Here is a 69,378-nt window from a genome sequence, read left to right as displayed (position 1 = left end):
TTTTGACTTTCTCCACAAGATTTGAGGTCTCTGACCTTGCCAGCTTTTTGTAAAGCTTCTCGTCCTCTCTTCAGATGCTTTGGAGAGTAGGTTGACCCTCTCTTCTTTGTGCTAGCCCCTCAGATATGGGAAGACTGCTATCAAGTCACTCCTAGTCGTTCTTTTCACTAGACTAGACATGCCTGATTCCTCCTAAAATCCATACAGGTGTTTTGTTTTGTCTTGAATCTATTCTTGCAGATGAGATGAGTGAAAGCCGTCAGACGCACGTCACGCTCCACGATATTGATCCGCAGGCTCTGGAGCAACTGGTCCAGTATGCCTACACGGCTGAGATCGTGGTGGGGGAAGGGAACGTCCAGGTGAGACCTCGCAAGATCCTCCAAGGGCTGTTCTTGGGTCCATCCGGGAAGGATTCAAAGTGGGCCAACGAGGTTTCCGGGGGAAGAGCCGTGTCAGACCTGCCCCAGTCTGATTCCCTTACGAAAGAAAAACACTCGACTCCTACTGGGTTGAAGCGAAAGATTCTTTTACTAGAGGTTGTTGGCTGCAGTAAAGTCAGGCTAGATCTGGGTTTCCCACGCTCAAAAGATGCAGAAAGGTTCCCCCTCGTCCCAGCCCTCCCCTCACTGACCAGTCCGCCATCTTCAGCCCATCAGAAGTCACCAAAGTGTTTTGAGAACGCTGAGATGTTTTGGGGTAATTCACATTCTTTCTCGGGGTGCCTGGCCTTGGATTCCGGTGCAAACCAGTTCCGAGCTTCTCTTGCTCTTTATCACCTGTTGTTCCCCCTTCCCTCTTTCCCATCATGTGCACACACAGCTTTATTGCCCATTTACCCTACTCCCCCTTTCTAGCCTTTGATGGCTGTTTCTGGTGGCCGACTTTGGCAATGTTTGATGCTCCTTGAGGCTGTCCAGATCCATGAAACCCATTCTAGAAGAAGACTGGATCTAAGCTTGGTTGGGATCAAGCTGTGTCAAGCTCCTTTGACTTATGAATATGCCTTTAGCAACCCAGGGCCCCCCACGTACCCCTGAGCTGAGGCACCCAAGTGCACCAAAGCGCGAACAGAATCTTGCAAGTCTGGGTTTCCCCCACCCACTCTTTTATTTTCTCTGTCTTCCAGCTCCTACACCTAAGATATTTGCACCTGGGTTTTCTTGTCATACCCCTAGTTTGCCACGTTTTCGGTTTTTCCAAACGGCCGACTTGGAATCCTATTTAGGAAACTCGATCCTGGATAGATTAATCCGCACAGCATTTTAGCTGAGCTTTTGCAATAGACAAGAAAGTGCAGCTTTTTTGAAAGATTATTATTATTATTTTTAAAAAAAGGATGGCACCATGCGATGTTATTCAAAGTGAAAAGCCAGAATGTTTTCAAGCTACAAAAGAAGAGGGAAAGAAGGGAGAAATAGGGATGTTGTCATCACCTAATTGGGCGTGTAGTTTTGATCCGTGCCCAGTATAAGATCTACGCTGTGGATTGTCTGTGGAACTCCTGGCCACAAGGATGCTACCAGCAGCCTCTCTTTCCCCCCCCCCCAGACTTTGCTTCCTGCAGCCAGCCTCCTGCAGCTAAACGGGGTGCGGGATGCCTGTTGCAAGTTCCTCTTGAGTCAGCTGGACCCCTCAAACTGTCTGGGCATCCGGGGTTTTGCAGACACCCACTCCTGCAGCGATCTCTTGAAATCGGCGCATAAGTACGTCTTACAGCACTTTGTGGACGTCTCCAAGACGGAGGAATTTATGTTGCTGCCTCTCAAACAGGTGAGATGGGGGGGGAGGCATCCAGGTGGGGGTAAAAGGATGCTGAAGAACAGGGCTCCTGATAACTCAGCACAGTCACAATATTAAATTGTAGTGTGAGAGATAGGAGTTCCATTGCACACAGAGGTACGGGTGTGTTTTTACACTGCAAAGCACCCAGGCGACCTGTAGCGGGTTCTGGAGTTAAAGTTGGGCCCCTCTGTGCTGTGCCCCTCTCTGAGAAGAAAAAATACCAGTCTGAAGGAAAAGAATTAGCAGAGTGAGAGTGATCCGTTGCTCAGAATTGCCTTTATTCAAGCCAATTCTGTTTTCTCGGATCCAGGTTAGCTATTGTTCAGAATTGTCTTTATCCAAGCCAATTCCATCTTCTTGGGTCCAGGTTGACCAGCAGTTGTGAATTGTCTTTGTTCAAGTCAATCCCACTCACTCAGATCCAGGTTGACCCATTGCTCAGAATTGTCTTTGTCCAAGCCAATTCCATTTTCTCGGATCCAGGTTGACCCATTGCTCGGAATTGTCTTTGTCCAAGCCAATTCCATTCTCTCGGATCCAGGTTGACCCGTTGCTCAGCACTGTCTTTGTCCAACTGGATTCCACCCTCTCAGATCCAAACTTCCAGATGTTCCTCTTCTTCCTCCTCTGGGCAGGTCTTAGATCTCATCTCCAGCGACAGCCTCAACGTGCCTTCGGAAGAAGAAGTTTACCGAGCCGTCTTGAGCTGGGTGAAGCACGACGTGGACAGCAGGAAACAGAATATTCCCCGAGTACGTGGCTTTCCGAGATAAAACTGTAAGCATTTCATGAAAAGACGGATGCTCTGGAAGTAACCTCGTGAGCCTCCCGGCGTCTCCTCAGTGAACCATTAATGCTTGTGATGGAGGGTCTTCCCTTCACGCTTACAAATGTGTGTCACGTTTCTTGAAGAGTTTCCACCATTCCCCAAATGTTGATTTTTGTTTATATGCCTCTCTGGGGCATTTCACATCAGAGGCCTTTCCCGTTTGGAACTGAAGGCTTTGCCGACACTGGGAATCCAAAAACTGGGCTTTGGAAAGATAATAAAATCAGAAATTGAAGGCTCCTGGACCAACGGAGAAGTTTTAGCTGCTCCCAGCCTGCTGCTCCGGAGACGGATCGTTCTTAAGTTTGTTGGAGTGTGGGTCAGGCTGGCCGGGGATTAGGGGAGTTGTGATTTCTCATTCTCTCTGCTGATCCTTGCATTGCAGCTGCGGTTCTTCGTGCTTCCCAAACCACAGAGCTGAAAAGGCCCTTGAAAGGTCATCTAGACAAACCCTCTCCTCCACAGAGGGGCATCTCCCTTGGGGAAGCTCGCTTTTAATGAGGCGGAATTGGGGAAGCTGGTTAAAGCCGCTCTCTGCATCCATGAGCTGTTTTTCTCCCAACCAAGAATCTTCCAGGGCAGAACCTTGGTGATCTCCCCCCCCCCGCCCCGCCTCTAAAGCCTGATTTAGTCCCTTTCTGGGTTTTGATTCTTCCTCCCCCCCCAACCTTCCTTTTCAGCTCATGAAGTGTGTCCGTCTCCCCTTGCTCAGCCGGGATTTCCTGATGAGCAACGTTGACACCGAATTGCTGGTCCGCCATCACTCGGAGTGCAAAGATTTGCTGATCGAAGCCCTCAAGTACCACTTGATGCCCGAGCAGAGGGCAGTGCTGAGCAACAGCCGGACTCGTCCGCGCCGCTGCGAGGGGGCCAGCATGGTGCTCTTTGCTGTGGGTAAGGCCTGCGTGAAGGAGCTGAGCAGGGAAGGGGGGAGGGAAGGAGGGGGGAGGGGGAGGGAGGGTAGGAAAAGAGGGAGGGAGGAAGGAAGGAAGGAAGGATGGAAGGATGGATAGCCCTGATATTTCTTAAAAAGTACCTTCTCTGAAATTGCTGGCTGGGGAATTTTGGGATTTGAAGCCCACCTCTCTAAACGCTGCCAAGTTTGAGAAACATGGTTCTACCTAGACTATTCCACCCAGCTGGTTGTCTGCATTGTTGGAAAACAGCCGGTGTGATGTACTGCCAGCAAATTTTCCCCAAGGTGACAACTGTGTTGAATCTGAATGAATCTGGCCCAATCTTAAGGAAAAAAAATGTTGTGTTTCTCTCCCTCTCCCCCTCCCTCCCTCCCTCTCTCTTCTCTCTCTCCCCCCACCCCCCCGCAGGCGGAGGGAGCCTTTTTGCCATCCATGGGGATTGTGAAGCTTACGACACACGGACCGACCGCTGGCACATGGTTGCCTCCATGTCCACCCGCCGGGCCAGGGTGGGGGTGGCGGCGATTGGGAACAAGCTGTATGCGGTGGGCGGGTAAGACCCTCCCTCCCCCCAAGAGGGAACCGGCTCCTTGAGGAGTGGGCCCTTTTTGATATTGGGATGGAATAACATGGTGGGGGTGTGTGGGGGGGATGAGGAAAGGAGAAAGATGGAGGCAGCTGCAGGATTTAAAAGAAAAAAGCGGCACCCAGCTACGGCAATTGAAAGCGCTCAGAGATGGGCTTGGGAGGAGGAGGGTCTTCTGGGTGCCTAAGAGATCATCTAGCGGGTCTCCTCGGAAGGGCATGCCAAATACAGCACAGGACTCTTCCCCCCCACGGGTGAGTTTTTTTTACCTTGTTGGCAGGTGAACGAGGGAAGGGTCCTCCTGGTTGAAGCAGGGCGGTGTTTTAAACCTGACCGCAAGGAGAGCGTTCGGCCAGCCTCTGAACTTCAGCTCTGGGCGGGGTTAGGTTGAGGAGACTCTTGTCCAGAATCTGCGTTAAAGGGAGAATTTGATTTGATTAAAAAAAATAATCAAAATCTGAGCAGAAGGAGAGCCTTCCTGGATGGCATTCCCGGGCGAGCCTCATTTGACTCTGAGAAAGTGATCCAAAAGTACCCATGGATTAATTTGTCTAGATCCCTTCCAAGGTCACGGACAGCTAAAGATCACTCTGTAGAATTCACCGAGTTGCAGATTTACTACTGTTACTATGGTATTGAGGAAGAAGGGAGGAGGGAGTGAGGGGAAAGGAAAGGAAAGATAAATGGAGAGAAGGAAGGAAAGAGGGAAGGAAGGAAGGATGGATGGATGGATAGATAGATAGATAGATAGATAGATAGATAGATAGATAGATGATAGATAGACACAGATGATAGATTCGATAGATACAAACAATAGAGACATAGAGACAGATGATATAGATAGATAGATGATAGACAGACATAGACACAGATGATAGATTCGATAGATACAAATGATAGAGAGATACAGATGATAGATAGATAGATAGATAGATAGATAGATAGATAGATAGATAGATAGATAGATAGACAGACAGATACACAGATAGATTGGATAGATACAAACAATACAGATACAGATGATATAGATAGACAGAGACACAGATGATAGATTCGATAGATACAAATGATAGAAAGATACAGATGATAGATAGATAGATGATAGACAGATAGACACATAGATTCGATAGATACAAATGATAGAGACAGATAGATACAGATGATAGAGAGAGAGAGAAATAGAGGGATGGATGGACGGACGGACGGATAGACAGAAACATGGATGGATATATTTATCACACACACACACCCATAGCAAACTGAGCATCACTAGCATACCACCTCTGAGCTTGATGAATAACATCTACTGTCCTCATAAAGACATTTTTAGCCAGGGGCTGTCCGTCAGTCTTGTGGCAATGAGTTCCACCGAACCCCCTTGGAACTCCTGTGGAAAGACGAACTTATTTCTTTTGCTTTCCCTTGGTATCCTGCATTACAGGCCCCCTTTTCCCTGTGGATTTCCCCCCCCCCAAGAAAGGGGATCGAACTTTTGCCACAGCAGATGGCAGCACTTGCCCAGCCTCACAGGCTGAAGGCCTCGGAAGAGGCAGCCAGCCTGAGATAAAATTGGAAAGTCAAGGAAAGCTTGACCCAAAGCAAACAAAAGCAGAAGCAGTCCAGGTCAACAGGCCTTGAACTGAGTTCAAGATTGCCACCGAGAGTTGTCCATGACTTGTTGAGGACACCCCATCTCATCTAATTTACATCAACCTTTCCTAATTCTCTTCCAAAGTTTTGCTTCTCTGCGGTCATCCTTCTTTTTCTTTAAAAATAGTAATAATAATGGATCTCTCTCTCTCTCTCTCTCTCTCTCTCTCTCTCTCTCTCTCTCTCTCTCTCTCTCTCTCTCTCTCTCTCTGTGCAGCTATGATGGAACATCTGACTTGGCCACCGTTGAGTCCTACGATCCTGTCACCAACGCCTGGCAGACGGAGGTCTCCATGGGGACCCGGCGGAGCTGCCTTGGGGTGGTGGCCTTGCATGGACTCCTGTACGCTGCTGGAGGCTACGACGGTGCGTCATGTCTGAACAGGTAAATGGTCCTTCCAAGTTCAGAAGGTCTCCCCGTCCCAATGAAGCCCTTACGTCGTCTTCTCCAAAAAGACCTTTTGAGTTGTTTTTTGCTCCCGCGAGTTATTGATTGTGGATTGCTCTCGCTGTGTCCCAGTGCTGAGAGATACGACCCCCTAACGGGGACCTGGACTAGCATCACGGCTATGAGCACGAGGAGGAGATACGTCCGCGTGGCAACCTTAGGTAAGGCCGGCATTTCCCGAAAGAGCTGCTCTTTTAAGGGTGCGAGGGGTCGCGGCATTCTTAGGAATGGATACAGGTCGTCCCCAACTTACGACAGTTTGCTTAGGACCGTTCGTCACACCCACGGCCGTGGCAGCATCCCCATGTGGCCATGTGATCAAAATTCAGACGCAGGGCATGGCTTCGCTTAATGACCGTGAAAAATGTGGGGAAAACACATGGGTGTCTCAACGTACGACCAGGATGACTTGCGACCTGATTTCCAGCCTCCGTCCCAATTTTGATTGTAACTCAAGGTGCCCTGGGGTCCTCTGTTACAAGCTGCTTTTTCCTCCCCCCCCCCACTTTCTTCTTCTCCATCAAAGATGGCAACCTCTACGCTGTTGGAGGATACGACAGTTCGTCGCACTTGGCAACCGTGGAGAAGTATGAACCACAGGTAAATGGGTGCCTCCTCTCCTGCCTGGATGGGATAACCACGAAGGGAGAGATGGAGAGTTCTGAGTAGGAGGTCCAGGAGGTCCAGGCGGTCCTCAACTTACGATCATTCATTTCGTGACCGTTTGCAGTTACAACGGCGCTGCAAAATAGGACTTACAACCAGTTCCCATACTTACAACCACTGGAAGACTCGCCAGGTCTTGTGGTCGGGTGCCCGTAGTTTGGGAACTGGTGTGTATTTCGGACGGTTGCAGCATCGATGTAGGAGGAGCATCTGAGGTGGGAGTTAAAAGAGGCATCAGCCTAGAATCCCTACATAGGTAGCCACAAGCGAACTAAGTCCCACCTTTCTTGAATTCCGTTGACCCTTTTCTAACTCCTAGCAGATGCTACATTGCGGAGATCCCTGTGCCTAGGGATAATTAGCAAAGAAATCAGTTTCATTAGACCTTCAAGTGTGGACCTGATCTTTTGCGCCTGACAGTCCTGGATCACCACTGGCAAAGCCAATGTGGCAAGCCAGTCTGAACATCTGGCTGACTGTGTGACGATCAGTAATAATAAATATTTTTGTACATTAATTTTTTTAACCATACTGAATGCTGCTCAGAGTCACATTTCTGTGAGATGCGTGACCGTATAAATTTGATGAATGAATGAATGAGCGAGTGAGCGAGTGGACGGATGATCAGATGTGTCTGTTACGCCTCTTAAAAAAAGGGGGAGAGGATTTTTTTTTTGAAGCTGAATTTTAAAACAAAACAAAACAAAACTCTTCTTCGTCTCTTCTCTGCCAGATCAACACATGGACACCAATTGCCAACATGCTGAGCCGTCGGAGTAGTGCAGGCGTGGCAGTCCTTGAAGGGATGTTGTACGTGGCCGGAGGGAACGATGGCACCAGCTGCCTTAACTCGGTGGAGCGCTACAATCCCAAAACCAACACATGGGAAAGTGTGGCCCCTATGAACATCCGGAGGTAGGGAGCAGCACCCTAAAACGACGTGGCGTCCCAACCGTTGGGCGATCTCTGCTTTCCACCAAACCGGGCCCTCTCGAGTGTTTAAAGCGACATCTCGAAACCTCAAGCAGAAGTGAGTCAGGAAACAAGGAGAAATATTTTTGCAGATTCCTAGTGTGCAGGATGGCTGCAATTGAAGGTGGGGGGGGGGTCTATCCTGGCTAGTGATCTAGTGGTGGCGTTTTGCATTGGCCTGTTGCAACTGCTGCAATTTTAATAATGCCACAGAGAGTATAAATGGAGCCGGGGGGGGGGGGGAAACCTTCTTGCTTCAGTGAGGCGAAAACAGAAGAAAATCAAGATTCTGCTCCAAAGACATCCCCCCGAGCCAGTTTGGTCTCGTGGTTAAGGTGCTGGCCTAGAAACTGGAGATGGTGAGTTCCAGTCCTGCCTGAAAGTCAGGGGGAGACTTTGGGCCAATCACCAGGAGACGGTGAGTTCTAGTCCCACCTTAGACCTGAAAGCTGGCAGGTGTCTTTGGGCCAGTCACCAGGAAACAGTGAGTTCCAGTCCTGCCTTATCTATGAAAGCCAGCGGAGTGACTTTGGGCCCATCACCAGGCGACGGTGAGTTCTAGTCCCACTAGTGGGGAAAATAGGAAGAGGAAAGTCTGTATTGGATGTGCTCACCGCCTTGAGTTCTTTCTCAAACCAATAAAGGCAGGATACAAATAAATGAAGAAATATTAGGAAGGCACAAAGCATGGGCGTGAAGGCATCTGACCGTTTCCAAAAATTGTGAGGAAAAGCATTTGAGATTCTAAAAAACAAACAAACAAACAAAAAAACAATCCATGGGATAGTTTGACAGCTCTAAAGAAAAAGCTGAGACAGGAAGAAGGAAGATTATGGTGGAGTCTGAAGCCATCTCCACTCCACTCATTTTAAGCGAGTCCTGTGGAGTTAGGTTGTCTCTGCATAATAGCAACAGGAACAGCACTCAGACTGATGTACCGCTTCACAGTGCTTTACAGAGTCAGCGTATTGCCCCCCCCCCCCCCAACAATCTGGGTCCTCATTTTACCGACCTCGGAAGGATCTGAGTCAACCGGTGATATTGTTTTAACTGGGCTACTATTTAATTCTTTTTAATTTTTGTATTTTGTATTTTATATGTGCCCTGTTCACCGCCCTGAGTCCTTCGGGAGAAGGGCGGTATACAAATATAATAAAATGAAATGAAATGAAATGAACCTTGAGCCGGTCAGGATCGATCTGCTGGCAGCTGGCAGTCAGCAAAAGTAGCCTGCAGTACTGCATTTTGACCACTGGGCCACCAAGGCTCATAAGTTCCAGCTCCTGGAGTTTAGCCATAGCCAGATGCTCTCCTGTTTGACGGAATTCTAAGTCCCATCTCAGGGTTTCCTGCCTGAGCAGGGGGTTGGACTAGATGACCTCCAAGGTCCCTTCCAACTACTTCTTCTTCTTCTTCTTCTTCTTCTTCTTCTTCTTCTTCTTCTTCTTATTATTATTATTATTATTATTATTATTATTATTATTATTATTATTATTATTCTGCTTTCTTTATTTTTAGGAGCACCCATGACTTGGTGGCCATGGAAGGCTGGCTGTACGCCGTGGGCGGGAACGACGGCAGCTCCAGCCTCAACTCCATTGAGAAGTACAACCCGCGGACGAACAAGTGGGTGGCGGCCTCCTGCATGTTCACCCGGCGCAGCAGCGTGGGGGTGGCTGTGCTGGAACTCCTGAACTTCCCGCCCCCGTCCTCGCCCACCCTCTCGGTGTCCTCGACGAGTCTTTGACGAAGGACCTTCCCGCTCCCTGCCTCGCCCGGACTGCAGCATCTGTCGGAGCGCAAAGCCGGCGTGGTCAGGCCCCTCCGGAAGCCGATCTCTGTGAAAGGGGGTGCTGCACCCAGAGAGATTCCCCGGGGCCCACTTTCGGCGCAGCTCCAAAAGGGGAAGCTCCTTAAACAAAAGAGACCTAATAGAGAAGAAGACAGCCGAAAGAGAGAATTCTCCACGTGTCCATTGTTGATCCCATCATAACTCGACCGTTGCTGCCTGGTTCTAGTAGGCCAGACTCAACAACCTTTGAGCTCCACGGTTGGGCGTAGATCGCTGGATCCATCTCACGCAAGGGACTGAGATTGGCAAGGGCAAAAACCAAGGAACCGCCACGAGCTAAGCCGACGACACCAACCACGGAGTTATTTGCGTAGGCTGGGCCGACTTGCGGTGTCTAAGCTGTGAACATCACAATTAGCCAATAACTTCTTATCAAGCTTAACAGTGGGAGGTGTGCGGGCGAAGGAGGCCTCATCCTGTCTAGCGAAAGGATGCCTTAAACACAAAACCAGGGCTGAGATGATCCATAGGTCCTCTCCACGTTCTCCACATGGTCGCCTCTTGTTGGGCAGGCCACCCAATCGGACATCTTCCCAGTATCTTTTCTGGCATGTGTCTGGAAGCTATGTCCATGGGGTTGCTTAGCTCTTGGTCTGAACTGGGAGGAATTGGCTCAAGTTGTTGGTGATTTGAGGAGTCTACCATACAGGCGGCGTGAAGTGGATTTCACAGTTCGATGTGTGCCAAGTAGCACTTCCTTAATTGCTCCCCTGGGGTCCCCCAGCTTGTGTTGGGAGCGCTGACAATGATGAGAGCCTTTATAATTTATTTGTTAGCCTTTGCCAGCCAATCTTGCTATCTTCCTGCCTGCCTTCTCCTTATTTATTCACTTATTTATTATTTAAAGGGTTAGGGTTTGCAGGGCAGAAAAATGGCGGAGAGAGGCACTTTGTTAATCTCCCGCGAGCCCAAACTGTGGGCACCATCTACTGAAGTGAAACTCTGTGTGTGGAAAAATACCCTTGTGGATTAACCAAGTGTGGCCTAATCACAGCCTTCCTTCTGAATGGACCAATTCAGCATTGTGCATCCCATCTTTGTAGCACCGCATTAGGTCAGACTTCTGTTCGAGAGCCTTCCTGTCTAAAAAAAAATTGTCTGATTTCAGAGTATTATCCTGCCACGCTCGTGAAACTACGTAATATTGCTGCATTATGTGGATTTGGCCCTCAAAGCACGAAGAAGGGCAACGTGGTGGCACTTAATTTGGGGGGAGAGCTTTGGAAAGAAAAAAAAAAAAAGCAAAGCACGACGTTTGAGGGCTTGCCTTGAAAAGGCTCCAGCTGTTCTACTGTTCCCTCACTTTGATGGGGTTTGGACTACAAGGCCCAGCTAGCTTGCCCCTGAAAAAAATTGGGTGGGGAGAGACAGGAAAGGAAATTGCTTGAAGACAGATCCCACTGTGTGTAGATGGCCTCTTTGTCTTTGCCATCGGGTGCAAAAGTGAGAATTCTGTGGGAGAGAATTATGACACGGAGGCTCACGCAAGTCAGCCAATGCTTCTCGTTGATTTTAATTCTGCCAGTGACCACTTTGCTGCTTCTGTTTTTGGTTTTATATGTTTTGTGTGTTAGTTTATTTATTTTGCCACGGGTTTCACTGTGGCAGTCCAGTTTGCATCGATGCTGGATGGGGATGGGGCAGGTTGAACTGAACATCCAACTCACAAGCTTTGAAAATTCCTCATTAGAATCTGCTTCAAATTGGTCCCAGGTTTTGGGGGTTCTGGGTCAAAAGTGGGGTTCATGTATCAAGCCACGATCAAACTTGTCCTTCTGTGACTGGTCCATAAGATCTGCTTTACAAACCACAATTGGTGAGCTTCCATAGCTGGCTAAGCCACAATCAAGCAGACTGTCTAATGCTTGGTGCCATATTTTGTTAGCAAACCATAGATAATGGGTCCACCTCTTCAATTTTCCAGCCAATACGTCTGCGGCTGGGAATCCTGGGCATTGAAGTCCACGCATCCTAGAGTTCGTAAGCCATGATTTGAAAAAAAAAAAAAAGTGTGGCCTGCCATCAAGGGCGAATCCAAAGGGCATCTATGTTGGGCTTATCTGTGTCCATGATTTGGATTTAAAAGCATCGTGTCTCGGCTTTGAAGGCATTTTTTGCCAAACAACGTTTCCAACAATCGTTTCTGTAAACCTGCATTTCTTCGCTTGTCTGGCGCTGTGCTCGGCCTCCCACCCAGAAACATACTTTTGCAAAACCCGTGTGCTGTAACGGGGTGGGAAGTATATATCAGGGTTTAATCAGCTGCATTCATTTGGGGATATTTGTTTTCATGGTGTTTTGATTTTTTTTTATAAGTGCCTTCACTTTGTTTTTAGGAATCCCCCAGTGGGGCAGGTTATGGGGAGCAAAGCCTGTGGGACCTTCTCATCTGTTTGCGCCGGAGTGGGGTCGAAAAAGTTTGCACCAGAAGATGTTGTTAAAATTCCTTTTCATGCCTTGAAGCCAGGGGTCTTTCAAACGTGGCCCTTTTATGAGATTTGTGGACTTCCAATTTTTCAAGAACTCACCAGCCAGAACGAATTGGCTGAGGAATTCTGGGAGTTTAAGTCCACAGAAGTCTTAAAAGTTGCCAAGTCTGGAGAGCCTTGGACCAAGAGATCGGTTCTTGGCATCTTTTTTTTTGCTACGGGGTTGCGTTGGCATCTTTGCCAATCGGAAGAGAGATACTACAACACGCGCCCCCTCCCGGTTCAACGTAAAATTGGAAAGCAAGCAAAGATGCTGGGCTTTGCAACGATGGAGGATAAGGCGGTCTTAACCATGAAGAAGAAGGAATGACCAGTGGTTGTCCTGGTCGAAGCATTTTTTTCACTCACTTCCTTGCTTTCCCCCCTTTAACTCAAAACGAGCACAGCCTGTTTTCAACTTCCCCTCTGAATTACGCTACAGGTAGTCCTCTGCTTACGACGATAGCTGAGCCTCGTCGTCAAGCAGGTCACCACGTGGTTGTGACTGATTTTAGTACCCTTTTTTGCAGCAGTCTCACTTTGACCGGTGGGTAAGGGTTGTTTTTTGTTTTTGCTGGAAATCGGAAGAAAACAATGGAAACTGCCCAAAAAACCCCCCCACCAAAAATGATGGGTAAGATGATTGTGGGATGCTGCAAATGGTTAAAAATGTGAGCCAATTGCCAAGCAAGCAAGGAAGGAAGGAAGGAAGGAAGGAAGGAATCAATCAATCAATCAATCAATCAATCAATCAATCAATCAATCCCATCTTCCTTGTTGCCCCAATGCTCCTGTTGAAGTACAAACTCTATCTATCCATGGTGCAAAATCCCAGTTTATTCACCCTAGGTTGGAGGTGCTTCGGGGAGGGTGTGTGTATGTGTGTGTGTGTGTGTGTTAATTTATCTGTATATATGCATCAGAATTATTTATGTGCTGTTCAATGTCCACTTTATTTTGTGTTTCTCAATTTTTGCACTAAAACAAAAAGGGGGGGGGAGAAATACGAGCAATACAAGCCGGTGTGTAAAATAAAAAAATAAAAACAAGTAGATTTTTCTTGACTCTGTGACTCATTCTCATTTTTTTCTTTTTAAACCTGCCCCAAGTTTGACCCTAGACTAGGTTGCTTGTAAAGGTAACAGCTTCCAGCCAACGGGACGCGGTCCAAAATGGGATTAGAGACGTGGATGACTTTCAGACATGTACGCATGCCAGCTATGTCTTTCTGTTCGGAATGGGAAGCACGGATTTTTGTGACCTTGGCTAATTCCGAACATTTTCGTTACTTGAGGTTTTTCGAAGCAAGACCAAGGACGGGCTGCGTGTGATTCAGAGACTTGCATTCAGGTTTCTACTGGAAGATTCACACGTGGAGGGAAAATGTTGGTGCAAATCATGCTGGAAAATGTATCTGGGATCGGTTAACAGAATTCTCTTTCCACCTGCTCTACGTCGCTCCAGCCTCAAATGTCTATAAATAACCCGTCAGTTGTATGAAGGGGATGCAGAGAGCTTGCTGGCTAGTGGAGCCCTCTTCAAACAGACCCAGAAGAAGAAAGTGGGTTTCAGAAGATGGTCAAATGTCAGGGCTAGTTTTCTCGGGGACCCTGCGGAATTTCCACCGTGGGAAAAATACGGGAAACAGTCCACATGCTTCTTTTTTTCCTCTCCTTCCCCCCCCCCCAAAGGGAATCCAGAACATTCTCAGTTTCAGCTCCACCAATCTGGCATGAATTTTGATGCCGTTTGCAGAAGTTCAAAGCAAACCATGAAACAGGGTGTGATAAAATGCTGTAATCGCTTTGGCATTCTTCCTCCCCTTCACTTAAACTCATGTTCGCTGGTTAGAGGACAAACATATTAGATAGATAGATAGATAGATAGATAGATAGATAGATAGATAGATAGGGTAGCCAGATAAGGTAGATTAGACAGAGACAGATAGATAGGATGGATGGATGGATAAATAGATAGATAGCAGTGAGTAGGACTAGATTTCTTTTTCCAAAATGTAGAAACTGCTGATTAGATAGATATTCTATTTCTCTTATGCTTCTGACCAGCTTTTAAAATATTACATCAGGAAATTAAATCAGAATTATTCTATAGGTATGGTTAACTCTGTGTTCACACCTCTCTCTCTCTCATACACACACACACACTCCCATCCATCCACCCACCCACCCACCCATCCATCCATATCTGTCTGTCTGTCATCTGTCTGTCCGTCTGTCCGTCTGTCTGTCTATCTGTCTATCTCTGTTCCATTGTGTCCAGTTCTCAGAGACCCACATGTCCCAAGAGTTTTCTTGGCAAAGTTTTTCACAAGTGGTTTGCCATTGCCTTCTTCCTAGGGCTGGGACAGAGTCACCCAGGCAGGCTTTGTGCCCAAGGCAGAACTAGAATTCCCAATCTCCCAGTTTCTAGCCTGACACCTTAACTATGACATCAAAATGGCTCTCAACCTTTTGTTTTCTGTTCTGCAAGAATTTCTTTTGAAGCAAAACGTTATCTCCAACTATCGCTGCAATCTTCTGGCCTAGAGTTCCATGGACCAGTTTGCAAGAGAGATAGATAGATAGAGAGAGAGAGAGAGAGAGAGAGAGAGAGAGAGAGAGAGAGAGAGAGAGAGAGAGAGAGAGAGAGAGATTGAGAGAGAGAAATTGAGAGGAACCCCGAATTTGGGACACAGCCTGAGGGTGATTGACATGGATCGTGCGCTGATTTTTCTGCCCACCCCCAGGCAGTATAAATACCACCTTGCATTTGGAAAAGAGAGGAGAAAAAGCCTGTCATAGGAAATAATCATGGTTCTTAAAATTAAAAAGGTTCCCAACTTTGAACCGATTGGAGTAGAGCAGTGTTTCTCAATTTTGGCGATTTTAAGCTGCGAGGACTTCAACTCCCAGAATTCTCCAACAAACCATGATTTGGATCAGTTTAGCCTTAGAAGATTAAGACCCTAAGAAAGGCCGAGTGCCAAAGCATGGAGGCCTTTGAACTCTGGTGCTGGAGAAGACTCCTGCGAGTCCCTTGGACTGCAAGGCGATCAAACCGGTCAGTCCTAGAGGAGATCAACCCTGACTGCTCTTGAGAAGGCCAGATCCTGAAGCTAAAACTCAAATCCTTTGGCCACCTAATGAGAAGGAAGGACTCATTGGAGAAGAGCCTAAGGCTGGGAAAGGTTGAGGGCAAGAGAAGAAGGGGACGACAGAGAAGGAGGTGGCTGGATGGAGTCACTGAAGCAGTCAGCGTGAGCTAAAATGGACTCCAGAAGATGGTAGAGGACACGAAGGCCTGGAGCAATGTTGTCCATGGGGTCGCGATGGGTCGGACACAACTTCGCAGCTAACAACAACAACAACAAAGCCTTAGAAGAAGCAACTTTTGGGAGACAGGATGAAGGCTTCACTTATCTGCAGGTTATCCGATCAAGGAAGGAATGGAATATATATAACTGGAATTGGAATTCCAGAAGGATTATCATTATTGTTCCGCATTTCTGCTGACCTTTCCTTTCCTTTCCTTTTTTCTATCATTCACTTTTCCTTCCTTCTCTCTCTGTTTCCTTCCTTCCTTCCTTCCTTTCCTTCTTTTAACTCTTTTAACCCTCTTCTTTTTCTTTTATCTTTCCTTTCTTTTATCCCTTCTGGGCTTCCTATTCTTCAAGAAGTATTCTGACAGGCAGGGTGTTGAGTGTGCAAAAGACACCACACAGACAGATGGCTTCCTTGCACATCTGGAACCCCCACCAATCTGTCCCAGCATCTGGGAGTGCTCAATGTGAAAGTCGGTTTCTTCCTCCCACGTTCCATTCCCGCCTCCCCCCCCCAAAAAAAAACAAAACACCTGCAAGGCATAAAGTCTCCTTCCACGCCTGGCTTTTGACTTCATGAACCCATCCGTGTCATTATTATTATTTTTTTTTGGCAAGGGGATAAAAGTGGTTTGGAATTCCTTTTTGCTGGGATTCCACACACGCACACATGCACACCCCTCCAGCTTTGTGGATAGGATCTCCTGGTGGTCTCCTTTCTAAAGGTGACACAAGCCCAGCCCTGCTTGTCAAGGAGCAGCACAAACACAGTAGGGTCTAACTCCTTCCTTCCTTCCTTCCTTCCTTCCTTCCTTCCTTCCTTCCTTCCTTCCTTCCTCCCTCCCTCCCTCCTTCCTTCCTTCCCTCCCTCCCTCTCTTCCTTCCTTCCTCCCTCCCTCCCTCCCTCCCTTCCTTCCTTCCTTCCTTCCTCCCTCCCTCCCTCCTTCCTTCCTTCCCTCCCTCCCTCTCTTCCTTCCTTCCTCCCTCCCTCCCTCCCTTCCTTCCTTCCTTCCTTCCTTCCTTCCTTCCTTCCTTCCTTCCTTCCTTCCTCCCTCCCTCCCTCCTTCCTTCCTTCCCTCCCTCCCTCTCTTCCTTCCTCCCTCCCTCCCTCCCTCCCTCCCTTCCTTCCTTCCTTCCTTCCTTCCTTCCTTCCTTCCTCCCCCCTCTCTGTGTTTGCACGCTCATTTGTGCGCCTCTCTGTGTGTGTGTGTGTGTGTGTGTGTGTGTGTGTGTCTGTGTGCCTGCTCTCAGTTCTCAGGAAGTGAGCACCCAGAAGGGATCACTTGGCCAAAAAGCTCGTTTCTTTCCCAAGCACACACGCCCAAAGGGATCATTCTCGCGGAGACGGAAGTGAGGAAGCCTTGCATGACACACAAGCAACAAAGCACACACACACACACACCCCTTCTCAGTTTCGCACTGGGCGCCCCGGGGCTCCCACGGTCCGCCTCCTGCTTATCCTCCTTCCTTCTAGGCTACGCCGGGATTCTTCTTCGCCCCCCAACTTCGGAGATGGGGAACATGGCTTGCGTCCCCCAAGCGCCCGGCCGCTTCAGATACTCCTTCTCAAGGAAACCCTCCATCAAGAAAGAGTAAGTATCACTTTTGGCCTCCTTCCAGCTCTTCTTTCGCTCTTTTTCGGGAAGTTTTAGGGTGGTTTTTTATATATACAAAGGGTTTCGGCGGCGCGTGTCATTTTTCCCAAGGATTTATATCTACCAAATGTTTGCAGAGTGTGATCCCCGGCGGTGCTCGGATCAAGCTCTACATAGTTTGACTGAAAATTCTTTATTTTAAAAAAAAGAGAGAGAGATTTTTCTTCCACAGAGAGAAGAAGAAGGAGAAGGAGAAGGAGAAGGAGAAGAAGAAGAGGCAGAGGAAGAAGAAGAAGAAGAAGAAGAAGAAGAAGAAGAAGAAGAAGAAGAAGAAGAAGAAGAAGAAGAAGAAGAAGAAGAAGAAGAAGAAGAAGAAGGAGCAGAAGAAGGAGAAGAAGAAGGAGAAGAAGAAGAGGAAGAGGAAGAGGAAGAGGAAGAAGGAGCAGAAGAAGGAGAAGGAGAAGAAGAAGAAGAAGAAGAAGGAGAAGGAGAAGGAGAAGGAGAAGAGGGAGGAGGAGGAGAAGAAGAAGAAGAAGAAGAAGAAGAAGAAGAAGAAGAAGAAGAAGAAGAAGAAGAAGAAGAAGAAGAAGAAGAGGAGGAGGAGGAGGAGGAGGAGGAGGAGGAGGAGGTGGTGAAAAGTTGCTTTATTTTTAATCTGTTCTTTGTTTCTGTCACTTTTGTGGCTTTGCCTTTTGGACAGCGTTAATTTTAGTCGTTTTTTTTTTTAAAGAAGGCTGGGAAATTTTGAGTCCTGCTAACTCAAAATGTACCATAGTGTTCAGGGGGGAAATTATTCCTTTATTAAGTGCTTTTTGTGTTGCCTAAGATGTTCGGTTGTTTTGAACCGTGCTTTTTTTTTTTTGGTAGGGGAAAAAAAACAACAACCCCAGTTCATGCGAAGTTTTGTGGTGAAAGGTCTTTTCTCGGCTTCTAGAGACTGGCTAAAAATACACCTCTTTCTTCCCCAGATCCTTCTAAGTTATTTACAATCCTAAATATTTCCCACGATGGCTAGGAAATTCAGAATTGCATTAGCGGGGTGTGTGTGTGAACGGGGGGTGGGGAGGTCCCCAAAATAAAATCTGTAGAAGATGAAAGATGAAGCATTCCAGAAATCTTGAAAAAGTGTGTGGCTCTTCCCTTCCCTTTTAAGCGGACGGTTTTTGTGTGTGTCTGTGTGCACATCTGCAAAGTTGTACTCTGAATCACCGCCTCAAATCGCTGGACGTTGGGTGGCTTGTAAATGTAATAATTATTGTTTCGTAGTGGATTTTTTTTTTAACTTACCTGCTTTGCACGGCGGCGTGGGAAAAACCTGCATATTCATTGCCAGACCTGACTAATTTAATTGCACTGGGGACTGAGTGAAAGTGGGAAGCCTGGTGCAGTTTTTTTGAAGCTTGTCCACGTCCACTGGTCCCTGTTCTGTCTTGGCAAACATCACACAGTGTCTTTAGATAAAAGTGCCATTTTATTTTTATTTTTTTATTTTTTGCTTTAACAAAAACTAGCTTGGTCCGCTGAACCCCTGCAAAACCTATCAGTTGTCATTAGGCCTTCCTGTTGTTTTGCTCCCCCAGAGAGGTCAGACTACAAATTTCATCGTCCCCAGCTAGCCCAACTCATGGCTAGTATAAAATGGCTAACAGGACATCGAATTTGAACATTATGGATGGTCGAATCTCCACCCACCCCCCTCCAGCTACGCCGAGGGGAGTAAGTGTCAGCTTCAAATTGTTAGACAGCTAAGTAATCAGACACCTGGGCGCTCTCACTCTCTCTCTCTCTCTCTGTGTGTGTGTGTGTGTGTGTAGGCACACCACTGCTTTTAAAGGACAGTACGGATTAGATTTGGCGGTGGGCATTGGAAAATATTTCACCCTCACATGTTCCTGATTGCAAAAATTGTGCAATTCACAGGCTGCATGATTGTGCTAAAAAAAAAATGCACCCGTTTAAATTGCACCCTGCTCACTTGCAAGCCATGGAGGCTTGTTTATTTTTGTGACACTGCCACGATTGAAACGAGGACAGCCCTTGTTTTTTTTTTTTTTTTTGCCAAACTGGCAGTGGGACCTGTTCCCCAAATTTGCTAAAATTACAGACACAGGCAACATGGGAAATTGTTTGTGTGTGTCTGTGTGTGTCAGAATTCCTTTCCCAATCAATTAGTTGGCTGCATTTGTGTTACTTTTGTTTTGTTTGTAAATATTAGATCATCTGTCCCTGTGTTCTTTGGTAAACTGGTTAGGGAAATGACATCATACCGAAAGTTGGCTCATTTTGTTTTGTTAATGTTTTGGTTGTGTAGCTTGAGTTTTTATTCTTTCTGATGGGCTAGGAAAGATTGACACAGACTGATAAGAATCGATTGGAAGCCTGAGGTCTTTTAGATGTGGTCAGCTTCTTGAATCTCAAGATTTAAAATCTTCCCCTGATCTCAAATGAGTGGGAGATAATACTCTTTTTAATCCCGCCACTATCATCTGAAATGGACTCCTACTAAGAACAAAGAGGAGTGCTTAAATATAATTATTCATAATGTTAATAGAAAGCCCATTGCTCTAAATTATACTTGATAATTGCAATGCCTGTTGTGATTTAATAACAGTCTCAGTTCTGGGTTGCCAAAATCTCAGTAACCACTAGGGGACAAAATAAACCAAGGTTTTGCTGCCCCCTAGTGGTCGATGGGATTTAGGCAACCTGGATCTGATCACTGTCAATATGTGGCATGTAGTGTGTTTTTCTCTTTCCCATACTGTAGTAGTTAAAAAATTACACCTTAGAGATAGCATTTTTTGGAAGGACCAAAGACGCCACATCTAGCACCTATGGCGGAATGTGGGCCATATCAAACAAATGTGCCACTTGAAGTTTGCCGTGACACTGATTTTAATGTTGGCAGTTAGAATATGGGGTGAAGCGCCTTTTTATGTTGCTGCTTCTTAGTTATCAGCCTACCTGGTCTGGATTCAGGCATTAAACTACTTCAGGATCTACCTGGTGGGGAGAGCAGTAAGATTTGCCTACAGGAATCTTTATATTTTAGACACAGATTTGCACCAGGCCCATGTTTAGGTTGGGTAAAAACACAGTATAGGCTTAAAGCTGGTTAGTTTTCACTTTAATTGAGGTATATAAGTTGGCCTTGTCGGGTTTTATGTTTGAGCGAGCTGGTACAAATCCAGAATGTAGGTTAATTCAGTAAGAAGGAAACGTATATTATGCAAACTCGGCCTATTACAATGTATGCAATAATTAGGTTATGGTTCTTCCCTGAGACCAATGTCACAACTTTGTCTTAGGACCATCCTTCCTTCCTTCCTTCCTTCCTTCCTTCCTTCCTTCCTTCCTTCCTTCCTTCCTTCCTTCCTTCCTTCCTCAAACTGGCTAGACTTTCTGCAGTTCAACCAGACCATAAAGCAAAGCTGGGGCAATGTTCCTCATTCTCTTTTCCGCATTTTTGACGGCTGGTGAGTTTCAAACATTGATGGTCCTGGTGATAAAATAAATTGCTCTTTCCCCTACGCCTTCCTGATTCCCTTTGTTTGCTGGCCTTGATGTTTTTGTGGCCCTCTTTTATTGCCTTTCAGACAAGAGAGCAAGAAAAAGCTGGCTGGCCTCTTTGGGTTTGAGGCGGAGCAGGAGAGAGATGTGACTTCGGACAAAATTCTTCAATATATTCCTGCAAAGGTAAGTCATTGTGTGGGGAGGGTGTGTCAGTCTCCCCTCCTCCTTCGCCTGCAGTGTGCTGGTCCCTGCCCAATATGGTGCCAATGGAAGGTGGGCTGCTTTAGAATTCAGCACCTATCGTTTCCAGACAGCCTGTGGCAGAGGATGATGGGACCTGTATTTCTTACCATTTGGAGGTCACAAGAATGGGGGAAAACTCTTGCTATGGCCTCAGAGGTATAAACCCTGAAAAACTTGATTGTTTTTACTTCTTGACGACCTCCCCAAAAAACTTTTCTTATCTCCAGTGGCCATTTTTGAAATGTTGGGAAAAGAGAGAGAGGGAGGAAGAGAGAGAAAGAAAGAAAGAAAGAAAGAAAGAAAGAAAGAAAGAAAGAAAGAAAGAAAGAAAGAAAGAAAGAAAGAAGAGAGAGAGAGAGAGAGAGAGAAAAGAGAGAAAGAAAGAAAGAAAAGAGATAGAACGAAAGACAGAAAGAAAAAAGATAGAAAGAGAAAAAGAGAAAGAAAGAGAAAGAAGAAAGAAAAAGAAATGAGAGAAAGAAAGAAAGAAGGAAAGAAAGAAAGAAAAGAAAAGAAAAGTGCACCCATAGACAACTTTCCCCTCCCCTATTTACTGTAATTTCCCAGAGAAAGTGCAGCCCAATTGCTGCCCACACAAGGCGTAGCAGAGGCACAACCTCAGCTCTAATCCTGAAACTATACTTATACAAATGAGCCAGCCTACAATCCGCCTCTTAAAACGAAAATTCAGAACTGAGACCAGCACCCTGCTTCCTGGTTCTCACGCTGGGCTTTTGCCTGGGTGGCGACACAAAATACCTCCTTGCCTGATCTGTAGAGTCAGCGTTCTTTGCCCAAGGCACACACACACACACACACACACACAAAAAACATTTTATGGATTAGTTTGTCTCATTTAATGCCGGGCTGCAGATGAAGCTTTCCCAGCTTGTTAGAAGCAATACATACTGTTATTTTAAAGCAGCGTTTTCCAATCTTTTAAGACGGGTGGACTTCAACTCCCAGAATCCCCCAGCCAAGCTATAGGCAGTTGAAGTCCACCCATCTTAAAGTGGCAAATGACAAAAGACGTGATTAATCCACCATGGCCATTTTACACAACTAACCCAGCAAACCCTTTTGCGTTACCGTTCTTTTGCATTTTAGTATTTGATGCCCAGGGGTCTCAAGTATTGATATTATAGTATTAAGTATTGATATTATAGTCTAGCTAGGCCGCGCTGAGTTTCGCTCATGCGTAACTGATAGATTGTATGCCATATTGTGACTTTAATATAGCTTTTACCTGTTATTTATTATTTTATTTTGGATTATTCTTTTTTACCTGATATTCCTTGAGTGTTTTTAATTTGTTCTGGTCTCTGGTCTTTGACTGTAAGAAACTGACTTGAACTTGAACCCTGCAGTTGTTAAGTAAAATAAGATCGGTAAGCGAATCTGATTTCTCTTATTGACTTGGCTTTTTGGAAGCTGGCTGGGAAGGTCTCAAATGGCGATTACACAACCCCGATACGCAACGTCTGTTGTAAATACAAGCTGGTTGTCAAGTGCCGAAATATTGATTATGTGAGCGTGGGGATGCTGTGATGGGGATCACTCAAAATATAAGTCCCTTTTTTTTTCAGTTCGACTGGCCACTAAACGAATAGTTATAACTTGAGGACTACTTGCATGAAAATTGTATTAGTTTATCAGAATAAAAGTTACAAAGAAATAAAAATAGTGGGAAATGTGAAGGAAAAGGAAAGTGGTGGGGGGAAAGGGGAAAAAGGAAGAAAAAAAAGAGGCATTGATTTTTCCACTCTCTTTAGCCCAGTAGAAGATAATAACATTACAACCTCAACTTTATACTTTTACACAATAATTAATATATTGTGGACTGGACAGCCGTTTGTCTGAAATGGTATAGGGTTTCCTGCCTGAGCAGGGGGTTGGACTAGTTGACCTCCAAAGTCCCTTCCAACTTTATCATTATTATACAGCAGCCATTTCTATAACCACAATAATCAGCAAAGCAAAATCACATCTTGCTTCTTTCCATCACAAGCATAAAAATCAGAAGCGATGTCCAAATTAAAAACAAAATTAAGTATGTTCTTTCCTGTGGGTAAAACAATCAATTTAACTCTCTCTACTTCTTCTCTCTTTTTTTTTTTGCCGTGGGAAAGAATATCTATTTCAATGTATACCTATGAATCTTTATGAACTACCATCATGGATACGAATGCAATTGGCTATACTCTCTCAAATGGCTGGAGAGGAATTTTTTTTTTTTAAAAAAAAAGATATAAAATCTGCAAGGTAAGAAGTTTAAACCTGCAGCTGGTGATTCCCAAACAACCTCGTCTTGATTCGCGCATCCTGAATCAGAAATACTCAGGGGAAACACCCAACAAGCCAACAAACAGTATCTTCCTTTCCTTTGATTATTTATTTATTTCCCCATCTTCTTCATTTATGACGCAACAGCCCCGTCCAAAGGTGACATCCACCTCGCCCGGCCCCCAATTCCCAGTGATTAAGCCCTCCGTCACTATCGCATTCCTTTCCTGGAGTTTAACTTTTAACTTGCCTCACCTTCACACGCCGAACGAAGCCGAACATGTCCCTGCAAATCGCACCTGGTCAGCCCCTAGCTGAGAAAGCCAATTTTGGGAAGAGAAACCAAATGAAAAACACACCACAGTGTGTGTGTGTGTGGGGGGGGGGGAAACCACCCTAGCAGCACGTGCAAATGGAACGAGCTGCCTTCTTTTTTTCTTTTCACCTTGGCTCTGCAAATCCCAGTGAAATGTGATTTTAAAAATCGACAGCGGATTTATTTTCTTGCTTTTGGTGCAGAGAAAGCAAGGAGGAAGATGCTTTGCAAGGTTTGACACACACACACACACACACACACACACACACAGAGACATACCCCAGGGTAGAGAGAGGCCAGGAATGTGGGGCTTGCAATTCCCCCTGGCAGGAAGGGAGGATGGGATTTGTAGTTGCAGGCCTGCTTTGCTGTCCCGCATGGAATAGCGAGAGTGTGTGGGGTGCCCGCTTCAACACAGCCTTCCCCTCTTGATGAGGTCACTGACATGAATTCCTGACTAAGATACCCCTCCAGCGTGAATAATTTGCCATCATTAAAGCTCGCAGGGTGGATAAATAGACCTAACCGATACTGGAAAACCCCTTTTCTATTCTTGGCTCTCCGCTCTGATAATAAAGCGAGGAAATGCTCGGAGGAGGTGAAGCTAAAGTCCTGTTTTCAGGTCTTCTGGCCCAACCAAATCAGGACAGCTTAAATTCTGGGTGGAAAAATTCCCTGCCTCCCTGGACACGTGTGTCGGCTGTGTTTGCTTTGTTGGGATTATTTGCACAAACTACAAATGTTAGGTAGTGTTAAATCAGATGGGTTTTACAGGTTTACGGCCACAGTTGAGCCCAGAGTCTCTGTGGCCAAGGGAGACAGTTGCTAAGTGAGCTTTTGTTCCGTTTTATGACCTTTCTTGCCAGTTGCTAAGTGATCTTTTGTTCCGTTTTACGACCTTTCTTGCCCTCTGTGGTTAACTGCAGGATCCCTGCTGTGGTGGCTAAGTTCGTAACACGGTGGTTAATAGCTGTCTCGCTTAGCAATGGAAAGTTTTGGCCTTGGTTGTGGTTTTAAGGTTTTAAGCATTTACCTGCATTGCAAGGAAGACGGAATAATTTGTTCATAATTCGCCTTCTATATTGGGGTGGGAATTGCCTGGAGTGTTGATTTTGATTTGGGGAAAAAAATATGTCTCTGTGTTCTTTCTAAAATCACAACTGAGGTTGATGAGTCCTTCCCCCCACCCCATCTGTCTCTCTGTCTCTGTCTCTCTCCCTCTCTCTCTCTCTCTGAAAACCTTTAATAGCATGAAATTACTGTGGAAAAATGGCGTTTGAGGTGCCCCATGGCATACCTTGCAGGGCTGCTTTTGGTCTAGGAGACAGAGGTGCCCTCCCCTTCTGCAGGCGTATAAAATCCCACACCAAAGTAGTGTTTTGGCTCAACAACAGGTGAGGTTTCTTTTCAGAATGAGTCATGCTGACCTCATGATCATATGGAAAGAGGCTGGTGTGTGGGTATCGTCCCCCCCCTGCCCCAGTTTGGGGGCACGGCTGGCGTCCTCACAACCAGGAAGCATTTAAAGGAAAAGAACAGCTAAATGGGATTTTTTTTTTAAAAAAAACCACCATAATAATAATAATTAATTCCATCTCTTTCCAGCAAACCCTCAAACTTGTGGGCGAACACGAAATGCAAAATAGAAAATTTACTCGGCAAACCTTTTAATTGGATTTCTGGATTTCGCACCGGGACATAATCCATCATTTCAATCCTGCCCAACCAGGTTTAGTTGAGCTAATAGGATGATGTTGCTTCACGCATTAGCTCAAGCAGGTCTATGCTGAATTTTACCAGCTCGGGAGCCTGGGAACCTGGGCAAGACGAAAGTCTGGTTGCCATTCAAAGGAGAAAAGCTGTCTAATTAAAGGTGGAGGTGTGCCTGTCCTTGATGATGTATTGAAAGGGTGGTGTCAGAGAAAATGGAAGGGGAAGAGAGAGAGAGAGAGAGAGAGAGAGAGAGAGAGAGAGAGAGAGAGAGAGAGAGAGAGAGAGAGAGAGAGAGAGAGAGAGAGAAAGAAGATTCTCAGCCATTCCTTTCCACGTTCCTTCTGCTAGCAAAATCTGGAGTTATTTGCCCGGTGAGGCACCAATGCATTATGCAGGTTGCTAAATGCAACACTGGATGCAAAAGAGGGAGGGGATGAATGACAGGGCATTGAAAAAGCAGCCTTGTTGCCGAATTGTGTGCCTAAGTTTGTACGGAGATTCTCTTGAGTCCCAAAGAATTGCATCCTGTTACAATTCTGCCAGCTACAAAATTTCCTACTTGAAGAGGTGGTCTGTTATACCTCTGTAGGATTCCCTGTTCTGCCTTCTTTTCTTTCAAATTGGCCTTCTTCCCCTATACGGGCAGTTCTCGACTTACGAGAACAGGCATGCTTCCTGCTTTATAGCTGTCCTAGAATTTGGAGACCTGACAGATGCATTTGCAGTCATGTGAACCTTTTAAGTTGGAGCACAGATTGTAATTAAAGGCTTCCTCAAGTAGGGAAAGTGGCACTCACTGTTATAATTAACGGCTTATCCTTTGCAATTAGAAATAAAACTTTTTTTAGGTTAAACGTTTCTAGTGTCTGTGGCTAGCCTACGGGATACGTTCCACTAGCAAGGATTTCCCACAGAGCGTCTTGAAAAAAATAAGGAAAAACCTCATTTTTAGTGATCTGCTCAATGCACATAACAGCTGGATTCCCATATCCCTGAAACTGTATAAAAGTGGTTTTTCTTTCCGTTTGACACACGAAGCCGTGTGTTTTTCTGTGCAGCGAGTACAAAAGGGTGCTTTAAAAAGTTTGGGAAACACCGGCTTAAACCAAGTTTATTTATTTATTTAAAGCATTTATACAGCTGCCCGTCTTATAATAAACTCTGGCCGGCTCCCAGTCAAGAATTAAAGTAATATAAAAAGGACATGAAAACTTTCCTGACAGAACAGTTAATCAGTGGAACTACTTGCCTCCAGAAGTTGTGAATGTTCCAACACTGGGAGTTTTTAAGAGGAGACTGGACAGCCATTTGTCTGAAATGGTATAGGGTTTCCTGCCTGAGCAGGGGGTTGGACTAGATGACCTCCAAGGTCCCTTCCAGCTCTATTCTATTCTATTCTATTCTATTCTATTCTATTCTATTCTATTCTATTCTATTCTATTCTATTCTATTCTATTCTATTCCTTGTAATTCTATTCTATTCTATTCTATTCTATTCTATTCTATTCTATTCTATTCTATTCTATTCTATTCTATTCTATTCTATTCTATTCTATTCCTAATCTCTATTCTATTCTATTCTATTCTATTCTATTCTATTCTATTCTATTCTATTCTATTCTATTCTATTCTATTCTATTCTATTCTATTCTATTCTATTCTATTCTATTCTTATTCTAAATATCTGCTCTGTCTCAAAAAGATGTGCGAACGTGTGAATTTGGACTGCTTTATGCTGCCCAGATGGTGATTTCTCTGCCTGCCACCTGATCACTGCACATTTTTGGCGCTCGGATTTAGTCCATGGCCACGGGGCAAGTCGGCCTTGTGATGGGAAAAGAGTGAAGACAGCTGGGAGAGGCACTTCCCTTGCTAATTATGGGAGGGTTTGTTTTCGGTTATTTTGGGTACGGCTGGAGAAACCAACCCGGTCTGTTTCACTGGAATCAAGGACCGGGGGGGGGGTGGGGTGGGTGGGGGCGAGGGGGAGAGGACAATGAGACATGTGTGTGGCTGAAAGAGACGCCGGAGTTTGTTTCTCTATCTGCAGGCAAAATAAATTTAAAAAACATTCCGAAATCTGTACAGGTAGATCTCAGCTGAGCCCGACATTTCTGTCGCTAAGCAAGAGAGTTGTTAAGTGAGTTTTGTCCCATTTTTACAACCTTTCTTGCCACCGTTGTTAAGTGAATCACTGCGGTTGTTAAGTGAGTCACACGGTCGCTAGGTGAGTCCGGCTTTGCTTGTGAGAAGGTCGCAAAAGGGGATCACTGGGGACGCTGCAAACCAGCACCAGTACATGCCAGTTGCCGAGCATCTGAATTTTGAGCACGTGGTCCTGGGGATGCTGCGACGGTCCTGAGTGTGAAAAACGGTCGTAAGTCACTCTTTTCAGGGCCGCTACACTTCAAGTGGTCACTAAGCCAGCCGTTGTGGGTCAAGGACCAACTGTAAATTGTATATTATCTGCATTAATGAAGCACGACTAAACCTCGGCAAACTTTTTTTTTCTGGAAGATAAAATCTTGGCCATGTAGGACTTTGTAAAGTATGGTTGAGTTTACTTTCCCCCCGCCCCCCATGTTTTTTAAAAAGTAGCAGGTTAGGTAGAATCCCCTGTTCCATTTCAGACAAACGGTTGTTCAATCTCTTCTTTAAAACTTCCAGTGTTGGAGCATTCACAACTTCCGGAGGCAAGTTGTTCCACTGATTGTTTTAACTGTCAGGAAGTTTCTCCTTAGTTCCAGGTTGCTTCTCTCCTTGGTTAGTTTCCATCCCTTGCCTGCTTTTGGCTGCTTTGCAGAATTGGCTGATCACCTCTTCTTTGGGTAAAAGGTAAAGGTAAAGGTTCCCCCGCACGTGCGTGCTAGTCGTTTCCGACTCTAGGGGCCGGTGCTCATCTCCGTTTCAAAGCCGAAGAGCCAGCGCTTGTCCGAGGACGTCTCCCTGGTCATGTGGCCGGCATGACTAGACGCCAAAGGCGCACGGAACGCTGTTCCCTTCCCACCGGAGCGGTCCCTGTTTTTCTACTCGCATTTTTACGTGCTTTCAAACTGCTAGGTTGGCAGGAGCTGGGACGCGTAACAGGTGCTCACTCTGCTCCGCGGCACTCGGGATTCGACCCGCCAAACTGCCAACCTTCTGATCGACAAGCTCAGCGTCCTAACCCACTGAGCCACCATGTCCCATGAGCCACCACTTCCCTTCTTTGGGGCAGCCCCTCAAATGTTGGAAGACTACTATTGTGTCACCCCTAATCCTTCTTTTCACTAGACTAGACCTATCCAATTCCTGCAATCGTTCTTCCTATGTTTTAGCCTCCAGCCCCCTAATTATCTTTTGTTGCTCTTGCGCTGGGCTTCAGATCAGTGGAAACGCTCTGGATGCAATCCAGGGTCCATTAATTCAACTCAGTTCCCAGTGATATCAGTACATTTTTTCCGTACATTTTTCGGGCTGGGATTTAAACTTTCCCAGCTGAGATAAACGGGTTGGAGGGCTTCACCGTTTAATCAAGAAGGCCGAAGTTTAAAAAGTTGTGGCTTAAGAATGCAGCAGGCCTGATGCTTAACTCAACCTCCCTTCAGCCTATCTTATCTCTGAAAACAAAACAAAAAAAGAAGTATTTTTTTTCTTTGCCCCAGGATGTTAGGATACACCTTAATGAGGACATAAAGAATTTAGCCTGGGAAGGAGCTTTCTTATATCAAGCGATGTTGATCTGAAGCATAAAATTGCTGCAGGAATTAAGCAGAAAAAACTGGCATTGGGGGGGGGGGGAAACTAAACAACAGAGGTTTGGGAGAAACATTTTTTGCAGAGATACGGAAGCATAAACAAATAGGTGAATGTTATAGGCTTTCTAACAATGTTTATAGTGTGTGTGTGGGGGGGGGGAATCAAAACTGCCCACAACTAAAAGCAGCTGAGTTTGCAAAATTACTTGGTGTGCATTTGAAGGTCTCTTATGAGGACTAATTTTGACTCTTCCTGGGCCGGTAACTTTTCATTTAGAGTGAAATTAAGAGAGTGAGTCTAATTAATCCCAATAAAGTAGAGACTAAAGCTATTGTTGAGGAGCCAACCACTGAACGGTTGGGCGAATGGCGTTATAAAAATCTTAAAATCTTCAGCTGGCAGGGAGATCCATCAACGAATGCTTTTCCCGTGGACATCTGACCTTTTGGGAACGGCATCTCTCGGCTGAATTTAGAGTTGCCAACATTTTGATCTTGGAAAAATGGCCTTTGGGCGGTGTGAATCTGGGCAGGAAGAGAAGAGTTTCTGTCAGAAGGGCTTTTGGGGAAAAGAGATGCGTCTCTGCCCTTTGGTCTTTGGATAAAAGAAATGGCGTTTTAAGCCAGGGAAATTGTGCAAAGAGGGGTAATATTTCCCTTTGGATTATCTTGGTAATGCTGATGATAAGAAGTACAGTATATTGAGTGTGTGTGTGTGTGTGTGTGTGTGTGTGTACATAGACAGACAAACACACACATACACACACACACACATACAAACACCCATATATATTCCCTTGATACTAGTGTGACAAGTCCATTTGTTGTGGGAAGCCTCCTTCCTTCCTTCCTTCCTTCCTTCCTTCCTTCCTTCCTTCCTTCCTTCCTTCCTTCCTTCCTTCCTTCCTTCCTTCCTTCCTTCCCTTTTCTAAGAGGATTTTTCTTTTTTGGCACAGAACTTTGTCAGCCAAGAGAATGAAAAGGAGAATTTTGACCAGCGGTTCCCCAGCCTATTCAAGAAAGGACGGAGGAGAACGGTGGTCCGGAATCTGGGAAAAATAATCCACTACTCCAAACTCAAATTTCAGTTTCAGCACGGCCAGGTGAAAACCCCTTTCAAGTGTTTGACGCTTCTGAAGGCTTCTGGGTCAGCGCGTTCGGTACCCATTGTTTTCTTCTGCTTTTTAATGTCCTTCAGTTGTTCGTCTTTGTCCTGCGCAAGCACCCCGAAGATCGACTCAAATGAATAAAAAGGTTTCCATGTCTTTTCTTTGACAGGAAGCAAATGACTGCTATCTGGAGCTTTTTGAAAAATTCCTCTATTTTCAGTCCCTTGGCCCCAATGGACACAAGTATCAGGTAAATGAGGATTTGATTAGAAACAACAGCCACGTCTTGTTTCCCCCGTTCCATTCTTAGCATTTCCAGGCACATCGTGGAAATTTTACCATTACAAAACCCCCAAAACAGTCAGTTTCTCCTCCCTCTCTCTCTCTCTCTCTCTCTCTCTCTCTCTCTCTCTCTCTCTCTCTCTTTTATCCTGGTGATTCTCAGTACTGGATCCCCATTTGGCTGAGTTCTGCTCCCTTGCTGTCTCTTTCTTGATCCAAATTTACCTCTCTTTCCAAAATGTGCTTGCCAATTCCTCCTTAAAGGTGTGTAACCCAAGATCAGACAGGGTGAAAAACAGCTGCAGTTTCATTGCCTGTGAATCATTGAATGACACAGGCTATATGATGAAATGTTTCTGTTGTTGACGCTTTGCTAGGGTAGTTTTGAAAGTTAAATTTTAACACTTCCGCAGCCTCTTGGCTGCGTGTTTCCCCCGTGCGTGGGGTCCCCATCCACCCATTTTAGAAAAAAAAACCTGCCCACTCGGATGCCTTCTCCTCTTAAGTCGGATCCACCCTTAGATAAAGTCTGAGGTTCTTTTCATTGCCATTAAACTATAGCTTGATATCCAGACATGAAGAGTGCCTTAACCGAGATTGGACAAGGGGGAATGAGGTTAACAACTGCCTTTTTATTCTCCTGCAGGGTTTGCTACTCCTGACAGAACTGCAGGTGGCCAAAGTGGAAAATGAAAACGGAATTCAAGAAGATCTGCACGCTTTTCAAATTACAGGTGAGGGAAAACTCTCAGCTGAGGCTCAGAGAAATCTGAGTCCGAAGCAGGAAGGTAATTTGAAAAAAAAACATCTCAGGTAGTCCTCATGACCACGATTGCGGCTAGAATTCCCATTGCGGTTTTGAGCGAGTCACGCCTCAATTTGCGATGGTTGCTAAGCAGATCGCTGCAGCTGCTAAGTGACCTTTGACAGTCATTAAGTCAATCCAGCTTTCCCCATTGACTTTGTTCGCCGGAAGCCTGCTGGGATGGTCGCAAACGATGGAATGCTACAACTATGATCAATACATGTTGGTTGACAAATTGCCTGACTTTTGATCACGGGACGGACTGCGAAAATCGTAAGCGTGAGAATTGGTCAGGTCACTTTTTTCCAGTGCTGTTGTAACTTGGAAATGTCGCTGAACAAATGGTTCTAAGTCGGGGACTAGATGTATAAGATGACTGTAGCCTTATAATAAAAATAATACAGGTGGCCCTCGACTTACAACTATTTGTATAGTGATGGTTCAAAGTTATAACAGCCCTGGGGGAGGGGGAAAGTGACTTATGGTGGTTTCCCACACTTACGACCGTCGCAGCATCCCCAGGGTCACATGATCAAAATTCAGACACTGGGCAACTGGCATGTAGTTAGGACGGTTGCAGGGTCCCCTTTTGTGACCTTCTGACAAGCAAAGGCAATTGAGAAGGCGGATTCGCTAACAACCGTGTGTCTGACTTAATCATTGCAGCGATTCACTTAACACCTGTGTCAAGGAAGGTCTCAAAATGGAGCAAAACTCACTTATGAGCTGCCTTGCTTAGCAAACTTGAACTTAGTTGTGGTCGTATGTCAAGGACTACCTGTGTTAGCCATTCATAGCTTCGGTGTCTGGTCTGGACTACCGCAAAGGGCTGGCCTTAATCTCCTTCCTGTTGCTCACAGCCCAGAATAAGTCTGAATTCTGTTGCGTGTCCTTCACAGGCCACAGATATTGTAAGGCGGCCCTCATGCCTCTTGCAGCCTTCCCTTCTGCATCTAACCATGCTTAGGTCCTTCAGCCACTCATCCTAGGACCTGGTTTCCATGCTGGTCCTCAAATATCTGAGCGTCATCTGTCGTTTTAGTTTTCATCTGGCCCAGAAGCAGGTAGGCAGCAAGACACGTAAGCAAACGCCACTCACAGGTGTTCAACAGCATCCACAATCTTTATCAATCCTCTACGTCACGCCCATTGAACTATCGTTCACAGTAGAAGAAGAAGAAGAAGAAGCCCTGCTCTCACTATGACTAAGATGTCGGTCTTATTCTCCCAGAAAACATTTTCCACCAAGGGTCATGACTCAGGAGAAGGGGAAGCACAGAGAGAGAGAAAGAGGGGAATTTACAGACCAAAATAACCGCTGAGCTTACAGTGGGTCCTTACTTGAAAAGGAGAGTGGAGGTCATGGACTTGGTTCTCAGATGAAGAGCGTGTTTGGAAACAGGAGCCCGTGCTTCGTAACTGTGGGGGAATCTTCAATCCCTTTCAGGGGGAAAAAGACTAGCAAAATTCTGAATTTGCTCTGCACTTTATTTAGGTTTTAAGATGGAAAGATTCTTGTTCAAGCGTCCTTTGGAACGCTTCCTATCCCTCTTACTGCCCATTCTCTAGTCAATTTCACATCAGGGCGTGTCAATTTCAAAATTCCTTCCAGAACTGGTAGGGAAAAAAAAACAACCCTGGTTTTTGATTTACCTGTTGTCGTTTTTGTTTTCTCCAACTGGTGGATTTTATCAATTCTATCAGCACTGCCCATTCGCAAGTATTCTCAAAGCAGCCTCCAAAGAGGGCTCAAAATCTACACCGAAAAGGCAATAGTAAAACATCAAAATAATAACCCTTCCGGGGAAGATAAAAGGTTTTTTTTAAAAAAAAAATATCAGCGTTTTAAGTCCTGCTTAAAAGCAGAGTTGGGACTGTCAAACTGAGCCAGCATCTTGCTTTAATATATTGCAGTGAGTAATACCACTAGAGAATCAGTTGTTTTGCTAACATCCACAGCAAGTCTGCTTTGCTCGTTTATTGCTCCTGAATGACTGAATGACTGTTACGATATTTAACAGGGCGCAGCTCGATAAGGGTGCTGGCCCGTGCATTGAGAAAGTGGGTGTGGGCAACCCAGGCTAAGACCGGAAAACCTGAACTCTAAACTGGGACTGTTGCCACTCCTTATCTCTGTTTATTTCTCAATCTTTCCCGACCAGATTATTTTGTGCTCTTTTTGAACCATCTTCAATGCAGATTAGCTTTAAATCATCAACATCTCTCTCTCTCTCTCTCTCTCTCTCTCTCTCTCTCTCTCTCTCTCTCTCTCTCTCTGTGTGTGTGTGTGTGTGTGTGTGTGTGTGTGTGTGGCTATGAAGATGAAGAAATGATCTTAAGTAGAGTAGAGTAGAGTAGAGTAGAGTAGAGTAGAGTAGAATAGAAAATGTGACATGGAATAGAATAGAATAGGAATAAGAAGAATAGAATAGAATAGAATAAAATAGAATAGAATAGAATAGAATAGAATAGAATAGAATAGAATACAGTAGAATAGAATAGAATAGAATAGGAATGGAATAGAATAGAATAGAATAGAATAGAATAGAATAGAATAGAATAGAATAGAATAGAATAGAATAGAATAGAATAGAATTGGAATGGAATGGAATGGAATGGAATGGAATGGAATGGAATAGAATAGAATAGAATAGAATAGAATAGAATAGAATAGAATAGAATAGAATTAATGAATAGAATAGAATAGAATATTCTGCTCAGGGTAGGAAACCCTACACCATTTCAGACAATTGGTTGTCCAATCTCGTGTGGCCTCGTGACAACGTGTTGCCATTAAGTGGGGGCAAAGCAATCCATTTGAACAATGTTTAATGTTTTTTTCTGGAAATCAAAGACAGACTGAATGGGCTATCAAGGGAGAAAACAGCAGAAAAATGAACAGGAGGATGCCGTGTTGTCATGTTTTGCCGCAGTGTCAATTTGTGGGTGCCTCTAACAGGAAATGAGTGGGAAATACATCTCACCTTCCCCTCCCCCCCCCCGCCCCTGTTCTCTGCCTCGGTTTCCCCAAGTTGGCACAACGTGGGAGAAAAGTTTCTCTCTGCTCGTAAACAGGGAAGGCATTTAATTAACTCTCTGCTTGTTACCAAACACAGGGGCAGTGCCAGGCCAAAGTACTCATTCTGCCGATAATGGCTTGTTATGACGGCTTGTGGCAGTCTGGGCTTATCTTGGCAGTCCAAGCGTCATCGTACAGGCCCTTAATTTGTTTGATTAACAGGCAGGGCAGGAAATGATTAGGGTTTGAACTCTAGTCTGAACCCTTGATGGGAACCGGTGCGCAGCTCAGCAGAGTTCCTATGTTTACTATCAGGGCTGGATAAGGAGACCAACAGGTGATCCAGCTAGGAAAAAGCTGACACTGATAGGCATCCTGGCTTCTTGGAAGCTGGGCAGGGATCAACCCTGAAGGAGAATGATAGCTTTTCCCGACAACAGCTCAAAGAACAAACAACCAACCAAGTCAGATAGACGCAAGGCTCTCTGAATATTGATCGATTATTCAGGCAGGAAGTACAGAACAGAAATGACTTACGGAAAAACAGTTGATTCTAGAACAAGCTGTCAATCTGGACTGCCCCACAGTTTTTATTGCTGTTTACTCTTGTCTGTTTGTGGTTGGGAAGAAATGCTAACTATACCCCAGTCGAAGAAATAAAATAGAGGTACGATGAGGAATTTTTCAGTTTTACACCCTTGTTTGGTTTGCTGAATACAGGGACCAAGCAGAACCAAAGAGCTTTGGAGACTGTGAGTAAAATAAACGAAGCTTCAGACAAGGTAGAGTTGTGTCAACACAGAGGAGCTGGATATGGGCAAAACAACTTCAGGGGGTGATAGAATGACAGCTCTGTTTAACTTGGCTAAATCCTTTTGATCTAAAGCCCGAGTCTTTCTTCAACTGCGTCCGCTGAAGCTTTGAACGATCTCTTAGAAAACAAACCGGGAGAGGCCAGCATTTCAGCAGGAAAAGCCTTTCCATTTTTGTCCTGAGGGGCTGGCTTTCTATATGCAGGGAAAGAATTAATAAGAGGAAAGGCTTTGCTCGTCTTCCAGTTGCAGGGACAAGGACTCCCTTTTTGCGACCTTCCTAAGGACAATTGATTTTTTTCCCCCCAGCTATCGGGGTGTGCGCTGAATCCGATTTGGTTCACATGGTGTAGTAAGATGGAGGGTTTGTTGTCACCGTGTGTTGGGGGGGGTGGGAGCACAAAGGGAGGCTCAGCTAATCTCAGTGTACACTTAGTTGTACTTTGACAATAAAGCTTCATTTCCTTTCATTTTCCCCTTTGCAAAAAAAAAACCTGTGCAAAAAGTGAAGGGTGCAAACAAACTCCACGGCTGTCTTGTTCTTCTAGGCCCGCTGCTGTCCCCACTGACCATCTACTGCCCCAGCCACGCGGAACTGAAGCACTGGCTCTACCACCTGGAGAAGCAGATCAATTTAAATGGAGGGCGCCCAGATTTGCCCCGGGAGACTCAGGTGAAGATCTAGAGGTGGGCGGGGGAGATGACGCAACGACGCACTAGGTCCATCGCTTGCGCCCCCCCCCCCGGTCTGCAAAAGGTGGCGTCCGTTGGGCCAGGCGGTGTGGGAGGGAGGGTGAGAAGGGAGAAGGGAGAGAAGGAGGAAGGGAAAAAGGGAGGGAGGGAGGGAAGGAATGAGAAGAGAGGGAGGGAGGGAGGGAGGAGGAGTGAGAAGGGAGAGAAGGAAGGGAAAAATGGAGCGAGGCGGGAAGGAAAGAAAAGAGAGGGAGGGAGGAAGAGAGAGGAGAGAGAGAAGAAGGAAGGGAAAGGGAGGGAGGGAAGAAATGAGAAGAGAGAGAGGGAGGGAGGGAGGAAGGAAGGAAGGGGAGAGAGGGAGGAAGAGAAGGGAGGGCGGGAAGAAGGAAGGGAAGGATGATAGAAGGGAAGGAAGGAGGGAGGGAGGGATGAAGGAAGGAAGGGTGAGGAGGGAGAGGGAGGAAGAAGGGAGGGAGGAAGGGAAGAAGGAAGAAAAGGGGGAGGGAGGGAAGGAGGATAGAAGAGAAGGAGGGAGGGAGGGAGGGAAGGAATTGATTGATGGGAAAAATGAACAACATCTCCAGGCCTGTAGAGGCAAATGTGGGTCTCTCCCTGACACCATAATAATAATAATAATAATAATAATAATAATAATAATAATAATAATAATAATAATAATAATGATGATGATGATGATGATGATGATGATGATGATGATGTTGGAAGGGACCTTGGAGGTCATCTAGTCCAACCCCCTGCTCAGGCAGGAAACCCTATACCATTTCATTCCCATAGGCAGACCTCCCCATGGGGTCTGGCTTCCCTAAAATTCTCCAGCCAGTTTTCCTGGTGTCCTGGGGAACTCTTCTCCGGCCCTCCTCCTTGCGGCCTCCCAGCGTGAGTCATTTTGCTGGGATGAGGAAGAGAGCAAAGCAGCCGATCGGCCTTTCCAGGCTGGCTTTTGACAGCTCAGCCCTGCCAACGGATGCTGCTGCCCCTGACGTGCCCCGGGAAGGCGCTTCGATTCCAGCTCAGCTGGAGGTGGAAACCGGCAGGGCTGGGGTTTTTTGGCGGCCTTTTTCAGCCGCAGGCACCCAGCCTGCCGGTCAGCCTGGGCAGGGGGTCTGGAGAAGGGAAGGATGGGGCGATGGGGCGCCAGGGATGATGAGGTTTGCTTTCCCCTTTTAGAGGGTCTGGACGGAGAGCACGCTGGGCAAGGAGCAGCTGCGGTGGTCGATGCAAAATGCCCACGTGCAAGAATGGAAGGGCACCCAGCGCAAGTCTCTGGGCGACATCCTGTGTGTCTCCAAAGTGAAGTTGCAGCATTTACCTTTCCAGGTGCAACACCTATTCTATTCTATTCTATTCTATTCTATTCTATTCTATTCTATTCTATTCTATTCTATTCTATTCTATTCTATTCTATTCTATTCTATTCTATTCTATTCTATTCTATTCTATTCTATTCTACTCCACCCCGCCCCGCCCTGCCCTACCCTACCTTACCCTACGTTATGATTTTATGTTATGATTTAAATCTTGAGTTAAGCCTTGGTGGTCCATGAACATGGTCTGTGGTCAGAAAAGTATTTAAAGGGGGTCCATGGTGAAGAAAAGGTTGAAAAACACTGCTGCAGAGGATGGATGGATATATATATATATATATATATATATATATATATATATATATATATATATATATATATATATATATATATATATATATATGTTTCAAATGTTAACTATTTAGATTAATAACACTGCCTTGTATGCAATCAGCCCAGGTTCGAATCTCAGAAGGGTATAGCTGGCTGAGGACGACTAAGGAGTCAGAAATGCATCTCAGTTTCCCTTTAATTCTTTGTTAGTAATTTACACACACACACACACACACACACACACACACACACACACACACACACACACACATATATATATATATATATATATATATATATATATATATATATATATATATATATATATGAGATAGGGATGGATGGATGGATGGTACATTAAACAGACAGCAGGCTTACACTTCCAGATATATACTTGGAAGCCTAACTCCTGTTTTTCATCCATTTATCCATCCATCTCTCTCTCTCTAAATGAAGCTCCTGGGTGTGAATGGATATATTCTGCTCTGGTGTTTCAGAATATCTCCATCTAGGCCTCAATTTTACCTCATTGTATATTGTTATTATTGTTATTGTTATCCATAAATAAACAAATCTAGTCTAACTATGCGACCAATAGTAATAATAATATTCTTATTAAACAATCTGCCCAACTCAGGTCCTTCAAAAGGACACGATAGGTGGGCAGAAATGCCAAATTCAGCCTAAGCATCTGGCTGACTGTGGGACCAACTCTAAATAATTCCTTTTTGCCTCTTTTTGCATAAGTAATAGGTATGTAGAGGGTAATAACTTTATCTGAAACCTGGTCTTCTTTGATCCCAATAGGAACAGCATCATCGCCTGTTGGTGCTCTATCCTTCTACCCTGGTTATCGTATCTGAAGAACGCAATGGCCTCTACTTCAAAGTAAGACAATTTTTTTGCTGGTATTTCCTTTTTCTCTAAAAGGTCATTTGGGTTGATAAAAACACATTATTTCTGTTTGCTTTTGTTGATGGGCAACCCCCCCCCCGACCTATTTCCCAAGCTTTGGAAAGCGCGGAATCGCCCCAAACCGCGAGATGGGCAAGTACGTAAATTCCACAAATAAATAAGTAAATAAATACGACCGAAGAGGTGAGAAGAAATTGCAATGGGGAATAACGTTTTTCTAAAGTGGTCTTTGGGGCTTTTTTAACGGAACGACATAATAACCGGTGACATGTTGCAGCTTTCGGGATTTTGCAGGAGCAGCCAAGAATAATTTATTTTAGATCAGTGGCCTCTTAAGAGTTGGAAGGGATATCTGTTCAAACCAATTGAACAATCCCCCCCCACCCCCGACCCACCCCCCCACCCGGAATATCTCTGCGATCTCCCCAGTTCAGGTGTTGGCTTGTTCCTTATGGGGGTTTAAGCCCTTAGTTCGAATCCTGCCCTCAAACGAACTCAACCTCCTCCGCTGTAGGAGAAGGTTTTCCAGCTTTACGACGCACCCACCCACCCTTATAAGATGAGGCGCAGATGAGACTCTACAGGGACGATCTTCAGAGGTCCAACTTGGGTTTGCAACAAGCGATGAAATCTAAACTGGGCTGTTCCCGGTTTTTATTTTCAGTCTCTCCCAGCTGAATTTAGTTCAGGAGCGTTTCGCACTGATCCCCATCTCAGCCGGTTCCTCCAGCGTGCACAGGAGGTGGCCCGATCCTTGGCGCCGCGCCCTTGCCGGAGGGTACAAAGGCTCTCCGAGGGATGAGCACCCTGTCCCTTTAAAATAAAAAATAAAAAGCGCTCGGCTTTCCTTCTCTTGCAAAGCTGGTGGTGTCTGAATAGTTGTGGTTATGGCTCTGTCAGCAGGCTGGTGCCTGCCTACAGTCACATTCCTTGAACGGTGGCGCAAGGCCCAGCCCGAACGGTAGCCTAGTTCTCACGGAGCCGGCCAACCTATTTCTGAGCTTGCCAGGTGCAGGTGGGGACCTTGGGGTGAATCAGCCCAATGCCTGGCGAACCGGCGTCTCTGGAATGAGGAAGCAACGGATACGGGGTACAGGGCCCTGGTGGAAAACAGAGGCCAGCATTGCTTCTCTTTCCTGCTGCTTCATTTGATGGTATTTAGAGTCACTCCAGATCTGGGGAGTGTGTGTGTGTGTGTGTGTGTGTGTGTGTGTGTGTGTGTGTGTTGCCTTAAGGAGAAGGAACCCAGTGATTGTCCATGAAATGCGTTTATTCCTCTGCCGGTTTCGCGTTTGAGGAGTCGGGAAGCGTGCCTGGTTATAAATAGCCCAGGAACGGGTTTTAAAAAATTTCCCCCAAGGGAGGATGCTTCGGATCTGGCAAATCGGCGCCCGCCCCCGACTTGTGCCTTTCTCTCTCCTGGGCCTGACCCCCAAATCCAAGCAGGAAGGACCAGCCCCGTTTCTTTGGTTCTGCGAAGGGCGCCACGAGCGTTTCTGCCTTGCAACGGTTTTCGGATTCCTTTTTAAAAATAGTCGCAGGAGTGAGAGTCGCCCAACATGTGTTGCAGAAGCTGCCTGTGGCTTTTTGGTTTGTGTGTGTGTGTGTGTGTGTGTGTGTGTGTGTGTGTGTGTGTTAGGACCCAGCTGTTGCTATTAACTGGCCGAATAGGGGCTTTTCAAAGTACAGATGCATTTTTTGTTGTTGTTTTTAAATGTGGTTGTTTGTAGAAGAATATAATTCTTGGAACTGGCTTTTGCTCCTGATAGTTCTCGCCCAGAGAGTTCCTATTTGCCCAATGCTGCCAATCTGGCTTAACTGTGGCTGGCATCCTGAATGCGCCAGGATCTGTTGGACAGGCTTCCTTGCTAGGCAACTGAAGGAACCAGGCTTACAATTTGATTTTCCAGTGGAGATGGGATGAAAAGGCGGAACCCTACGAAGATGCACGGCCTGTGCTTTTCATCTCATCAAGACGCTTCTTTCCAACTGGGCACCCCAGATCTTTTATTTTTTGCAGGAGAGACCCCATCAAGCTAAGCTTGTTCCTCTCAGGTGGGACCAAAGTCTATAAGCTCTTGGTTGTTAATTCACAGCGGAGATGTACCTGGCCGACAGATTGGCAAACCTCTGGTGCCAACTGTAGGAACTTGACTTTGGGCAGACAAGTCTAGGCAGAGGGCCCCCCGTTTGGTCTCTGGCAGTTTCCATTCCTGTCTGACGGAGCTGAAAGTTTAACGGAGATCCTCCGTCCTCTGGGTCATGGTTGTCCCCCGAAGGTGCTTTTTCAGGAGGCAACTGAAGCTTCTTGGATGAGAAGAGAGAGAGAGAGAGAGAGAGAGAGAGAGAGAGAGAGAGGTCCAGTTGCATGCTGAAAAACACCTTTTGGACATGGAGCTGCAAGGTGGAACCATTTGCAAATGGCCCCGGTTAGGGCAAGGAAGGGCGAGAAGACAATTGAACTGGGTCGTTTGTGGTGTGTGTGTGTACTATGCCAGCCTATGGGAATAGAGGAGTCAAGGATGCCCAACAGGGATCAGTGGAGATGAGGTGGTTAGACAGTGAATCGTCTAGAATGAAGAAAAGGAGAATGGATATCCAGAAGAAATAGGGGACTAAAAAGTTTCACTTAGCCTTTGAATAAGTAGTGGATTTATATGATGCATCACTAGCTTGTCGTTATTTTATGAAGAGTTCAAGGGCGATAGGATTTAATATTTTATTGTTGTTTGCATATTTTAGATGATGTTTGTTTGTATTTTTATACCCTGTATTTAGCTCTGGGAAGTCGGGGAGGGTGGAGGGTTGGGGAGAGGGGAGGGGGAGGGGTTTTGTATTCAAAAATGTACTGTAAAACTTTTCAATAAAAAAAGTAAAGAAAAGGAGAATGGGTGAGGAGGAGGAGGAGGAGAGGGAGCAAAAAAGGAGAAAAATGGGCAGCAGGGAAGGAGGAGGAGGAGGAAAAAGAGAAGGAACAGGGAAGGAAGAGAAAGAAGAAGCAGCAGAATGGGTTGGGAGGAGGAGGAGGAGGAAGAGGAAGGAGAAGAAAGAAAAAGAGGGGAAGGAAGGAGAGAAGGAAGGACAGAAAGAGGAAGAGTTTGTTACTGGCGTTGTCTTTGAACTGTGGCCCGTTTCCCCACGCCTCGACAGAAACGGATCTCCTCTTCCTCGTTCTCCTGTCCTAACCTTAGTCTGGCGTTGCTCTGAGTCCTTTCTTCTCTCGGCCTGACTCATTCCCCTGTCAGTTTCACCTGGACTGGTTTTGCAGGAAAAAAAAACGCCACTCGGGGGTGGGTGGGGGGGTGGGCTAAAGAGGGGAGCTGGAGGAGGTCTCGTTTCCCCCCCCACACACACACACACTCCCCTCCTCCTCGTGGGGCACAAGCTGGAGAAAGAGGAAGAGGGAGACAGGAAATCTGCGCGCTGGCGGGGACGTTTTTTGCCCCGCGAGTCCTGAGTTCGGAAGAGCATCTTAAAAATGGATGGAAACTCGTCAAGGAGAGAAGCAACCTGGAACTAAGGAGAAACTTCCTGACAGTGAGAACAATTAACCAGTGGAACAACCTGCCTCCAGAGGCGGTGAAGGCTCCAACACTGGCGGTTTTTAAGAAGAGACTGGACAGCCCTTTGTCTGAAATGGTATAGGGTTTCCTGCCTGAGCAGGGGGTTGGAGTAGATGACCTCCAAGGTCCCTTCCAACTTTATATTATTATTATTATTATTATTATTATTATTATTATTATTATTATTATTATTATTATTATTATTAAAACAAGGGCCACCTCCCAATAAATGTGTTAGATGTTTTGTGCCAGCCATGGCAGTTCCCCAAAAAGGCTTCTTTGCTCCCACTGGTGGGTCAGGGGTCCCCGGCCCCTGCAGCCCCATTGGCGAGAGAGTTTTATGGTAAGGGAGGGGCCGAGACCCCCCCATAAATACCTCTGCTCAAGGGGCTGCTCGCTGCTTGCTCTCTTGTTCTCTTTGTTCTCTCTTTTGCTTGCTTGCTTATCCATGAGCTCAACCCAGGCATGGATGCCTCCATGCCAGGGAACTCTTTCTATTGACTTTATCGTTAAATAAAGCTTTGAACGATTGCATTCCTGCGTGATGCCTTTTACTTGGAAGCACCTTAACGAAACATCGACCTCGTGAGACCATCTCGCAAAATGGATGACTTTGGGGAAATCAGCCTGAAAGCCAGTACAGTTATCGTTCCGTTCCTAGGGGAAAGACCAGAGGTCTGATCGATTATCACCCTTTGCCCTTTCTTCCTGAAAGAGGCTCTTCTGCACCCGTTTAGTCCAGGGGTGTCCAATCTTTGGCAACTTTGAGGCCTGTGGACTTCAACTCCCAGAATTCCCCACCCGCTGTTATGCTGACTGGGGAATTCTGGGTGTTGAAGTCCAGCAGCCTTAAAGTTTATTTATTTATTTATTTTATTTATTTGTTTTTATAAAGCGCCCTTCTCCCGAGGGACTCGGGGCGGTGTACAGAGTAAGGTAGGTATACAGATTGAAACAATACTGAAAAACAATAGTCAAAACAAACTGGGACCCCAATTAGAGCTATCAGGCCAGGCCGGACTGCTGGAAGTTGCCAAAGATTGGACACCTCTGCTTTAGACTCTTCCCCTTGCGTTCATCCTTCGGCAGACACAAATGCAAACACACTTAATTTGTTCGGTTTTGCAGGGAGCAAGAGGGATCTTTGCTCCTTCCAGCTGAACCCTCTCCCTGAAAATCAGCCTCAACCCCTTGCAAAATTGCTGGAGAAGGAAAAAAAACAGGCTTTTGCAGACCCTTGAGGGATTTGTGGTCGGTAAACTCCGGCAGGTACAAAGTCCTTTAGGATAATGGAAGTTTTTCAAAACCAGGGAATGAACTCTAACAATGTTGACTTCAGACACAAGGATTTAGTCAACCATCGTCAAAAGCCCGAGAATCCCTGCGAAGCATTTCTTGAGATTGACTGGTTTTTAACTAAAAACAAGGGTGGTGGGGAGTGTTGTGTGAGAAAATGTCACAATATGAGTTTTTCCTTAAATCCTGTCCAACCTCTCTGGGGGATGCCCCATTTTACAGCAGTCCTCACCTTACGACTATATCTGGCATCAGAACTTCCATCGCTAAGCAAAGTGATTGTTAAATGTTTCATGTCCGATTTTAGTGTGTGTGTGTGTGTGTATGAATTTTGATTGTGTAACCATGGGGATGTTGTGCCACTTGTAAGGGTGAGGACTGATTGTAAGCAACCTTTTTTTTTAAGTGCTGTTGTAACTCTGAACAGTCACTAAACAGTAGTTGTAAGTCCTCAACTTATGGCCACAATTCAATAATCAAAGTTACGTGAAGTATTAGTACCGCTTTACAAAAACCTAGTGAGGCCCCACCTGGAATGCTGCATCCAGTTTTGGTTGCCACATTGCAAAAACAGATGTTGAGATTTTTTGGGGGGAAAGTGCAAAGAAGAGCAACTAGGATGATTAAAGGCCTGGAGACTAAAACGTACAAGGCACGGCTGCAGGAATTGGGTTTTAATATTTCAAATGGTGTCTGATTTTTCCCCCCCACTGCAAACAGGGAGAATTGCCTTTGAATGCCATCCAAGTGCAATTTGAGGAAAACCAGAAGACTGCCTTTCTAATAGAAGGTGGGTTCCTTGATTACATGTAAACTTGTGTGTGTGTGTGTGTTTAGATATCAAGAGAAAGAGTTTACAGGTAGCTCTCAACTTACAGTCGGGATGAGAATTTCCATTGCTAAGCAAGGAGATTGTTAAAAGTAAGTCAGGTGCCAGGGGGAGACGCTGAATCCAGCCACGGACATCCCTCCATTCGAAAGAGATGAGGAACGGGGGAAGACGCCCACGTGAGATTCTGAAGGATCCCTTCCCGTTAAGAGATCCTCTGAATCAAAAACCTCCCGTTTTGTTCCAAACAAAAGGTGACCTCTGTTTCTTACAGGCCGGCTGATCAATTCCATCCGGGTGGTTTGCTCCAGCTATGAAGATTACCAAGAGTGGTTATATTGTCTTAAAACTGCTCAGTTCCGCCAAGCAGATTCATCCCTGTCTGGATCGGAGAGTTTCTCTAGGTTAAAGCCTTCTCACCTGGCACAGGTAGGGCGCTGTTTCCTGCCTTAGCTTACAACACAATTCTGCATTATGCGTACGAGGAGAATGGCTCTTTGTTCTCTTGCTTAAATCCTCTTCCTAGTGTAACTCTGTCCAATAGAGTTGGACAAGCCAAGGCCTCTTAACCCAGACAGGACTAAGAACAAACCACAATGGCAGGATTCATTTGGCACAGGAGGCTTCACAAATACACGTAGTAGGTGGGTTGGATGCTAAAAACACTTCAAAGCTCCGTTTAGGTTAATTCCCAACAGCAGGAGGAAAATCACGGTTGGCCTATCAGGCAGGTGGGCCGGCAGACTTCTGAAAATAATATTGAATGTCTTCTTAGATTCAGCCTCTTTAAGTTGCTGGTATATTGTGCCTGTGAGCCCTTTGGAGTAGGTCAGATCAAGGAACAAACACTTAAAGGGATCTGGATGACCAGGCTTAGCCCGAGGGAGGGAGGCGTCAAAGGCGTCATCAGTCATGAGTCTCTGCGTGCCCACAAGGGATCTAAGTCCAGCCTACCTTGAATTCCTTCTACTTTTCTCTCCCGCTAATTATCCTTGGCCGTTAGTAGTTCAGATTCTTGTACAGAGCTTAAGGTTGCAATAAATCTTTATACCCATTTGAACTGCCTGGGTCTCCGGATTTTCCTGGTGCTGGACCGGATCTTGGGAATGCTACTTTATTGGTGTAGGGTTTTAATAGTACAATCTTGAAAGCGTTTCTCCTTACTCCGTCTTATACCTAGCAAAATCAAGCTCGGCTTTTCATGAGTTTCTTTCTCACCTTTTCCTCTTTCTCAGGACCGCTAGTCCCCAACTTACCACCACACTTGAGCCCAAATTTTCTGTCGCTGCAAAGTGAGGCATTTGTTAAGTGAGTTTAGCCCCGTTTTATGACCTTTCCTGCTACCCTTCTTAAGTAAATCACTGCAGCTGTTAAGTTAGTAACACGGTTGTCAAGTGAATCTGGGTTTTGTCAGAAAGTTGCCAAAGGGGATGATGTGACACCCCCCCCCCCAGGACACTGCGACCGTCGTAAATATGAACCAGTTGCCAAGCGTCTGTGTAATATATGTGTGTTTGATCATTTTGATCATGTGACCACGGGGATGCAAAGGTGGTTAAGTGTGAAAAACGTTGATAAGTCACTTCTTTCGGTGCCCTTATAACTTCGAACAATCGCAAAATGAAAAGTTGTAAGTCGAAGACTACCTGGACTGTAAATAATGATTTTTTTCCAATAAATTTCTGGGTGGTCTCCCATCCATACTCCCAAGAGGACCCAGCCAGCTTCCCAAGACCAGCCAGGTTGTTACACTCACTTCAATGAAATCTGTCCAGATTTAATCACTTGCATCCTAGTTCCTAGCCAGCTTCCATTCACCCATCTAAAACTCTAACTCAATCCCGAAGCTCATCCTCTTTTCCAGTGTCCTTGTGATTTTGGTCGGTAAAGGAACGGTTGTAAATCATACTGTAGTCTCTTCAGAAACTAACCCCCTTAATGTATTTCGCTCTTCTCCCCCCTTCTCAAGGCCAGGACTGCATTCTTTCCCCATGCCAATCATGCAGTGTATTTGATCTTCTCTTGCCCGCCCCAAATTCCGTACATTTTAATTTCTTGGTTGGTTTAGTTTTCAGGAAGTGGAAGAGGGTCACTCACCTCAGAGGGCAGAACGAATTCCTGGACTTCTGCCGGGAAGGGGGCCACGTCCACCCACCACTCCCAAACCAGTACCGCTTCTCTGTCCGAGAGACCTTTGTTTGATGTGGTGTCCGAGAATCGGTTAGCTGAAAACTCCCTGCCGCAACCAGCCTGCGTAAGTTGGACGTTCGAAATAATGGCTGGTGGGCTTCAAGCAGCAGCACCAACCTCGTGGGGGTCTGTGGGAAGAAAAAAAAAGGCGAGTTGACTTGAAAGATCTGGAAAGGCTGGCATCCCTTGGGTGCTCCTGGTTGTCCAGTTCAAGCCCACCCAAGATTGCCTTCAGAAGTTGGGGGAGCTTCATTGCTAGAAGCTTTCAAGAAGAGAGTGGACTGCCATCGGTCAGAAATGGTGTGGGGTCCCCTGCTTGGGCAGGGGGTTGTACTAGATGACCTACAAGGTCCCTTCCAACTCTGCTATTCCTTTGTAGGCCCTTTCAAGAGTTCCTCTTCAAAAAATGTTGAGCGCAGCTGCTAAATAAGGGTTGCGTCGCCGGAATATGGGCCCCGTAGGAAACCTTTAGTTTTATATTGAGTTCACAGGATTCCAGTTATTAATAGAAGAGAATATTTATAGCTCGGGGTTGAAGTGCGGAGGCCTTGGTCCTTTCTGAGCTTGGATGTTTTTCTTGCAGACCTTTCATTACCCAACTTGGTAACTTCACCAGCGCTAGGAGGGAGTGGGGTTTGCAGAGTGGAGGAGGAGGAGGAGGAGGAGGAGGATTATGGGGTCCTCGGGTGCTCTCTGAGCTTGGTGATTTTCTTGCAGACGTTTCATTACCCAACTAGGTGACATCATCAGTGCTGGAAGGCGGTGGGGTTTTGCTCTCTGTTCATACACAAGCCACTGGTGAGGTTAACTAGTTTGGTAATGAAACGTCTGCAAGCTCAGAGGATTCCCCCCCCCCCCCGCTCCCTTTTTTGCATGCCATGTAATTTTTCTGCTCAGGGATTCCTAAACGGTGCCTCCTCTTGTTGCAGGCCTCGGGCACGCGAGCCCCAGCGGGGGCAGGAATGCCAAAAGCCGAGCTGAGAAGAAAAGGGAGTTCTCGAAAGTCCAAAGGGAAGGGCGTCCCGCCGCCACCGCAGCAGCCCCAGGGCCCCGGCGAGAGCGCCGACAAGAACAGCCCCTTCCCACTCGTCTCGAAGCACCCCCGTGGCGAGGGTGTCTCCCCCGTGTACAATGAGCCCTACTCAGCCTTGGCCCAGCAGGAGCACCCCGCCATCCGCCCGCTGCACCTGGACTTAAGCCACGTACGAGCCGAGAGTAATCTTGGGATTTGGGAAGAGGCCCGGGGCTCTGGAGCTTGCTGGGCCAAGCCACCCTGCTTGCCGGGATGGAGGAGAATCTGGGATGGCCCTGCAGATGCCCTTCCAAGGAAATGCACCGCTGGGTTTCTCACCCGAATGGACGTTTTTTCTCCCCCTCTGCAGCCGAAGCAGTGGAATGTGCCAAGGAGTCAGACCTGCCCGGCTCGCCAGGAGAACGCCTCTCTCTCGTCTTCCCCCATGTATGCCGATCCCTACACGCCCAACTCACCCTCCTCGCACGGGGCAGCAGCCTCCTACTTCCTGGAAGAGGTGAGCGGGGCCAGGGGCACACAGGGAGGGTCCCGGAGCGATTGTCCAGGCAGTCCTCAACTTACAATGGTTCATTTAGCGACTGTTTGAAGTTACAACGGCGCTGAAAAAAGTGACTTCTCCTCCTCCTCCCCCTCCTCCTCCTCCTCCTCCTCCTCCTCCTCCTCCTCCTCCTCTTCTTCTTCTTCTTCTTCTTCTTCTTCTCCTTCTTCTTCTTCTTCTTCTTCCTCTTCTTCTTCTTCTTCTTCTTCTTCTTCTTCTTCTTCTTCTTCTTCTTCTTCTTCTTCTTCTTCTTCTTCTTCTTCTTCTTCTTCTTCTTCTTCTTCTTCTTCTCCTTCCTGTCTCCTTCACAGCTCGGGAGGTGTCACGGTCCGTCCACTGTGGAGCATCAGAATGGTTACCCAACCGTGCCAGTGTCTGTTCCCATCTGCCATCATCCTCTGGGCTGGAAGAGCTTTCAACCGTCGTGTGGAGACCCCTGGGGGGAACCCCTCCTCGCCCAGAGAGGCAATGCCTCGGCCCCGGCCTTTCACTTTGCCACACAGCCTGCATCAGATGTCCATTATCTGACCACAGTAAGCGCAGCGCAAAGTCTCTTGAAGAGATTCGGTTCTTCTGGGTGCGGCCGGGGTAGAATTGGAAGACAAAACCGTTCTGTGAGTTTTGTAGCCCTGAACTTCTATTTTTGTCTCCCTCCACCTGCAAACAGAGCACCTCTTCCAGAGAAGGCCTCCGGATGCGTTCCTTGCCAACTTCAGGTGAGTCCTTGGGAGGCTTTGAGACTTGACCTGGATTGAGCATGGAAGAAGGCTGGGCAATTCAGAGGGAATCCCAATGAAAGCGAGCCGTGGAACTCCAGAAGGAGCTTTCAAGGAGTGATCTTCTGCGGGGAAGGGATTGCGGTCTGGTTGGCTGCCCCACCTCCAGATCCTTAACTGTCTATGTGAATAACAGAAGAACAGAGTTGGAAGGGGCCATGGAGGTCTTCTAGTCCAACCCCCTGCTCAAGCAGGTGACCCTATACCGTTTCAGACAAATAGCTGACCAGTCTCTTGTTAAAATCCTCCAGTGATGGAGCATCCACAACTTTTTAAATTAACAACTGGTTAATTGTTCTCACGGTTAGGAAATCTCTCCTTAGTTCTAGGTTGCTTTTTTCCTTGACTAGTTTCCATCCGTTGCTTCTTCTTCTGCCTTCAGGGGCTTTGGAGAATAGCTTGACTCCCTCTTCTTTGGGGCAGCCCCTCAAATATTGCAAGACTGCTGCCATGTCACTCCTACTCCTTCTCTTCATTAAAATACAGTAGACATACCCAATTCCAGCCACCGTTCCTTGTATGTTTTAGCCTCCAGTCCCCTAATCATCTTGGTTGCTCTTCTCTTCTAGATGAAAACCTCCAGGCCTACAACCTGCCCGAAAGAGAAGGGGAGCAGCTCGAATCGACCTATCACGACTACGCTGAGCTGCAGAGCTTCCACGAGGACTACAGTTACGACAACATCTGGGATACAGAGGCGAAGAAGCCGCCCTCCGACATGGAGATCTACGATTGCTGAGAGAGGGGTCCGTCCCCTGAAGACTTGAGAACGGGAAGAGAGGAAACTTGACTCTGTCTTTATAGTGCAAAGATTGGATGGTGGACTTCTGAAGGCCAGGATCTCCTAGCTACTTTGGGACACCTTGTCCCACTCCACTTCCCCCACTTCAGCTTGTGGTGCTATGAAAAACATCCATCCACTAATCGGTTGTTTATCAACACAAGAGATGGATCCTGATCATGTGGTTGTTATGAAGAAAGTTGCAACTGTCTCTATGGGCTCAGAAGCGGTCTGGACTCTTTGTGTGCCACTGATATTGCAATTCACCCCAAAATATTTTTTTAAAAAAACACCAAACCTTTATCTGCTAAGCGTTACTCCAAGGGACGAACGCAAAAGCTGGTTTTCAAAAGCCGCCGTTCAATCTTGAGACGGTTGAAGAAGCTGGACAAGTCAAAAATGGATTTGACTCTTCCTTGGATTAGGAATCTTGAGATGGCTTGTAGCAACTGGCGTGCAATTTCAAAAAAAAAAAAACAACACAAAAAAACAGCAACCCCCTCAAAGCAAACAAGTGTTAGACACTCTTCCCTGTTGCAAAAAAAAAAAAAAAGATTTTCTGCTAGCTAAAAGCACAGATGTTATGAAGGTTTTCAAATAGACGGCGTTGCTAGTGATTTATAGTCAATTATAAACTGCTCAACCAGTATGGAGTGTGGTTGCGCGCACACAAAACGTGCACGGGAACGACAGCCAGTTTTTACATCCTGCGCACTTTTTTCAAGACGACTCATTTTCCCCAGCCAATCCTCTGCCTTTTGGTGTGTGTCATAAAGAAGGGGCTTTGCGCTCCCACAGATGGAGAAATAGCTTGTTTTGTGAAAGCTGGCTGGGGCTATTTCCTGTGTGTCTGAGCGTGCAACACCGCGACTGGTTTTCCCAGGGCCTAACACAGCCTGCCTTCTGCTCTTGGGGGGACGGTTGCGTTCTCCTCTGCTGATGGTTATATCCTTTTTTGAAACACGTTGCTTGGTTGGTTAACTTTTAAGTAATAATAATAATAATAATGATGCTTGCCGAGTAAGCTTGAGAAGCAGCAAAAGGCTTGCAGGTGGGCAAATGTGCCAGGAAAGTTGATTGTAAGAAGAGCCAAGGAAAGATGAAGAACTGGTTGATGGTTTCAAGAATCGGGAGTGTTGCAAAGTGAAGATTCTCTAGGACCCACATTATGTCGTGTGCCTTATGTTGTGTTTGTTATTTATTATTCTTCGCTTTTATGGCCCGCTGTTCCTTGAAGAAACCAATTTGATGGCATCTTCCCCTCCTTCCTTCCTTCCTCCCTCGCTCATTTTTCTCCTTTCTTCATTTCCCATTTTCTCCTTCCTTCCTTCCTTCCTTCTTTCCTTCCTTCCTTCCTTCCTTCCTTCCTTCCTTCCTTCCTTCCTCTCTCCCTCCCTTGACTTACTTTCTCTCTCTCTCTCTCTTTCTTTCTTTCTTTCTTTCTTTCTTTCTTTCTTTCTTTCTTTCTTTCTTTTCTTTTCTTTTCTTTTCTTCTTTCCTTTCTTTCCTTTCCTTTCCTTTCCTTTCCTTTCCTTTCCTTTCCTTTCCTTTCCTTTCCTTTCCTTTCCTCTCCTCTCCTCTCCTCTCCTCTCCTCTCCTCTCCTCTCCTCTCCTTTCCTTCTTCTTTCTTCCTTTCCTTCAGGCAATGGGGTGGCTGGCAGACACAATTCTAGTTCACACTTTCAGTTGTTACATCCTCCCAACTCTTTATAATGTTGCTATGGGCCAGGATACCTCATGGTCTACTTTTGTTACTTGAATTTAAAATATTTTATATATATATATATATATATATATATATATATATATATATATATATATATATATATATATATATATATATATATATATATATATATATATATATTGTTCAACTGCCAACATTTAGTAAAGTTTACAGGAGGGCCTGGTTGGCTTGTCTGATAGTCTATTTAATAAGCAATTAAATGTGTTTGCTTGGGGCAAAGGGAGGGGAGATAATTTTTTTTAAAAAAAATAATTATTATTATTTAATTTAGTAAATAATCCCGGCTGTCTGACACCAGCTGCTTCTTGACGGCTATCGAACGAAAGCAAGAGTGGCAGGAAGTCGGTTGTGGCTGTAATTTCGAATTCTAGGTTTCTCTGTTGTACTTGTGTGTTTGTGTCTTGGGTCGATATGTGTTGGTTTTTACGTGAGCGCAAAACGAGATTGGATCTCAAATCATGCGGCTCAGTTGCGGTTGTGTGGCAGCAGTGGTAGACAATATTTGATGCAGATTTTGTGTGCATGGGAGTGTGGGTCGGTGTGTAAGGGCGGGGTGTGTGTGTGTTGTACAACATTGACACTGTTCTTTCGGCGATTTCTTTGAAGGCCTCTAATAAAGTTAATATAATTTGCGTGTGGCTGGTTTTTACTCTAACCAAAAACCAATTTTCCCCCAGGTATCCTCATTATTCAAACACATCCCTTTTGCGAAATGCGCCGCGTTGTGTAAGAGTTTCAGAAAGCGACCATAATGATGATAATTTTTCAGAGGCAACCCTGTTGCAGGCACGGTTCCTTTTAGCCTTCAAGAACATGAGGTGAGCCCCGTGCAAAGACACCCCTTATTATTTCGGGGGGAACCCATTGTGTTTTGCGGCACTTCTTCAAGCAGTTGCAACAGATGTGTAAATGAAGGGCCCGGAAGGATGACGGACAGCTAGCCAATGGTTTGGAAACAAAGTGGGGGTATTCCCCCCCTTTTAAATATGACTGTATGGGAGAGAAACCCTTAACTGTGCACTGATATTAATTACAATGTTTTGTAAAACTTCTGACCAGTTGAAAAGCGACAGTGTGGACAGCAAAATTCATCGGTCAACCTTAATTTGTGGTGACACATATCCATGCACTCAAGAGCACAACTGGGTGATTTTTTTTTCTCTCTCTCTTCTCTTTTTTTGCGATTGTGAATAGAACTGGGAGCTTTGCTTAGTCAGGTGCAACTCTCTCTGACTCACACACTTGTGTTCTTTTTTTTTATGCAGCTCAACACACACACACACACTTCCTTTAGGCGAAGGTGGTGGTGGTGGGAACAGAGGTGTGTAACTATAACTGCTATTCTCCACCTTTCCTGGAATATCCCGAATTCTTTTGCTCCATGATTCATGATTCCCCTCCCTTTAGGCTGCCAATGAATTAATTCTTCTGCTTGTGACTTACGACCGCAATTTCTGTTGCTGAGTGAGTTTTGCTCCTTTATTGCCAGGATTGTTAAGTGAATCACTGCAGCTGTTACATCGGTCACACGGTCGTCACGTGAGTCTGACTTTGCTTGTCAAAAGGTCGCAGAAGGGGATCGCGTGACCCCCCAGGACACTGCAAAGCCGTCATAAGTATGAATCAACTACCAAGCGTCTGAACTTAGATCGTGTGGCCGCGGGGAGGCCGCGCCGGTAGTCAAGTGTGAAAAAAAGGTCCTAAGTCGCTTTTTTTCAGCGCCGTTGTAATTTCGAGCAATCGCTAAGTGAAAGGTTGCAAATCCAAGACTGCCTGGGCTTTAAATAATATTTTTCCCCCAATAAATTTCTTGGTGGTCCCCCATCCGTGCTCTCACCAGGACCCAGCCTGCTTAGCTTCCGAAGACCATTCACTTCTTCAATGAAATCAGTCCGCGTTTGATCACGGTTAATAGTCACCTATCGCTGTTTTCAGGGCTGTTGTAACTTAGCGCGGTCACTAAAACGAACGGCTGTAAGACGAGTCCTTGGTAGAGGTTGGTCTACAGGTATATAGGTCCTCCTGCTTGAGCAAAAGGCTGGACTAGAAGACCTCCAAGGTCCCTTTCGGCTCTATCCTATCCTGTCGGCATAGGTGGGAGGACTTCTGCAGGTCCAAAGGGAAAGAGGCCGGAAATTTCCTCCTGGCATTTGGTTTTTCTAAGTAGAGAGTCTGTTCGTGGAACGAAGAGGACACCTGTCTGACTTTTTCATTCCCTCAGAGGGAAATAGCTGGATGATTGCCATCCGGAATGCCAGCCAACTGCCCTCACCGAGGGAGAGCTGAGCGGAAAGGACAGTGCGGAAAATGCACTAAAGCCTCTTCTCTTCAATGTGGGCAGGCCTCCTTGCTGGCCACTACAAAGAATATTTCAAGGTGATGAAAAGACTCTAAAAATGGGGTGAGGATCCTGCATTACTGAAAAGAGCCTGCCCACCCACCCACCCAAAAAAAATAATAATTGGATAATGGGGAAGTTACAAGCCAAAGGTGCTTTCACCCCACCCCACCCCCCCAAAAAAGGCAGCTGGACTCTTCTTTAAAAAAATTTTTTCTTCTTCTTTGAAAACCTTTCCCTTCTCCAGAACTGAAGAAGCTTCTTGAATGAGAAGCGAAAGGTTTTCAAAGAAAAAACAAGAAGAAACTCCAGTTGCCTTTTGGGCGGGGTCGGGGGAAGGAAATGACCTGGATGATTTGAGAATCTCCATAAACAGGGAAGTTACAAGTCCACAGCTGTGGATTAGGGTAAACTGGAAATGAAGTCCGTGGACTTCTGTGGCAGATATTGTGGTTTCTGCAGGCTGGCCACTGTTTGCAAAGAAGAAACTGGGCTGCAGAGGCCTTGCTGAATATGTTCCAGGAGGTTTTATATTTTTGCTTGGGTGGTTACGGTGCCAAGGAAAGGTGACCAAACAAATTGTTGTAAGTTGAGGACTCTCTGGACTGTTATACCTTAATGTCAAATTCTCTCACCTTCTAAACACCGTTTTTCGAATGAACTTGTCTTTCAGTTATTCCTTTTCTTAATCCCAGCTGTTGTTGTTGTTGTTTAAAAAAAAACAACACACAAGCTTTTTTGTTCCTCTTATTTATTCCGTTCGTGAAAGTCCTCTGAATCCTTTCGATAACTTTCTTCAAGCCTGCTTTGGCTCCTGTGTCCGCTGAGTAATTCATTTTATAGCTTACCATCCCTTGCAAGTTTAAGATATACTCCCAACTGGGAGACAAAGGAAAGAAAGAAAAAGAGAGAGAGAGAGAGAGGATCTGGGGCTTGAGTTGGGTGGATCCCAACAGGGATGGTTTTTTTAAGGAAGGTTTAATCTTCTTTCTCACCTCTTTCCCTGCTGGTAATATCTGAAGTCCAACGGCCTCCAAATCTGGTTTTCTTGCTTTGCAGGAGAAGATCTTGAAAGATCTCTTCAGGGGTTGACCTGGGTCTCCTTAAGGGCTGTGATCAGTCTCCATGGCAACCTGTCTCCTGAAGCAACGGATGGCGGAGAGGGTACCAAAGTTTGCCAACAGCACTGTGAGGGGAAGAGAGAGAAAAAATAAAATCCAGATGAATGAATGCAATCAAGACATTTAAACTTTTTTCCACAGCAAGAGCAGCAAGTCTGGATTAAGCTTTTTTTTTTCATTTTTTTTTTAATTTGGCAGTGTCTTTTTCCCCTTTTTCAAATATTCCAATCTTTTCTGCAATTCGCAGGAGATTCTTCCTTTTTTCATCATAAATCCCGCAATTGTTTTCTACTATCTTTTAGTTAAAGGAGGGGAGGAGGAAACGAAGCCTTTTATTTCCAGCTTTTGAAGCCACCTAGGGTTCCCCAGGCATGGCTGCATCCCAGTCATGAGGACTAGGAGTTTAAAAAAACAAACAAGCAAAGGAAAGGAAAGCGAATTCTATTTAAAAACAGTCTTCCCATCAGATTTCGGATTCTGCTGGGGTTTTCAAAGAGGGGAAGGGGAAGGGAAGGAGAGGACAGAGGCGGGAAGGGAAGCTCATATAAGTCGCCTTCCTGAATTTGCTTCTTTCTCAAAAAGTAGAAAGGAAGTGGAGAGATGGAGGCCTAGGCGCCCTGCTCTTACATTCTTTAAAAATAAACTTTCTTTTAAGATGTAAAGGGAGAAACAAGCCCCCCCCCCTCTCTCTCTGCCGTTGCTTTCAAACACGCAGAAGGTTGCTTTGGAAAATAAAAATGGAAGAAAGAAAAGATAAGGGGTGAAGAGAGAGAACAACAACAAAAAAAAACACCAACGCTCTTTCTGGTGTTCTGCCTGCCTTATTTCAGACGGGAACCAGTCGGTCAGCATTCCTGGGTTATCTTTTCAACTTCAAACCCCCCCATCTCCCCCCAAAGAAATCTCAGTTCTCCCCACACAGGAGCCCTGGGAAAAAATTACCAATCTTCCAAGCATCCGGAGTCTGCAAGTTGGAGGTTTTCACAGCCCAAGAAGCCAATGCCACAAATCCTAGACACAGATCTCTGGGCGTGAGGACCAGCTGGAGAGGCCTTTCTGAATTTAAAAAAAAAGAAAAAAGAACCAAGGTGGTTAAGAAAGCGGGAGTTTGGAATCTCTAAAAGGACATCTAGTCTGACCCCCCCTTAGCGCAGGATCCGGGCATCCCAAGTCTGTTTCTAGGACCCCTGGTCTCCCTCAAAATCCTCAGAGGGTTTCGTGATATCAAAATTATTGGCCAGGCTAGGTTGAAAAATAATAGTCCTCAATGTATGACTGCGAACCGGGGACGGGAACGTCCATCGCTAGGCAGTACAGTTGTTAAATGAGTCGTTGCACAATTTTACAAGTGTTTTCGCCTCGTTCGCCAAGGGAGTCACGTGGATGTTAAACGAATCTGATGTCCGCCAATGATTTTACTTGTCGGAAGCCAGCTGATCAGCTGATTTTGGGATGCTGTAACCATCGTAAATATATGCTGGTTTGCCAAGGGCCCAAATTTTGGTCCTGTTTCTATGTAGGGACACCGCGACAATCCTTGCGACGATTGGTTATGTACACGGTACGAAAAAGATGTTGAGACTCTGGAAAGAGTGCAGAGAAGAGCAACAAAGATGATCAGGGGGTTGGAAGCTAAAACATACAAAGAACGGTTGCAGGAATTCGGTTTGTCTAATTTAATTATAAGAAGGAGTAGGGGGGTGACATGATAACAGTGATCCAATATTTGAGGGGCTGCCACAAAGAAGGGGGGGGTATCAAGCTATTCTCCAAAGCCCCTGAAGGGTAGGACAAGAAGCAATGGATAAAAACTAGCCAAGGAGTGCTAGTTAGTGCTGCACTAACTTTGAACGGTGGCTAAGCGAACGGTCATAGGTTGGGGACTGCCTGGGTTAAAATCCCACCAAACAACCATAAGAATCAGCAACTGAAGCCATTTTGCTCTTCACCCTCCCCCCTCCCCACTTTTCTCTAATTTTTCAACCCAGCCCTGTGCTTAATTTTGTTTTGAACTCCACCAAGTCTGCCTTGGCTTGCCCCATCTCTTCATTTATTTCACAGGAAATGTTTCCAGGTGAACCACCTCGGAAAGGAGACAGGCGGCAGATTTAACCAATAAATCAATAAATCTGCAGCTCAGGATATAGACGATTCTCCTGAAGACAGTTTGGTCACCAAGCTGGGTAACAAATTGGAAAGTAATCAAATTTAGAGGGAATCCAGCGTTCCATATTTAGTCTGTATGATGTGTTTGTGGAAGTGGGACTTATGCCTGCTGGAGAAATTGTGAGAATTGACTCTTTTTCCTCCAGTTTATCCTTTCTTTTTTTTTAACCTAATGATAAAATACCGTGTTGTTGCCATAAGAAGCAAACACAGCCCACGTTCAGACCGATTATCACAGCCAGCCTGTGTTTCTCAAAGACCCGAAATCTTAATCTCTACTTGGCTGATCCCGAGGCTGAGATAAACCACAATCGTAGGTTTTTAAACGTTCAAAGGTCATTCTTGGCTTTGGTTCCAAAAAGAGGCACCTTTCATCTGCTGCGTTTGTTTGTGTCTCTTAAGTGTCCCCCGGGGTACACATTTTCCTTTGGTGTCGTGTCCTAGATCTTTTTTTTCTACCCAAGGTCAGCGGCCCAATTTAGAGCTGGAAACAACTCAGAGGGAGAGATGCGCTGAGTCAGCACCTCTTGGCTCAATCTGCAAAGGGTTTTTTTTTGTGTGTGTGTTTTTGGCCTTCGACTGGCGTTGCAAAAGGAAAAACAAAGATTGCCAGAGCTGTGCTCATTCAGCGGGCAGCGCATGCCCTCCGTCTTAATGGGTTAGAAAGCGGGGGAAAAACTCTTAGATGTCTGCAGAATGGCACCTTCTCAGCCACTGCCCTGCCTCGTTCACAGATTGCAATCTTCATAATATTTTCCTTGTGAAGAAAACTCCTACGCTTTCCCAGCGCTTCTGTGTCCAGACAAAATCGACGTGGTTTTTTTTTTAAAAAAGAGGAAAGCTATGCAACACTGCTCAACATTGCGCGGTAACCGGGGTTCTTATAGTGCTACTAATGTGGTCAGACCTAAGGCTGTGTTATTTATTTATTGGATATGCAGAATTGATCTAGGATTCCTTCAATATTTAAGGGGCTGTCACAGAAAGGTGTGTGTGTGTGGGAGGGGGGTTGTGAACCTATTTTACAAAGCATCTGAGGGCAGGACAAGAAGTATCAGAGGGAAGCTTGTCAAAGAGAGAAGCAACCTAGAACTAAGGAGAAACCTCCTGACAGTGAGAACAATTAACCGGTGGAACCACCTGCCTCCAGAAGTTGTGGGCGCTCCATCACTGGAGGCTTTCAAAGCGAGATTGGAGAGCCCTTGGTCTGAAATGGTGTAGGGTCCCCTGCTTGAGCAGGGGGTTGGACTAGAAGACCTCCAAGGTCCCTTCCAAACTCTGTCATTGTGTAGCCTTTCCTCTTTAAAATTTTGATTTTGCCTGGACAGACTATTACTCTAGACTGCCGGCTAATACCGACAAATTGGTGAGTCCACTAAAGTAGGAAGGATTCGGCAAATAATGTCAAAGGTGGGGGTTTTTTTAGGTCTACCACTGACTCAAAAAAAAATATCTCATGTGAAAAGGTGTATTTTAGGTGGAATTTAGGTTTATAAGTCCCCTAGGAAAGCTATTCCGCAGATTTTCGAAGGCTGATTTAGCAATGAAACTTAGGGATGCTATTAACAGAGAAAGCCGGTTTAGCCAGAAGCTCAGTTAAGGATGGGAAAGAACAAATACCTGGTTTTAAGACAGCTACCCCAAGGTTTTCTGATTTCAGGGTGTGTCCATCCAGAAGCTTTGGAGATACGAGCATCACTCCTGTCTGGCATCCTCTCCGCCTTGGCCGGGATCTGAGTAAGCGAACTGGCCTACCTACAAGGGATGTTAAAGCTCTCACGGCCTTTCCTAACTCTGAAGCAGGCACGGCCAGGATGTTCGGCCTCCGGCTGCTCTTGCCTTGTGGTGGGTGTGCAAAGAAGTGTTCGCATACTTCTGGGAATGCCATGGAATCGGTGTTCATGTCAGAGGCTGCCTCTTCCAAGACAAGGGATGGAGCCAAATGATGGGCAGAGCTGAGGGATGCCTCTGAAGGACCGTCTTTGCTCCAGGTCTCCTCTCCAGCCACAGTTTCATCTACATCCTGGAAGAAATATTCGTACATTTCAGGACCCGTCATTGCTGGCAGCTCTGACTGATGGCCGTGGCTGAGGGTCTCCCTTGATCTTCTCTCTTGTGACGATGGTCCTTCTACTTCATGGAGGTCCTCAGAGAAGAAATACTCGTACACCTCGGGCCACGTCATGGTTGTTAAAGTTTCTTCTGAACAGTCACTTGATTTTGGATGGCAGGAGACAAGTCTCGGGCTTCCTTGCGTCCTAGTTAGGGCCTCTCCTTCAGATGGAATGGCCACACCTAGATGGAGACAAGGTTCTCCATTATTCTGCCTTTCCACCTTTCCTGAGGAAGGGGCAGAACCTCTGTGGCTGACCTCCGATGATGGTTCTGGAGGTCCATCTTCTTCTAGAACTTCTGGGCATCCTTCCACCCCGTTGTCCTTGGCTTGGTCTCCCTCTTGAGAAGCATTAGGGCTGTGGTCTGCACCCCTCTTGGTTTTGAGCAGATCCCCTTCTTCCTTTCCAGAAGTCCTTGCCCTACTGTTGACCCACCGTGGAGTCGCCTGGACTGAAGGTTCTTGAGAAGGGGAATGCGTTTCCTGGAACGGGGTCCTCAAGACGACCTGGAGGCACTTGGCTTCCTTCTCTGGAGTCTCAGCTTCTCCAGATGTTGGAGAAAGAACAGAAGAAACCCTGAGGCCGCTGGGCTCCAGAGCTGCATCTCTCAGCTTGGGAAATTCAGGTTTTCCAGAAACGAAGGCGTTTGTCGCTGATCCTGGAAACTTGCAGCCCCGAGAAGCGGTCAGGGGAGCATAGTCTTCGGCATAGTGAAACTCCAAGTCAACTGCTCTGTCTGGAGTCTCCAATGTCTCTGGAACAGGACTCGAACTGAGGGGCGGAACCAGAGATTTCTCTCCTGTCTCTGGCCTTGGGTGTGGCTCCTGTAAATCCCTCTTTTGGGCGATGTGGGCTTCCACCTTAGTTTCATCATCCATGGGCCAACCTACTCTTCCTACGCCTTCTTTGTCAGCCATAGAGAGGGAGACAGACCTGGCGGCAGGTCCAGGGTTCAAGGTGAGGCTGGAGTAGGGACTTGGGAAGGAGTGGGAAGGCAGAAAGACTTGCTGGCTCCTGCAAAGAAACCTACCAACAGATCCTAAATCGGTTTCATCTTCGCTGCCGGACAGAGCATCTTCTGCAAGCAGGTGCCCGCTTGGGTTGTCAAGGGAGAAGCAGCTGTTTTTTTGGTGGGCTGGGGCCCTTTTTTCTTCAGCCTCCCCTTCCTCAAGATCACTCAGGAGCTGGTCTTCAGCAGTGGCCAAGGCTGGCGGGATCAAACGGCATTCCTCCGAGACAAAGTAAAATTCAGCCCAATCCCGGTCGTTCAGCTGGATGCTGTATTCAAAATTTTCCATCTGGAAAAGAGAAACATTCCGCGGAGTTGGAGGAGAAGAGGGAAGGGTCAGGGGAGAAAGAGAGAGAGAGAGAATGTAGGAAGAAGTGCAAACTGCATTTCTGACCAGAGTATTAACAGGGACCCATCCACGAAGGCTCCAAGGATCGAATTCAACTTAGGAAGTCTTTCGCTTCTATTTTGCTCCCAAGGGGGCAAAAAGAAACACCAAAAAACCCAGAGGATGTGTAGATTTTGCAAGAGGTTGGCTGGGCTGAGGACTGCCATTTGGTGCAGATTCACCCCTTGACCACCAAGAAGGAAATGGACCCCACTCCAGGGATGCCCGCCCCCCCAATTTAATTTTTATTATCATTCAGTACAGCCCCACTGCTGATGTTACTTAGTTTGAACAAAGCAATGTCTGCAGGAAAACAACCAAGCTGAGAGAGCACCAAGGGCCCCCCATGGTCACCCTGAGCTACAAACATTCTCCTTTATTCAAATTCACTGCTAGGCAGAAAAACGAACTCCTTATTGGAACCTGCTTAATGGGAAGCTAAATCTTGTTGCTTGCCTTGGCTGGGGTGATTTTCACTCACTGATGGGGATTTTACTACGCACCATGTTCCCAATCATATTAATAATTTATCCGCTTCCCCCCCCTCTTCAAACACAAGGTTCCCCCATCACCAAGACAGGGAAGAACATCTATCTTCACGGGGGGGGGGTCAAGGAGAGAACTTAGAAGGATGTAGAAATTTCCTGAGGTTAGAACAATTAACTAGCGGAATGGCTTCCCTCCAGAAACTATGAGACCGGGCAGCCCTTTTATCTGAAAGGTACAAGGTCTCCTGCCTTGTGCCAAGGGTTGGACTAGAAGACCTCCAAGGTCCCTTTCAGCTCTGTTATTCTGTTCTGAACTGTTTCGCGCGGACTTTTCTGATTCAAAAAATCCAACAGGGCTGTTTTGATGCCCTTGTTCCTTTGGCGTTTGAAGGAGTTTGCTTGCACCCTCCCACGGCGATGGGACTTCGCTGCTCATCCTTTCCCAGACTGGTGAAAGAGGGGTGCCAAGGGGAAAAAAATAAAAATAAAAACCATGGCCGTCCCAGAGAGGGGGAAATTTTGTAGGTCCTACCTTGCGAACAGCTTACGCCGGGGATGGGGCCATGCTGTCAAGTGCCCGTTAAGCCTCTCCCGGGGTGGCATGATGTGGTGCCCGGCGCCCTTCACACTGGGAACAGGGGCAGTGGCTGCCCGGAAGAGGTCAGCTTTGCAGGCCCAAAATAGTTCTCTCTCTCTCTCTGACCAGTCACGTGAGACTCTGGCAAAGGCAAAAAGGGCAATCTAAAATAGACGAGAGGCTCCTTGGCGCTCATGCCAGCCCTCCCAGTTTACTAAGGAGACTGTTTCTTTGTTGGAACTTGGCCCCATCCGGCTTTTTGCCCTCAAGGGGAAATGGCATGTGGTTTTTTTGCGGCAGGGGTGGTGGTTGATACACATTGTGTGTGTGTGTGTGTGTGTTCCCCTTTTCACACTGTTTCCAAGCTCCGTCTTGGAATCTTAAAGGTGTAGCTGTCTAGACTGAGTGCCCTTGAGTGTGGAAGCCGGGATCCAGATGCCAACTGGAGCGCCCCGAAATTGTCCAGAATAATAATAATAATAATAATAATAATAATAATAATAATAATAATAATAATAATAATAGCAGCCTTTTTTATGCAAAGGGACTGGCTCTGTCCATTTGTCTTCAGCCGAGGTGCATCACTCCAAAAATGTTGCATCTTATTTAAGAGCTGTGTATGTACCGTAGTTACTCTTCTAATCTTGTGAAGATTTCTGGGGGTGTGACTCTTTTTTGAAACGAGGCCATCTTTTTCAAGAAAATCCGTGCATTTGGAAAGCTGTGTCGCAACCGACTGACTGATTTTTAAACACAGCACAAAAAATCAAACTTGATGCCTCTGAATCAAGACAGGAGAATAACAATTCTGACTGAGGACTGCCACCTGCTGGCCAAAGAGCAGAAAAGCAATATTCCACATTGGAACAAATTTGAAAATACTGAATTGAAAACCAAAAAAAAAAAAAAAGAATAGAAATTTTTCAATGGAAACAAGTTGTTATTCTCTCTCGTTTTCCTCTTCTTTTTTTTCTTTCTTTGCCTTCTTCCTTGATGAAGAGTGCTGTTGATCTCAAAAGTATGCACATTATTTTGATATTGTCATAATATGGGATTTATCACGTCCCTTAACAGAATAATAGGGCTGGAAGGAACCTTGGAGATCATCTAGTCCAACCCCTTGCTCAGGCAGGAAACCCTGTACCATTTCAGACAAATGGCTGTCTAGTCTCTTCTTAAATACCTCCAGTGATGGAGCATTCACAACCACTGGTTAATTGTTCTGTCAGGAAATTTCTGCTTAGTTCCAGGTTGCTTCTCTCCTTGGTTAGTTTCCATCCATTGCTTCTTGTCCTGCCTTTTGGCGCTTTGGAGAATAGCTTGACTCCCTCTTCTTTGGGGCAGCCCCTGAGATACTGGAACACTGCTATCATGTCCCCCCTGGCCCTTCTCTTCATTAAACTAAAGGTAAAGGTAAAGGTTCCCCCGCACATGCGTGCTAGTCGTTTCCGACTCTAGGGGCCGGTGCTCATCTCCGTTTCAAAGCCGAAGAGCCAGCGCTCGTCCGAGGACGTCTCCGTGGTCATGTGGCCGGCGTGACTAGACTCCAAAGGCACACGGAACGCTGTTACCTTCCCACCGGAGCGGTCCCTATTTTTCTACTTGCATTTTTACGTGTTTTCGAACTGCTAGGTTGGCAGAAGCTGGGACGAGTAACAGGCGCTCACTCTGCTACGCGGCACTCGGGATTCGACCCGCCAAACTGCCGACCTTCTGATTGACAAGCTCAGCGTCCCAACCCACTGAGCCACCACGTCCCTTCATTAAACTAGACATGCCCAATTCCAGCAACCGTTCCTTGTATGTTTTAGCCTCCAGTACAAGTCTCTGTTTTCTGTCCATTGTTCTTTTTGCTTAGATGTAAGGTTTTTAACTATAACATTTTGTTTTCCCTCTGTTTATCTTCAAGTCTCCATTTTCTTTGAACAATTATTTTTTCCTACCACTAGATGTCAGTCAAGGACAGAGAAAAGTCTATGGAGATTCTCCATCAGCCGGGCCTCAGTTATCCCAAAGATGCTTTTTCAAGCGGCAGCCGGACTTTCTTGTTTTTCTCTGAAAACGTTTCGCTTCTCATCCGAGAAGCTTCTTCAGCTGAGGGGAGAGAAGAGGGAAGTCTGTTTGCCATCATTCCCACGTGATTTTGCTGTGGGGTTAGGGTTAGGCTTCCTGACTCAATCAGAATAGAATAGAATAGAATAGAATAGAATAGAATAGAATAGAATAGAATAGAATAGAATAGAATAGAATAGAATAGAATAGAATAGAATAGAATAGGAATAAAAATAGAAGCTGGAAGGGACCTTGGAGGTCTTCTAGTCCAGCCCCCTGCTCAAGCAGGAGAACCTATACTATCTCAAATAAGTGGCTGTCTGGTCTCTTAAAAAAACTCCAGTGATGGAGCACCCACAACATCTGGCGGCAAGCTGTTCCACTGGTTAATTGTCCTCACTGTCAGGAAGTTTCTCCTTAGTTCCAGGTTGCTTCTCTCTCTGATCAATTTCCAACCATTGTTTCTCATCTTTCCCTCTGGTGCTTTGGTAAACAACCCGAACAATCTGGACTGAATTACAGCAGCAGTTTGCAAAGAGGAGCCAGAGATAAGGGACAGACAGACAGACAGACAGACAGACAGAGGGTTAACCCTGGAAATGCTGGTTGGTACGAGGCACGTCAAAGTTGTGATATTAACCACAGTGAGCTTTGCCTGCAGCACCAACTCACAGAGGCCGCCTGCCCCTTTGTTGTACTCCTCACAACCTGCCTTTCCTCCAGGAGTCCTCAGGTATACGTCGTTCTCGACTTGCAACCGTTCCTTCCGTTTTTAAGTTACGAAAGCCCTTTAAAAAGCGACTGATGGCCCTTTTTGCACCTGTGACCATCCACCTGATCACAGGATTAAAACTCTGGACGCTTGGCCACGTGGCATGAATGGCGCCGTCCCCGGGGTCACGTGACCCCCCTTTTGCAACCTTCCGACAAGCAGAGTCAATGGGGGAAGCCAGATCCGCTTAACGGCCGTGTTGCTCACTTAACAACTGCAGTGGTTCACTTAAGAGCGGTGGCGAGCAAGGTGGTTAAATGCGAAACTCTTACTTAACAACTGTCTCACTTAGCGACGGAAATTTTGGGCTCAGTTGTAGTACTAGACCTCTAGAGGTCTGTCCGGTGGAGAAGGTTTTGCTAAACACAAGGCCATTAATTCAGTCTCAAAGGCCACTTAAGAAGATGCTGGTCCAAAACTCCTGGACATTTTCTCATGAAGGATCCCTCTAGTTGACTGTGCCTCTTTTTATTTCAGAGGGAGGGAGGGAGGAAGAGAAGGGAGAAAGGGAAGAACGAAGGAGGGAGTGAATGAAGGAGGTAGAGGGAGGGGGAGGGAGGGAGAAAGGAAGGAAGGAAAAGATAAAGAGAGAAAGAGAGAGAGAGGGAGGAAGAGAAGATGAGAAAGAGAGAGAAAGGAAGGGGAAGGGGGAAGGAAGGAAGGAAGGAGGGAAGGAAGGAAGGAAGGAAGGAAGGAAGGAAGGAAAGAAAAGAAAGAAAGAAAGAAAGAAAGAAAGAAAGAAAGAAAGAAAGAAAGAAAGAAAGAAAGAAAGAAAGAAAGAAAGAGGAAGAGAGAGAGAGAGAAAGAAAGAAGATAAAATGAGAAAGACAGGAAGAGAGAGAGAAAGAAAGAGAAGATAAAATGAGAAAGAGAGGAAGAGGAAGAGAGAAAAAGAGAAAAAGAAAGAAAGAAAGAAAAGAAAGAAAGAAAGAAAGAAAGAAAGAAAGAAAGAAAGAAAGAAAGAAAGAGGAAGAGTCCTTGTGCTTTATAACTCATCAATTTTATCCAGAGAGGGATCAGCTGGCTCCTTCGTCTCCCCCCCCCATTGAGTTCAGCAGGGGATCCCCAAAACCCAGTGAGTGGCATCCCAAGAGCGGAGCAGCTGTGACCCTGTCGTGCTCAGAGGCCAAGCAGTGGTTCTGGGAGAGGCCTGAAAAAATGCCTCTTTTCCCCTCCTTTCTATCTTTTCCACCCCACCTCTTTAGACCCTCTCCGAATGGGCTTGGCACTTCCCCCCCTCCCCACGTTGGCATCTTAACAAGGTCTGGAGCCCAAGTGGGGGGGGGAAGAAAGAGAAGGGGGGGCGGGAAAGGAAGAAAGGCCAGTGGCATTGAAGAGGGTGAAAAAGCCCACCAGGATAATTAAAGGTCATCCGGGACTTCCCAATTACTGTAGCGAGAGGGTGGCTAATGTGAGATAATGATGTCACATGAGAACTAATGAGGAGGATTAATGCAGTCCTGATGGCCCCCACCCCAGGGAAAAAAAAAGCTTCTTCTGCTCTCCAGCCCTTTAGCCCACTCAGCATCTCGGCTCACAAAAGAGTGGGAGATGAGTGCCAAGTTTTTTGAGGATGCGCTTGGTGAAAGCAGAGGAGGAGGAGGAGGAGGAGGAAGGCCAAAGAAGAGTTCAGAGGCTCCTTTGATAAGGGGAACCCTTTCAATCCCCCCCCCAACCCAGCTTTCCCACTTCATGAATTGCTTCTTCCAGGGATGTCAACAAGGCATTGTTCATCCATGACCCTCTCCTCTCCACTGGACCAAGTGGTGCTTCTTAATTGAACATAATCCCCAGCTTTTTTAAAAGGAAAAAAAAAAACCCACACCCCTCTGTTTCAAATCCCCAGTTTGCTTTCCCTCAAACGCCCCCCCCTTTTCCCCCCCCCCCCCTATGTTGATGGCCTTCTCCAGAGGAGAATCACTGAAGTTGCCTTCACGAAACACGCTTAACCAGCTTGCAAGGGCATTTTTTTTAGTGGTAATCTCAGTTCGCTGCATTTTTTTTTTTAATTGTTAGAAACAATCTATTTGCGAAGATAGGTCTGGTTAATTCCTTTTAAATTTTTTGCCTGCTGCATAAATTCAGGAAAAGGGGTTTAAGCTGGTCACTGGTTTAAGGTCTTTCTTGGAAAGCAGCGGTAACCACCGGGTGACTCTCGATTTTATTTGGAGGAAGAGGAGGAGAAAGAGGAGGAGAGGAAGAAGGGAAGAAGGGAAAGAGGAGGAGGGAGGAGGAGGAGGAGGAGGAGAAGAAGAAGAAGAAGAAGAAGAAGAAGAAGAAGAAGAAGAAGAAGAAGAAGAAGAAGAAGAAGAAGAAGAGGAGGAGGAGGAGGAGGAGGAGGAGGAGGAGGAGGAGGAGGAGGAGGAGAAGAAGAAGAAGAAGAAGAAGAAGAAGAAGAAGAAGAAGAAGAAGAAGAAGAAGAAGAGGAGGAGGAGGAGGAGGAGGAGGAGGAGGAGGAGGAGAAGGAGAAAGGGGAGGAGGGGGGGAGGAAGAGAAGGAGGAAGAAGAGGAGGTGGAGGAAAATAGAATAGAATAGAATAGAATAGAATTAATGAATAGAATAGAATAGAATACAATTAGAATAGAATAGAAATAATGAATAGAATAGAATAGAATAGAATTAGAATAGAATAAAATAGAATAGAAATAAAGAAGAGAAGAGAAGAGAAGAGAAGAGAAGAGAAGAGAAGAGAAGAGAAGAGAAGAGAAGAGAAGAGAAGAGAAGAGAAGAGAAGAACAGAGTTGGGAGGGACCTTGGAGGTCATCTAGTCCAACCCCCTGCTCAGGCAGGGAACCCTTAACCATTTCAGACAAATGGCCGTCCAGTCTCTTCCAGTGCTGGAGCATGCACAACCTCTGGAGGGCAGGGTGTTCCACTGGTTAATGGTTAATTGAAGGAGAAGGAACTATTTGGGGGTTTCTATCTCCTGGGATGTTTTCATCTAGAGAAGAACATCATTTTCACCTACCTGCCTTCCCTCCAGCCACCCACCCACCCCCACCAACTTTTGCAGGGCTGTGGGATTTATTTATTTATTTCTACTCCAGGGTGTGTGTGTGTGTGTGTAAGCTTCCGGCTAAAAGCAGCCGCGCAGGAGGGTCTCCGATCAATATTAGTTTTGGGCAGAGGAGAGTGTGTGGGGGGCAACCTCCCGACGTCCGCAGGCACAGCGCCCTGCGCTCTCTGCTAAGCCGTTTGCCTTGGCATCTCTCCGGCCAGGTGCTCCCTGAGTTAAATGCTTCTTTTGTCTTAGAGCTCATGGGGAGGGGAAAAGGAGATTGGAGCCTGCTGTAAGCGAGATTAAAGTGGGGCCATAAATGGAAAAAAGCCACAGGGTCCTTTAAGTGCTCCAAAATAAGGGGATGTGGAGGGGGGGCGGTGTGTGATGCAGAGGGAAGAAAAGTAACACAACACAAGCTTGGATTTGCACTGAAAAACTTTGCCACAGCAGTAGACAGCCTGAGTTCCGGGGGAAACGTTTTTGATGCGGGCTGCCAACCTGTCTTTAAGTTTAGATGTAAAAATGCAAGGAATGAAGCCATGTCCCCCCATTTTCCACCTCAGCCGGGAGCGAATGGCCATTCAAACAACTCCCAGCCATAAATCTTGAGGGGTGCCAACCCTAATCCCCCAACCCACCAGGCCTTCCAGTAGCTTTGCAAATACACTGGGAATCCGTCGCTCTTTTGAGTAATGTTAGGAAGATTAGAGGCTGGGAGTGCGAACATGTTAATTGCCTGGCACTTCAGTCAGTCACCCAGAGGCAAAGGACTCAAGCTAGCTCATTAATTTCCAAGGCTGCCTTGTGCCCATGGATTCCCTCTGGGCTTCACCGTGGACCCTTCTGTCAAAGTAACGGGTTGTTGAGTTGCCTTAAGACAACCAAGGCTTCCCAAACAGATTTTTTTTAAACAGGAGGCTCATTTGGGGTGGATCCCCAATGTCCTCGTTTTCTTTTTTGCCTTTTCCTGAAACCCATTTAAAACAAAACAAAACAGGGGGTCTTCAAACTTGGCCCTTTTATGACATGTGGACTTCAACTCCCAGAATTCCTCAGCCAAGCACTGGCTGAGGAATTCTGGGAGTTGAAGTCCACAAGCCATAACAGGGCCAAGTTTCGAAGACCGCCCCCGGTTTGAAAGGGTCTCCTGGCAATTTCGGAAATGCTGGAAACACACAGCATGCTTGGGACTTTTCAGAGTCTAAGCCAAGGAGCGTCATAGTATTTACATTTAAAAGTCTAATAAAAAATGAAAGTGTTTTTACTGTGAGATGGGATACGACTACGAGTGATCGCATTCGTCGTACGTTCCAGGTTTATTCCAGCCTCCAAGGAGGCTGGGGTTCTTGTCATGTTTAATGCGGCTGGCAAAAGGCTATAATGAAAATAAACTAAAGGAGATCAACTTTTTAAAAAATAGTTGGTGTAGAAACAGGATGCCGTGCACCACAGGAGTGGGAGGCATTGATGTCAAGAGGACTAGAAAGATTTTGGCTGAAAATGCCAGAGCTGGCTGGGGCACCCCATTTTCATAGCAGGATAGTCCCACTAGTTAGTTTAAGTTCCCCAACCTAGGTGCCAAAACAGGTGGTGAGAACTTTTTTTCCTCCATTTGTGGCCACCAACATGGAGTTCAGTGTCCATTTCCTCAATGCTGAGTGTTCTGTCTTCTATAGGTTGAAAATCTCTCATCATAAACCCCTTAGGCTTAAAACAAAACAATAGACAATGAGCTGTGATTGTGCCAGAGAGCCCAATAACTCTTTGAGTTTAAAAAGATGGTGCAAAGCCATCAAAAACGCTCACCACGTTCTTGGAGAGAATGGCCTTCCAGATTGAAGCAGCCCATCCACTGCAAACGAGTAGTGAGCAGACTTGATCCATCTCCGATGAACTGTAAAAAAAAATAAAAAAAGTTCGTATTCTCTTAACGCTGAAGGGTTAATGTGAATAATTTTTATTGCCAGGTGATGAAGAGATCAGAAAATCATTTGTCTGGAATGAAATACAGAGTAGGGGGTTGGACTAGTCCTAGCGGGCTTTTGTAGCTAAGGCAGAACTCGAACTCACGGTCTCGGTCTTTCTAGCCTGGTGCCTTAAGCATTATAGACCAGACTGGCTCTTTTGCTTCTAAACTGATATTTTATTTATTTATCAAACGTCTACAATCACCCATGGCATCTGAGTGATGGGCCAAGGATCAGCCTGGTTTCATGTCGGAGGAAGTGATTATTAACAACTGAGTTGGAATTTCATGAGAAGTGGTAAGATTCAAACACAGGTCCAAGGCCTCATTTCCTACAAGGGTCAACCCGACGTGACAAGACGCCTTTGAGGAAACAGGAGCGGCAGGCCAGCATTGCAGAAATCCTCTAAGGTTAGTCATAGCCTGAGTCAAAAAGTTTCAGGATTG

At 46.0% G+C, this 69,378-nt stretch overlaps 3 protein-coding genes across 3 annotated transcripts in view; 2 read left to right on the top strand and 1 right to left on the bottom strand.

Annotated features, from left to right (window-relative positions):
• The window catches only part of KLHL17 (kelch like family member 17), a 17,861-nt gene extending 4,649 nt beyond the window's left edge, over window positions 1–13,212 (top strand). The window contains exons 3-12 of the mRNA XM_083375466.1: window positions 241–362; window positions 1,552–1,773; window positions 2,421–2,537; window positions 3,295–3,508; window positions 3,940–4,084; window positions 5,985–6,152; window positions 6,288–6,376; window positions 6,742–6,815; window positions 7,615–7,796; window positions 9,372–13,212. Coding sequence (XP_083231592.1) covers window positions 241–362; window positions 1,552–1,773; window positions 2,421–2,537; window positions 3,295–3,508; window positions 3,940–4,084; window positions 5,985–6,152; window positions 6,288–6,376; window positions 6,742–6,815; window positions 7,615–7,796; window positions 9,372–9,600 — 1,562 coding nt within the window. The 3' untranslated portion in view covers window positions 9,601–13,212. The remainder of the gene's footprint in view (window positions 1–240; window positions 363–1,551; window positions 1,774–2,420; window positions 2,538–3,294; window positions 3,509–3,939; window positions 4,085–5,984; window positions 6,153–6,287; window positions 6,377–6,741; window positions 6,816–7,614; window positions 7,797–9,371) is intronic.
• Window positions 13,213–16,961: 3,749 nt separating this feature from the next.
• Window positions 16,962–49,470, top strand: PLEKHN1 (pleckstrin homology domain containing N1). Its single transcript, XM_083375792.1, has 16 exons — window positions 16,962–17,084; window positions 20,684–20,783; window positions 29,849–29,995; window positions 30,171–30,251; window positions 30,930–31,017; window positions 35,468–35,592; window positions 36,801–36,950; window positions 38,078–38,158; window positions 43,765–43,834; window positions 44,148–44,302; window positions 45,942–46,127; window positions 46,993–47,265; window positions 47,446–47,592; window positions 47,946–48,167; window positions 48,302–48,350; window positions 48,980–49,470. The coding sequence occupies exons 1-16, from the start codon at window positions 17,005–17,007 to the stop codon at window positions 49,147–49,149; spliced, it is 2,124 nt and encodes a 707-aa protein (XP_083231918.1). The 5' UTR covers window positions 16,962–17,004; the 3' UTR covers window positions 49,150–49,470.
• A 4,362-nt stretch (window positions 49,471–53,832) lies between these two features.
• On the bottom strand, window positions 53,833–61,198 carry PERM1 (PPARGC1 and ESRR induced regulator, muscle 1). The gene is made up of 4 exons (XM_083375596.1): window positions 61,095–61,198; window positions 58,184–59,975; window positions 55,340–55,453; window positions 53,833–54,462 (listed from the first exon to the last, which is right to left on the bottom strand). The coding sequence occupies exons 2-4, from the start codon at window positions 59,973–59,975 to the stop codon at window positions 54,380–54,382; spliced, it is 1,989 nt and encodes a 662-aa protein (XP_083231722.1). The 5' UTR covers window positions 61,095–61,198; the 3' UTR covers window positions 53,833–54,379.
• Window positions 61,199–69,378: the final 8,180 nt, after the last annotated feature.

Source organism: Vipera ursinii (assembly GCF_947247035.1).
Source record: "Vipera ursinii genome assembly, chromosome: 17".
In the NCBI taxonomy this organism is placed as follows: Eukaryota; Metazoa; Chordata; class Lepidosauria; order Squamata; family Viperidae; genus Vipera; species Vipera ursinii.
The sequence above is the reverse complement of the archived record's forward strand: the minus strand, read 5'-3'. Positions and strand labels throughout refer to the sequence as shown.

Coding starts and splice junctions, on each gene's coding strand:
- PERM1 (XM_083375596.1), bottom strand. CDS start 59,975: ATGGAAAATTTTGAATACAGCATCCAGCTGAACGACCGGGATTGGGCT. Junction 55,454..58,183: donor GGTAGCTGTCTTAAAACCAG/GTATTTGTTCTT, acceptor TTTTAAATTCAG/AAAGGCCTCTCCAGCTGGTC. Junction 54,463..55,339: donor TCCGGATGCTTGGAAGATTG/GTAATTTTTTCC, acceptor TTCCCCTCACAG/TGCTGTTGGCAAACTTTGGT.
- PLEKHN1 (XM_083375792.1), top strand. CDS start 17,005: ATGGGGAACATGGCTTGCGTCCCCCAAGCGCCCGGCCGCTTCAGATAC. Junction 43,835..44,147: donor GACTGCCTTTCTAATAGAAG/GTGGGTTCCTTG, acceptor TGTTTCTTACAG/GCCGGCTGATCAATTCCATC. Junction 46,128..46,992: donor CCCTGCCGCAACCAGCCTGC/GTAAGTTGGACG, acceptor CTCTTGTTGCAG/GCCTCGGGCACGCGAGCCCC.